At 33.9% G+C, this 72,089-nt stretch overlaps 2 protein-coding genes across 2 annotated transcripts in view; both read right to left on the bottom strand.

Moving 5' to 3' along the window:
- Positions 1 to 47,213: 47,213 nt before the first annotated feature.
- Positions 47,214 to 48,464, bottom strand: LOC112777615 (uncharacterized). The gene has a single exon (XM_072228211.1). It carries the CDS (start codon positions 48,462 to 48,464, stop codon positions 47,214 to 47,216), a length of 1,251 nt encoding a protein of 416 aa, XP_072084312.1.
- Positions 48,465 to 70,729: 22,265 nt separating this feature from the next.
- The window catches only part of LOC112779754 (FBD-associated F-box protein At5g60610), a 3,132-nt gene continuing 1,772 nt past the window's right edge, over positions 70,730 to 72,089 (bottom strand). Inside the window, exons 2-4 of the mRNA XM_025824092.3 lie at positions 71,528 to 72,089; positions 71,252 to 71,440; positions 70,730 to 71,093 (exon numbers count right to left, since the gene is read on the bottom strand). The exon at positions 71,528 to 72,089 is cut by the window's right edge and continues 707 nt beyond it. Coding sequence (XP_025679877.1) covers positions 70,890 to 71,093; positions 71,252 to 71,440; positions 71,528 to 72,089 — 955 coding nt within the window. The 3' untranslated portion in view covers positions 70,730 to 70,889. The remainder of the gene's footprint in view (positions 71,094 to 71,251; positions 71,441 to 71,527) is intronic.

Raw genomic sequence — 72,089 nt, 5'->3', positions numbered from 1 at the left:
TCCAATACATTCTAAACCTGCTTAACCCCATGCTGACTTAGGCATCAGAGTATCTTTGCAGGTACCACCCCCCATCTCTTGGAACACACAACTCGGAGGCAGTTCCCAGATGTAAACCAAGTCGGAAACCACACTCCTCCTGTGCTTGGGCCTCACAAACAAGTCCAACCACCGTCCGGTTCTAGGTAAGCCCTGGAACATATATATATATATATTGATATTAGTATTTTTTTTATCTTCGTATATGATTATATTTTATATCAAATCATTAAAGATTTTATTTTAAAATATTACATAATTTGAATATTAATGTAGTACATTTATTAATGAAAGAAAGGGGGTAAAAAATATAATGTCTTTTCAAAATTTTAGTAAGGATATTTTTGTCTATCAATGATTACAAAACATCTTTTTTTAAAAAAAAAAAATCTTTAAAAAAATATAAATTGTAACTTCTCAAAAAAAATAATTTTTTTTTATTTTTCTAGTATTTTTATTTTTACTATCAGAAATTTATCAAACAAACTAAACATAAAAAAAAAGAATATTTTTCATTAAAAAAATTTTTTTTTATCAAAATAATGACACCCAAACATATACTAATTTTTAATTTTTTTTCTAATAAAAAAAATAAATTTCAAAAATTAAAGATTCTGACTTTTGTACTTTGAAAATCAAATAGTCCTATTTATATAATTTTCAGAAATCAAACTCTCCAAATCTTTCGATTTTTGTATTTCAAATTACACGAAGTCACTTAACACCTAACAATCCATCCACCAAATAAATACTATTGTCAGCTCAATATAAAAAATAAAAAGCGTCAGACTTTATCCTTTTTATCACTAAAAAATAAATTTCAATTTTTCAATAACAGAAAAAAAAAGAGGAGGTGAAAAAATAAACTTAACTTCTCCAATAGAATGTGTTTGGGGTAATTTGAAGAGTGTAGAAACATGGTTCCTTTTTGTAAAGATGATGTGAAATAAATGAGCTAGAAGAATTGGAAGTTTTGGATTAGATTTCGGTTTTTCGTTTTCGCTCCTAGAATTAATTTTCATTTCTGTTCCATTTTCTGTTATGGGAGAATAATTGTTTCCATCTCATTTTTTGTGTTTTCAGCATTCTTTACGGAGTCCCATTTTTCATCTTCTTTTTTTTTTTTACCAAAGATATGAGACTCGAACCCGCAACCTCTTAATTGAGTATGGGGAGACTATGCCATTTGAGCTATTACTTATTGGCCATTTTCCATCTCCTTATATTTAACATTCATATGAAAATTATAATAAAAATATCAAAAAAATAAAAAAACAAAGTATAAAATATTATTTCAAACACACAAATATATCTTATCCAAGATTATAAGTCCAGAAATATAACATAGCAAATTATAGTCCATAAAATAAAATCTTGAACAATAGCATTAGGTTTTTTCAATGAGTAAAATTATTAAAAGAATCCCTATATTAGAAATAAAGTAAGGATAATTAAGTAAGATAAAAAATTCGGAGAATTATTGGGGATGGGACGGGGATCCCCGCTCGGATCCCCGCGCTTGTCTTGAGAGAATTTCGCTCCTCATCCCATTCCCACGAAAAAATTTTCCACCATTGAAACCCCATTCGGAGCAAGCCTTGCGGGGATCCCCACTTCCTGGAGATTTTTGACACTCCTAATTTTACGCTTTCACTTTACACGGGCCAAAAGAGAGAAAAATGGGTTGAATTCTTTCTTATTTTAAAACAACTCCAAGTAAATTAGTTAAATTCTTTTAAAAAATTTAATTTTTATTTTATTTATAAATCAAATTAAAAAAATCTTGTTTTTAAATTAATTTTTACATTTTTCATATATTTAGTGTTTGTTTGAGTATCATTATTTTGATAAAAAAAAATTTAATAGAAAAAGATTTTTTTTTTTTATGTTTTAACATGTTTGACAAATTTTTAGTAGTAAAAGTCAAAGTACTAGAAAAATTAAAATATATTTTTTTGAGAAGCTGTAATTTACATCTTTTTTAAAATTTTTCTTTTTAAAATTTTTTTTCATGTAATAAATAAGCAAAAAAGTGTTTTTATATTGTTATACCTAAACACAATTGATAGATAAAAAGATCTTTTTACATGAGATACTCAAACATAAAATTACTTATATCTTTTCATAAAATCTTTTAAAAAAAGATAACTTGAAAAAAATTTTTTTTTTAAAACTCACCCAAACAAACCCTTAATATATTAAATGTCCAAAATATTCTTATTTATAATTAATAAAATAATTTTATCGAAGATAAAATTATAAAAATAAAAATTTAATTCACATAAAAGTTATTTTAAACTAAAAAATTAAATTTATTCTATTAATATATTATAGTCCTTCCAAATTATAGAATTGAGTTTGAAATAGAAATTATTTTTTTAAAAAGAAAATAAAATTTTTTTCGATATTAAATAATTTTAAACAAATTCCTTTTATGAAAGGTGTAATAATATTTTTTTTGTGACTAAACAAAAAAAAGAAGAAAAAAAAAAGAGACAAAGCCAAATTAATTGGCTAGGTTCATATCTAAGTCTATTTGATGTTGAGTTCAGTTCACGGTTGAATCCAAGTTGAATAAATGTCCGCACCAAAAGCAACTATTTTAGCTATACAATTTACAATACTATTCGTATTTACCTAAATTAAAACAATAGATACTCTCTAATTCCAATTCATAACCTCCTCTATATGCTTTGCTAAATCTTATTTTAAAATATCATTACCAAATATCTTTTGGTTTATCAAAAAAAGGCTTCTACATAGTCTGTTTCCCAAACGGGCCTGCTACACATACAAGCAAAAAGGCCTTACAAGTTATCCAAGCCCCAGCCCACAAACAATCCACACGCGCAGAGAAGAGCATTGAATGGGGCGTAACATTCACGCGCTCCACTCAAACGGTTACGCTTCGCGTAAACCGCCCCCTTAATGGCAGACTCTTCCACTTCTTCCACTTCTCAAAGCCATTCAGAGAAAAAGCAAACGTTCCATTTTCGAGCATCATTCGATACTGAAAATATACAACTCGTCGCTAATATTCGAAAATTCCATCAACACAACATAGAACTCTCGATCAAGAATCTCCAGAGAAAACAAAGCTATCATACTCAAGGTACGTTACATTACCATTCCTGTATATTTTCCACATTTCGAAATTGAAGAACTAGGTTTTACTGTTCTTCTACGTTGTTTTACGTTTTACTGTTCTTCTTGCTCTACGTCTCATTTTACAGTTTATGATGTTCTACTTGTTCTAGGTTTTACTGTTATTCTTGGTTCTATGTTACACTGTTCTTCTTAGTTCTTCTAGGTGTTACTGTTCTTGTTGTTCTAGTTCTTCTGGTAACTGATTTTTGGGGTATATTCCGTAGTTTGGTGGGTGTATAGGAGGTAATTTGTTGGGTGTATATGGCACAAATTGTTGGGTGTATATTTCTGAACTGATATACTGTAATAGTCAGCAGTTGCAACTGTTCTTATATTTGCTTGTCCATGGGTGTATATTGCTTGACCTTGTATATTGATGCATGTTTGAGTGATATCTGACTGATATATATGGGTGTATCTGAATCATATCTATGGGTGTATCTTACTGATATCTATGGGTATATCTGACTCATATCTGTGGGTGTATCGTACTGATATCTATGGGTGTATCTGACTCGTATATATGGGTGTATCTTACTGATAACTTTGGGTGTATTTTTCATTTCAGAAAAAATGGCAGCGAGAAACCAACCTGGAAGAAATGTAAGAACAAATATATGTCTTAGATGAAATCAGTTTTATATAATAGAAACATATCTGACTATAATTTTATTTTTGTTTACAGCAAACAAAAGACCTTAAGTGTGCAACACATTTGTTAAATGATAAATTCAGAAACATGAGTGAGGAGAAGAAAACGATTGTGAGGGATTTAGGATTCGGTGGCTTGATGCACATCCCACCACTAAGGGTGCATCACCAAGTGTTAAGGGAGTTGGCTAACAACTTCAAATTAGGGGAGAACAGACTGGAAACTGGATACAGTTCTTTTAAAATAACACAAAAAAAAATAGGTGATGCGCTTGGCATCAACGCAACAGGTAACTTGCTAAAAATTATAGGTGTATATTAACTGACGCTTGGGTGTATTTTAGTTGATGCTTGGGTGTATTTGAACTGATATTCATACTTTGTTGTTTTCATTTTTGTAGGAGATCTATTTCCTCATAAAGTCGATTATAAGAAACTTTCTGAGGATGACAAAGAAATTTTTAGAAGATTCCAGGGTAAGACCCTCAAAAGTCTTACAGATGAGATGATGGATATTGGCGTTGGTAACGAAGAGGATCGCCTAATGTTCAAGAGGATTTTCATCCTCTATATACAAATGGCGTTCCTTTTACCAACGACAATAAACAAAATCTTGCCTGTGCACCTGGCCCCAATTTTTGATATGAACACCATAATAGAGAGAAACTGGGGAGGGCATGTTTTGAGTTTTATCGTCAAGAGCATAACTGACTACAAGGAGAAAAAGAAAAAGGCAATTGATGGCTGCCTCTTTGCCCTGATGATAATTTATTTTCATCTTTCTAAAAATAAAGGCAATAAGAGGGCTGAAAGACCGCCAAAACCCTGGATTGCCAACTGGAGTAAGGAGCAGTTGGACGAAAGAATGACGGCAGAAAGAGAGGAAAATATGGTAAGTGAACATAATATGTTGGGTGTATTTTATTTACCTGAATGCTGCTAACTAAAATTTCTAATGTTTCAGGGGATTGTAAAGATGGCGCAAACAAGAGAGAAAATGAAAAAAATAGAGAAAAAAGAAAAAAACAAGAAATAAAAAAAACAAAAAAGGAAGGCAAGTTCAACATCGTCTTCGGAGCAAGAAATAACTGATAGTGACAGTTCTACCTCTGAGTCTGAGACTCAAGAAGACTCAGAGGATTCACCAATAAAACAACCCAGCAAAAGGGGAAAAAAGTAAGTACCATACTTGGGTGTATTTTCTTTATCGAGTTGGGTGTATTTTGTGGAACCATTTGGGTGTATTTTGTTTATGAAGTTGGGTGTATGTTGTTTATTAAGTTGGGTATATTTCGTTTGTTGTGTTGGGTGTATATTGTCCATTCAGTTGGTTGTATCATGTGCATTCATTTGGGTGTATTTTATATCTTTAGTATGTTCTAAATAATGATTGTTTGCCTTCCAGAATGGACTCCAAAAAAAGAAAGAAGAGTCAAGAGGATGAGGATTCTGATTCAGAATCTGAATCAACTGATGAGTAATGTTTTGAAATTATTACTCCTTTCTTTTGGCTTAATTATCAAGATTTCGTGTATTAACTGAAGTGTCTCTTATTAACTTATAGAAGCGAAGAATCATCACCGGTGAAGAAGCAAAAAAAAAAAAAAAGAAAAAGACACAAAGAACACCAAAAAAGTAAGCACTTCTTTGAATAATATTCCGTGATAAAATTAATTTTTTATTTCTGATTCATACTTGTTTTTTCCACCCAGAACACAATCCAAAAAGAAAAAGGTTGTTGTTGAGTATTCATCTCCTGAAGAAGATCAATCCTATGATGGGTACAGTACTTCGTAAGCTATATTACCGTCTATCATCATAATTATTTTTGTTAACATCTTCTTTTATGAATGTAGTGACAGATATAAAATAGGAAGTGAAGATCTAGATGAATTGTTAAGGGAAAACAATGAAAAATCTGCTGCAGAGGGGTATGTCTTGTTGGGGTGTATATTTCAGATTTTAGTGTGTTTTCTTTGCTAATAATTGTTTCTTGTTTCGCAGGGAGAAGGAAGCTGACCTGCGATCGACAGAAGGTCGCTATGTCTCCTCTGAAACGTAAGAAGCATTATTTAATAAAATCTTTTTATCATGATTTACGTGTATCATATTTTGTCTGAATAACATGAAATCTGTTTAGAATACCGGACGTGAACTTGGGAAGTGATGATCCTTCCTCTCAAGGACACACAGAACAAAGTAGTGTAAACAGGCCTGCAGAGAGCATGTAATTTCTCTTTCAAATAACCGTTACTTTTGTTCTTTTATTACCTTCTACTTCTAATTCTGTATATATTTTTTTTAGAAAAAAAGCCCTTTATTATTTTATTCGAGAAAAAAAAGGCAGGAAAAAAAAAGCAAAAACTGCAATTATGTAAGTTCTCAAAAAACAAAGCCTGTCTTCCTTTTGAATTGTTCGGGTGTATTTTTTGACTTTTTTTTGGTGTATTTTAGGTTGAGTCTGGTTCAAGAGTTAGCCAGTGAGCCAGATGATTCGAATATAATGGTTGTGAGGGAAGAGACACCGTCGGAAGCGCTTGCAATGTGAGTTTTTCAAGAATATTTCAACCTTATAACCTTATTATTTTCAAAGGCGTTGTTAACCTTTCATTTTTCTTCTTGTTTAGAGTTCCGATTCAAGTTTTTGTGTCAGTGTCCCAAACAACCACTGTGCCGGAATTTGAAGAAACACCTGAGACAGATTTTGAACCAACCCCTCTGCTACAAATTGAAGGAACTACAAAAACGTAAGAAATAGTATTGGGTGTATATTTGTTTAGAGTTTGGGTGTATATTGGGTTACAGTTCGGGTGTATATTTGCTTACAGTTTGGGTGTATATTGTTCCTGAATAGTTTTTTTTCATCATGATTAATTTGATGTGCCGTGCAGCACTCCTGACCCCCCCCCAACAACTTGAAGAAAGCACAGCCACACTTCCCCCAGCTCCATCTAAAATGTAAGTTCATCAGAGTAAAATCAATGTATGGGTGTATATTGGGTTACAGTTTGGGTGTATATTGGGTTACAGTTTGGGTGTATATTGTTCCTGAATAGTTTTTTTTATGTCATGATTAATTTTCTGTGCTGTGCAGCACTCCTGAACCCCCCCCCCCAAAAAAAAAAAACTTGAAGAAAGCACACCCACGCTTCCCCCAGCTCCATCTAAAAGGTAAGTTCATCAGACTAAAATCAATCTTTACTTATCATCTGTATATTCTTACTCTTATAATACGTTATACATGATCACGCAGTTATCCAGCCGAAGAAGACGCTGCTGCCCCGATGATGATGGCACGGACAGCATCGTATGTTCCTAAAACAGGTCCAATGCCATCATTCAGCCTGGGCTTCACTGATTCAAGCCAAGAAGAAGCAGCAACGTAGGAAGGAGCGTCAACGCAGGAGGCAGACAGGGCAAAAACTCCAGAAACTGTAAATTTGCTAGAATAATTAGAGGATTTGGTACAAAAAATAGCAAGCAGTGCGGCGAAAGAAGAAAGTAAAAGTCCACAAATTCAAAAGGAGACTGGCGGAGAAAGTTCTGGGAAGTTTGAAACTCCTGCGGGAATAAATCAGAATACGGGTGATATGAAAGAGAAGTGCTACATCTGGGCGGCACGAGTGAAGACATACGCAGATGGCAGTACTAACAAGTTTGACAACTTGTGCACTCTGATTGCCCAAGACAAATACATTTTGAATAGAATGCACCTTGCATCGCTCCAGGCAGGAAGTTATATAGAATCTGAGATAATATTATAATAACATTAATGATAAAAGGATAAAAAGTTTCAAGAACAAGTATACTGTCTCCCCCCTGATATTGTGGTAAGTGTTACTTCTACAAAATTTGGCTGTATTTTCTGTATTCCTTAGGGTGTATATTCTCTGATCAACGGGTCTGTTTTTGTATTCATTTAGGTGTATTTTTTACGTTTAATTGGGTGTAAGTTGTGTAGTCATTTGGGTTTATTTAAAGTATTCACTTGGGTGTATTTTCAGTATTTCATTTGTTATTTCACAATTGTTGCAGAGCATGGCCATTTCGAAGCACTCAAACGGGGAATTCATATCACCTAAAACCAATAAAGAATTCAAGGTGGAAGACTACCCAATGTTTATTCCCTTCATAGATGGAAAAAAATTAGCTTCGCATCGATATGTGAGTTTTCATTTGTAAAATTTGTTAGTACCGTTCTTTACTTATATGCCAAATAAAATAACACACTGTTGAAATGTGGCAATCCTTCAGATTTTTGCGCCTGTTTGCTACTCAGGCCATTGGTGGTTATGGGTGATTGATACAACAAAGGGGAGATTTTATATACTTGACCCGCTACACAAGAAAGCTCCAAGCGATGGGAGAAAGCAGCTTAATAAATTCACTGTAAGTTGGCTCTGTGTTCTTTATTTTAATAGATAGGTGTATTTCAATTCAATATAAGGTGTATGTATGTTTTGCTTTGGGTGTATTTCATTCGAGTGTATTACTAATTTGTTTTGTTTTTTAAGGGATATGTAATTTCAAGAATTAGAGCATATGCCGGCGGGGCACCTCTGAAGAAAAAGGAGAATGAGTTGGAAATTAAAGCAACATACGTTAAAATCTCAGGCCAAAAATCAAGGTATAAATTTGTGACTCTGAACATTAAACTTTCCTAAATGAGATTTGTAATTTATTTTCTTCGTTTTCAGCTATGACTGTGCTATTTACGTTATGAAGTGTCTTGAGTTAATTGAGCCCGAAAACATTAAAAGGGCAAAGTATGAATGGGATAATTGGCTACAGGTAACTGTCTTTAAAACTATATAACTCTGTATTACTTTACTGGAATTAATATTGTTGTTTAAACAGAATATACTTTTTAATTGTAGGAGGAGGTGGACCACTATAGAGTAGAATATGCTTCGCGGATACTATTCAGTGAAATGAATAAAGAGAGAGATCAAGCAATTAGAGCGAGTAATGCAATAAGACTGTCCAAGCCATCCTCAGTATTATTGAGTCCATTTTATCAGATAAATTCTACTGATATTGAAACTGAGTAATCTAACTGCTAGCTAGTTTGTAAATTGAACAAATGCTGTAAAAATTTGCCATTTATAAACAACTTCTGTTCAATGAAATTTTTTTCCATAGTTAAACTGTCTGTGCTGTTAAACTGTCTGTGCTGTATTCAAAAGCTCTGTATTACAGGTGGTAAAATATGAAGGAAAACATCAAGGCAGATCGAAACACAAATTATAAACTTTTACACCGAACGGAAGTTTAATATACACCCAAGATTGCTTAAATATACACCCAAATTGTCTGTGTTGTTAAACTGTCTGTGCTGTATTCAAAATGTATGAATTACAGGTACTATAATATGAAGAGAAACATCAAATCAAATATACACCCATAACCTGCGATTTTTTACACCCAAAGAAAGTTGAATATACACCCTAAGATCTATCCCCCCTATGCTTTGAGCCTAAAACCCTGAACCCTAAACACTTAAAACATAAACCCTTACCCCTAACCTGTAAACCCTAAAACCCTGAACCCTAATATTATATATATGTATCTATATATAGAATGTGAATCACAAGAAAATTCAGAAAAATACACCCAAAAGAACAGTGCTTTTACACCCATATTCTGTAACTATACACCCAAAGAGTTATCCCCTGCTCCTGGTACCCTGAACTAATAATTCATAACATGTCCTTGATATTGGCTGGAATTTGAATGCACCACTGATGCAGCATCAAACAAGTTTATCTGAATATAAGAAACTCACATATTAGCTAAACTATTAACGAGAAAAATAAACTCAATCACCACAAATTTAAAGAACATTACTTTTACCTCGCTTAAAACTTTCGTTTTCTTCTTCTTTGTGGCATTTGCAATCTGTTTGTCCAACTTTGAACCTAGCCTATTTTTTGGACGTCCTCTTGTTCGAATCCTTGGCGGGCTTTGAAGCTCGTTAACGGATTCCAAGTTGGCGTCTTCGTGGGATAAAGAAGATGTCCCCTTCCTTTTGGCTTTTAATGATTCCATCTCAGCCATGACGTTATCGTATGCACGGTGCAGAATTGCAGTCAGCTCCTCCGATTCGGATGCAAATTCGCAAATATTTTGCGAACGAAAAACTAATTGGTCAAACCTCTTGCTTCTTGGCTCCAACAGTGGCTCGTCGTGGCTGCTCTTGATGTGTGTGTGTGTCGCCTCTTTACCTTCTTGCTCCATCGTTCCAGTATATATCTCGGTGACACTTGGCTTACTTGTTCAAAGCTTAACACGCTTAGTGCGTGACGACACAGTATCCCTCTCGACTCGAATAATAAGCATTGGCATTTTACCTCGGCTGCAACTGAGTCGTAAGTAACCACAAACTTGTTGAATATTGAGCTGGAAACTTGTTCTCCGACTTCGTATACTGAATAGCCTAGAGTGGAATTCGTTAATCTGGTGATGCAATTCGCCTTTCCTCTGAATTGCGCTTGGACTTTCCTAAACTTTTGATGAGTGTACACATCTTGAAACTAAGCTTCAATGGAGGATTTGGTTGCACACGGTATGACCGTATGAAAATCTGCAGCATCTGATTCTCTCTCTGCTTGCTCCCGGCTTCCAAGGCAATTATCGTATTGTTTGACGAACTGAATAAGCGAGTTGTTCTGGGTGATAAACTTGTTAAAAAATGAATGCATGCTCTCGCTCCTTTGTGTGCTTCTCATCCCTACCCAGAAGTGGTGATCCAGATATATAGGAACCCATATATGATGGTCTTCATACAGATCTGCAGAATATACCCAAACACAGACTATAAATACACCCGAAAAAACATGCAATTTACACTTCTGCTGCAGATTTTTAACAAACATTACCTGAAAGCCATTTGTTGTCCACAAGACCAAAATTCAGCAGAAAATCATTCCAATTCCTATCGAATGAGTCTTTGCTATGAGAGTTCCAAACAACTTGGCTCATTTCTTGTTCAATATCTGCATGTCCCTTGTACCCGTTTAATTTGCTTGGTATCTTCTTCATGATATGCCAAATACACCAACGGTGAATTGTTGTTGGCATACAGGCCTCTAAAGCCCTTTTTATTGATGCGCATTGATCGGTGAGAAACCCTTTCGGAGCGTTTTCTCCCATGCAACGAAGCCAACATTCAAATAACCATTTGAATGATTCAATTTCTTCGTTTTTCATCAAAGAGCATCCGAGAAGTGTTGACTGACCGTGGTGATTCACCCCGACAAAAGAACCACAAACCAAATTATACCTGAAACAAATTACCATAGTGCAGAATGCAAAATCATTAGGTACACCCAACAAATGCTTCGTATACACCCAAAAAAATAGCCAATATACACCTCTGCGGCAGATTCATAAAAATACATTAATTTAGCATCATAAACAGGGACCGTTTGTTACCTGTTTGTATTGTAGGTGGTGTCAAATGAAATAACGTCTCCGAAATACTCAAAGGCAGCTCTGCTTCTTGCATCGGCCCAAAACGCCAGCTTAATCGATTGATCCTCCTCGAGTTCAAGCTCAAAAAAGAAATTTTGATTCTTCTCTTTCATTCTTAACAAATATTTCCTGAATTCCTTTGCATCTTCTTGTTCGGAAACATTCCACACTTCTCTCATAATGTAATTCCTCACATCCTTTTCGATAAAATTTAACTCGCGGTGACCCCCCGCAGCCGCAACAAATGATTGGTAGGTTTTGCTTGGTCTGATACCGGCCTCCTCGTTATTATCTATTGTACGACGAATGGACATGCTTAGTTCCCTGTGCTGTTTGAGCATCTCTGCTTTACTTGGATAGCAGGGGTGTGAATGATCCAGCACAACCTTTGAAATGATCCAAGCACCGACATCCTTCAATATGTGTATATAAATTCTTGTAGGATAGTTTAAACCGGATGTCGGATTAGTCTTCTCGGTCGGAGATATTTTAGATTTCTATTTTTCCTCTCTGCTACATGTAATAAATTGATTCTTAATCTCGTTTCCCTTCCTATTTGTGCTCCGAACTCTTGTAGAAAAACCTGCAGCCTTGGCGTAGTTCTTGTAAAATTTTACAACATCTTCAAGGGTGGTAAAGGTCATTCCAACCTTCGGAACAAACTGGTCATCAACAACAGAGAGAGGCTGCAGAATACACCATGTCAAAAACTAAAAATACACCCAATCATTGCTGATATAATACATCTGAACCGAAACAACTCAACTAAAATAACAAAAAAAAAAACCATAAACTGTAAATACACAGGCTACAGAATACACCATGTCAAAAACTAAAAACACACCCAATTATGTCTGATATAATACACCCGAACGACAACAACTTAGCTAACATAACACAAAAAGCCATAAACTGTAAATACACCCACACTTCTCGCAAAAATACACCCAAAAAAGTTCTGATCTACACCTGAGCGTCTGCTATAAATTCCAGATAATTAATCAAAACTAATACATTACATTCAATCGACAGATTCATGTTAACGTGTTAGTTTCACAGTCAATGTTCACGAATTATTCAGCTACACAATGCTATTCAAATGACTGCAACAAAATTCAAAGTAATCGTATGTAAATCAAACCTCAGGAACTTCGTTAGATTCAAATTCATAATCCACTTCGCCCTGATTCAGCTGACAATCTGAGGTTGAATCATCCATAATCTTCAAAATGAGTTCAAACTTTGATTTCAGAAAATAACAAATCAAATAGAAAACGAAGCTGGAGTTGCAGAGAGAGGAACTAACGTAAATGACGAAGAACATACCAGTGAGAAAGGAGGGGAAAAGAACGATCGAGAAGAAGCAGGGAAGAGGCGGGAGAAGAAGAATGAGCAAATTTGAAAATAAGGAGAACGAAGAAGGAAACAAATCTTTTAAATTTTGGTAGTTATATATACGCGAGATCTTATATAGCGCGTGTTGTAAGACCTCTAAATTTTTAAAAGTTATTAATTAATTATTTACGATGCATTATATTTATTTAAGACTGTATTTCGGAGATTTTTATATAGAAGTTGAGTAAACTCTTATTTTTTATTTAGAGTTCTTATAATTGAAAAAAAAATAGTGAATATTTTATATGGCTTAGTTTTAAATATTTATATTTTTAACCTTATTTTATAAATGAAGGAGAATTAATTTATTTGTCTCCAATTTTTATTTAATTAGCATTTAATCGAAACTAATTTATAAATTTGTAATTGAAAGGTATTTTAAAGATGGATATTTTATATTTAATTTAATATAATATCTCTTAATTTTATTAAAATTTAACAAATTTCAATTTGCCCAAAAATCCCTAATTTCACTTTTGTCCCAAATCAAACCCTAATTTGCTAAATATTTCCTAAAATCCTAACCCTAACTTTCCCATTCCCTTTCAGCCGCCACACACCCTTCACCCTTCCAAAATCAAACAGAAAAAAAAAAACCAACACTTTGCAGCAGCAAAAATTAACTGAGAGGAAGAAAAGAGAGGAGAGGGTGCGAATCAGGAGAGGGGAAGGGGGGAGAGTGCGCCGGCGAGTCACCGCCGCTCGTCGCGCTGCCGTCGTCGCTGATGAGGGAGGAACGAGGAGAGTGTGTTGCGGAGCAGGAGGAGCTACCCACATACGCCACCGTGGTGCACCACCGCCACGTCGCCGACGAAGGGGAAAGAGCGAACCGCGCCGTCCGTGAAGCTTGGCTCGCCGTCGTCCGTGCGCGTCGCTGTCGAGGGTACATCCACGCCATCGCCGGAGCTTGAACGCCGCTGCAACCACCGCGAGTTATCATCTTCAGATCCGCCGCCGTTTGAGTCGCGAATAGGGGAAAGGCGCGAAGGAAACCATCGCGGAGCTGCCGTCGCCGCCGCGTTGCCGGGCTCGCCGTCGTTCTGCCCGCGTGGTTGCTGCGTTGCCGGAGCTCCTCGCCGCCGTTGCTGGCGCCGGAAACCGCCTTTCAAGCCAGTGTCTGTTGGTAAGCCCTAACCCTGCTTCAGCTTCTTTATCCGTTAACTTTACCTTTATCGTGAGAGTTGTCGCTGAGGTTGTCCGTGCCAGGTTATACGGTCACCGTGAGTCTCTCTGTCGCCGTCTAAGCTGCCATCAGAAGGATCCACCACAGCCTCCTCTGTTCTTGTCTTCGGATCAGTACTACCCTTTTCCAGTTTCAATCCCTATTCTGCTATTTCTGAATATGTAACTCCTCAGTCCTTACTCCGCTTCCATTTTGTTTCTTAGTCTTTTTCTATTCTGAATAAGAAAAACCTATATTTCTGTTTAACACTGCTGCTCTGCCTTCCCTGTTTGCTGATGGAATCATCATAGGTAACAGTATTAACGATACTAACGAGCTATTAGAGTTGCTGCCGCTGCTGAAATTAACAAAAAGAGAAGGGAGTTACCGTGTTTAACCTATGTGAATTCAGCTAGTCGAGGTAGGGGTTTTTCTTAAAATCTAATTTATATTACAGAGTTGTGATAAATAGATATTAATGTGAGAAAACATATGCCTGTGATTATAATTGTTTTCTAAATGTGGTTGTTTGCTGGACTGAACGACTGATTGCTTGATTGCTTGAGTAGTTTGTGATTGTTGAAAAGAAATTAATTTGAAAGGTTATTTAGTTGATTATTATGAAAAATGGCTTTTCTTGGTTTTGAAGCTATTTTTGATGATGTAAAGGAATTGGCTTTGGAAATGGTTTAATTTTGAGTTAGTGACTTTATAAATGACTTTATAAATGATTTAGTATTTGAGCTGGTTTGATTTTAAAAAGAGATTTATTATGGGCACTGATTCGCTTTGAAAATAATTTGATATTGGAACTAGCTGAATCTTGGAAAATGATTGAGGTTTTGGAAAGGTTTGAGAAATGTTTGGATGGGACCCGAAAAGGGTGGCAGAATCCAAGTTTTAGAGGAGATGCTGCCGAAATTTTATAAAATTAGAAGTTTCATTTGAAGTAGTTATTTTAAAAGGTTTAATTTTAAGCATTATATGATTTGAGATTACTTCATTTATCAAAGGAAAAGTTATGTTTTGGATTGAGAATTGTTAGTGAACGAAACGGAAAGAGGGATGATGATGATTGATTTGAAATATGATTTTTGAATGAATTTGGAAATGGGATATGGATTGACGAATGATGATGATATTGAGAATGGCTTAGATATTGATGAATGATGAATGAATTATTTATGTGGCTTATGAATTTGAAATATCTGAGATACGAGGTTCCCTGGATTAAGTGCCGTGGCTTGCCACCACGTGTACCAGGTTGAAAACTCGATACTCTGTTGACCCTACGACGTAAGTGTGACCGGGCACTATATAAATTCCCGGGAATGTTACCCCCATTGAGCAATACTGATTATTTGAGAAAAAGCTATGCATAGACTCTTGGGGATGCACGTCGGGGGACAGTCTAAGGACAATTCAGACTTGTCGGGTTGGCTGGATAACCGACAGATGAGCCTCATCAGCCATAGGACAGGCATGCATCATATGCATTTGTATGCTTTGCTTAAGTTTGAACTTGTTTTGGTTTGCCTAACTGCTAAACTGTTCATAATTGCTACTTGAACTATTTGCTGTAACTGATGCCTACTTGTGCTTTCCTTATCTGTCTTGCCTGTGTTTGTCCTGGCGTGCTACATTTAAGATTGAACTTTGGTGCTGAATTAATGATTGTGTTGTTTGATTGCGTGGTTGGTCTCTGATTGAGATTTTCTTATAAGAAAGGAAAGATTTCAGATTTCTAAAAGATTAAACATTGTTTGTTTAAAAAGGTTTTGAACAATTTCCTATTTGGTTTTTAAAAGATTTGTAAGGCAATGATAATCACTGAGCTTGAAAACAGTTTTCTTTTAAAATATCTTCTTATGACAACTTTGAAACTCTGTGGTGAGACCGTGTGGTTAGGTTCTCACCCCCCTACAGCTTTACCTTTTCAGGAACCGGATGAAGAAGCATTAAGAAGAGTTAAACTGCGTTTGGTTTTATATGTTGTTGTATTAATTAGATTATTTTCTTCCCTCGTCTTTGTTATCACAAGTTTGTAAGAGGGATAGGAGTTGTATGTTTTATATGTATATTATATTATAAGATATTATGTAAGGAGTCTTGTATATGAATCCATGCTTATTTGTTTTCTTAAGATAAAGTATTTATTTTTTTTGGTTTTCAAAGAACGCTGCGATACAGTGTCGAGTCACAGGCTCCTATTTTAGTATTTAATATGTAAAGTAGTCGTAATACTTCTTGCTATCAGGATAGTGCAGCCGGAAGCATGACTTCTGGTAGTGAGGGTGTTACATTATGGTATCAGAGCAATTCATCCTAATTAGAGCCTTGGGGATGGACTGACCATGCTTCATTGCATTCTCTGAGTGTCTGTCATGTTGTAGGTTTTGTTTAGATAACAAGAATTAGAGTTTTATGAACATGACTGTCTATTGATTAATGCTGTTAACTTATCGTTGCATAACTGCTGATGTTAAGTCTGGCCAACTTAACGTTAAAGGTTATGTCTATGAAAAAGTTAATGGGTTATCATAGATAAAGTAAGATTGATAAGTGATACGATTCATGGACTTTGAGAGCGTTAGAAATTAATTTTGAAGTTAATTCCGTTTCGGCGTATAATCCTTTAATCGTGCCTAGAGTTATCTCCTTCTCTATCAATTGCATTGGAATTCCTTATTAATTATTTCCTTCATGAAATGTGATTGATTTAACTACCAACCTTATCTTACCATTCATATATTGCTTTAGCTTGGTTTTGTATTCGGTTGTTGCTTAAAACTTTTAAGGTATTTACCCTTATCACTGTTAACAACCATCTTTATAAATTCTGTACTCCTTGACTTGATCTTGGATTTATTCTGGTGCCACAAATAATTATTAATGATTGATTTCAGCTATCTTCACTTGTGAGCCTTGTATTTCTTTCTAACTAGGTGGTGTCAACGGATGTGCTGTGAATCGTGCCATGTTATCTGACGTAACATTTATTTCTCTTTTCTTCATTTTGGAATCACTTGTTTGACTACATTTTGAAAAGCAATTTGAATTTTCTTATGCATAATCTAGTTGATCGGTTCTTAGTTATCTCTTTTGATTCTTACAATGTGGTCATCGATTTTAAATTCCTTTACCTAAGCTAGGAAAACCCTTGAATTGACTCGAATCTGCACCGTCTATTTAATCCTCTCGGAAATTTTGTTTCAGACCTTTCTAAAGAAATTTTAATTTGATTTGCTTTATGTTTGAATGCATTCTTGTAAGTTTGCTTGAATCTTTTTGAAATATCTCTCTTAAGAAGTACGTGCACAGCCCTTTAATTTTAAGCGGTTTCAAACTCTGAGAGTTATTGTCATAGTGAACTAATTATGCGGTTTGATCCTTCCGCTCTATGTTCTGTATTTCATTTGTATCTTGTCCTGTTGTGATACTTTGTGTCTTACAGTATTCTTTTTGAATTTTTACTTAGGATTTTTTTTTAAAAGGAATTTCACTTTTATTTTTCTCTATTCAATTATGCCCACAACTATTCTTTAAAAACCTCAACAAGATTTCCATTACTTTTACATGCACTTTCTTATGTGGATTTTGAAAACTTTTATGTGGTTTGAATAGAACTTCAATTTTTTTCAACCATACTACAATCTTTTATGCAAAATTCTTACTTGATTATATACTTGAGTATCTTCTAAAATTTTGCATTTTCCCTAGTTAAAATTAACAAGCTTTTTATATCTTATTTTGATTTAAACTTGTCTTGACATAATGCAACACTTATGTTTTTAAAATTTCCTTTGAAAAACGTTTGTTTCATATCTTCTTTTAAAAAGGTGAAACGATTTTCTTAGTTTTATCCATTGTTAATGGATGTCCTAATTAAGTGTGATTCATGTCATCCTCTTAACCTTTTGTAAACATTGTCTTAAATTATGTTATTTCCTCTTTTGCAAACTATGTATGTCCTTTATTTGGCCTAAACTTATTTTGGCTGGATATGTTAACTTTTCTTATGATTCCTATTGGAGTTCTTTGATTCAGACCTCTTAGGAAAGATGTAAATTGACTCTCCTTCTGAAACATTTTATTGTTATTGCGCATTTTTGCTAAATTACGATTCTATTTATCCTTTTGACTTCATGCGAACGTTGCTCTTGTCATTTGATTTGTTCTTCCAAGGTGTTGTATCCCTCTAAGTAAACTCGAGTTTTTTCGGTGACTCCTAGACATAGGTAATGATATGTTAGTTTGCTAGTACACAGCTTGTTAGCGCAGGAGGAGAATTTGGTGAGTTTGAAAATGTCGCAGATTATGGCATTTGATTTTGCATTGATGTGTTCGAGCACGTGTTAGTTTGCTAAGTTTTCGAACTAAGATCGATTGTTTAGATTGCCGTTTAATAATGAATGAGTTTAAAACCTTGATTGAGTTTGTTGGAAGTCAAAGATAATAGTTGAACGTAGATAAAGATGAGAATTCAAAAGGAATGAAAGTTAAGAAGTTTTCATATAAGATAAAGTGTGTTTACAAAAAAAATTTACCTCGGATTTCTCCTTTCTAAATAGAGTTTGATCTCTGTCTTTGGTATAACTTTTATATATGTTTACTTGAATATGAACTTCGAGAATTTTTGAACAAGCATACGATTTTCTCCCAAGTTTTATAATTACCTTTGGTTAAGTTGTGTACCTAACTATCTTTCCAAAATAGTTGAGAAAATATTTTTATTCTTAGTCCAATCGGTGTTTACCTTGTTTTAAAAATTCTACATAACCTATTTCAACATGAAATTGTATTAGCGTAATACCACAAATATACTTTTGTTATTTCTTTTACAAAGTGTTTGATGCGCACCTTCCCTTTGTAAATGTAAAATAGTTTTTGAAATGCTTTTCATTCTCTGTGAGCAATTCACTTGAAAATATTCTTAATTCTACTTGTGACTTATGAACTTGTCTTTGATCTTAGACATTCTTTTTCTATAAACCTCAAATTCCTTAACTCGACTTAATTTTGCTTCAAACTACTGCACTACTTTTCCTTTTGTTATTCCTATCGGGTTTTGTTGATTCGGGAATCACTCTTGAGATTGCCAAACTAATTTTCTGTCTGACACTCTTCATTTCTTATGCATTCCTGATTACTTGTGATTTCAACGATCCTTTCAAACCCTGGCGGGTGTTGTCGCTTAACTTTTTCCAAAGTCTTGTATTCTTTTGAATAAATTCGAGCATTGCCTTAGAATCACGTATGACTTTTAAGAGTAGCAAACGAAACTTTAAAATTGCTGTTCGTAAACATGAAAGATGGATTGGTAAACGCGCAACGTTATGAGGAGTATAGCAGTTTGTACCTCGTAAAAGTTTGCGGATGTTAGGATTATGACGGATTATGGAGTTGTGAAATGATTGATGGAATTGAGGAGTTGAAGTTCTGAAATGGATAAGAGGTCTGTGAGCGGGCGTTATATCCGTTGTTTTATACCTGCCTGTTTTATAGCCCTTTTTGCTACACAAACTACCGTTTTATTTTATGAACGCCTATCTTAATTTGCACCCTATTTTATTCCTCCAAGCTTTTGTAAAGTTTTGAACATTTTATACATGCATATCAAAATTTCATACTTTTTTTATAAAGTGTTTAAAAAGTAGAATGTTAAATTTATGTATTATCTTATGTATTACTTTAATTTTCGAGGACGAAAATTTTTATAAGATGGGTAGGATGTAAGACCTCTAAATTTTTAAAAGTTATTAATTAATTATTTACGATGCATTATATTTATTTAAGACTGTATTTCGGAGATTTTTATATAGAAGTTGAGTAAACTCTTATTTTTTATTTAGAGTTCTTATAATTGAAAAAAAAATAGTGAATATTTTATATGGCTTAGTTTTAAATATTTATATTTTTAACCTTATTTTATAAATGAAGGAGAATTAATTTATTTGTCTCCAATTTTTATTTAATTAGCATTTAATCGAAACTAATTTATAAATTTGTAATTGAAAGGTATTTTAAAGATGGATATTTTATATTTAATTTAATATAATATCTCTTAATTTTATTAAAATTTAACAAATTTCAATTTGCCCAAAAATCCCTAATTTCACTTTTGTCCCAAATCAAACCCTAATTTGCTAAATATTTCCTAAAATCCTAACCCTAACTTTCCCATTCCCTTTCAGCCGCCACACACCCTTCACCCTTCCAAAATCAAACAGAAAAAAAAAAAAACCAACACTTTGCAGCAGCAAAAATTAACTGAGAGGAAGAAAAGAGAGGAGAGGGTGCGAATCAGGAGAGGGGAAGGGGGGAGAGTGCGCCGGCGAGTCACCGCCGCTCGTTGCGCTGCCGTCGTCGCTGATGAGGGAGGAACGAGGAGAGTGTGTTGCGGAGCAGGAGGAGCTACCCACATACGCCACCGTGGTGCACCACCGCCACGTCGCCGACGAAGGGGAAAGAGCGAACCGCGCCGTCCGTGAAGCTTGGCTCGCCGTCGTCCGTGCGCGTCGCTGTTGAGGGTACATCCACGCCATCGCCGGAGCTTGAACGCCGCTGCAACCACCGCGAGTTATCATCTTCAGATCCGCCGCCGTTTGAGTCGCGAATAGGGGAAAGGCGCGAAGGAAACCATCGCGGAGCTGCCGTCGCCGCCGCGTTGCCGGGCTCGCCGTCGTTCTGCCCGCGTGGTTGCTGCGTTGCCGGAGCTCCTCGCCGCCGTTGCTGGCGCCGGAAACCGCCTTTCAAGCCAGTGTCTGTTGGTAAGCCCTAACCCTGCTTCAGCTTCTTTATCCGTTAACTTTACCTTTATCGTGAGAGTTGTCGCTGAGGTTGTCCGTGCCAGGTTATACGGTCACCGTGAGTCTCTCTGTCGCCGTCTAAGCTGCCATCAGAAGGATCCACCACAGCCTCCTCTGTTCTTGTCTTCGGATCAGTACTACCCTTTTCCAGTTTCAATCCCTATTCTGCTATTTCTGAATATGTAACTCCTCAGTCCTTACTCCGCTTCCATTTTGTTTCTTAGTCTTTTTCTATTCTGAATAAGAAAAACCTATATTTCTGTTTAACACTGCTGCTCTGCCTTCCCTGTTTGCTGATGGAATCATCATAGGTAACAGTATTAACGATACTAACGAGCTATTAGAGTTGCTGCCGCTGCTGAAATTAACAAAAAGAGAAGGGAGTTACCGTGTTTAACCTATGTGAATTCAGCTAGTCGAGGTAGGGGTTTTTCTTAAAATCTAATTTATATTACAGAGTTGTGATAAATAGATATTAATGTGAGAAAACATATGCCTGTGATTATAATTGTTTTCTAAATGTGGTTGTTTGCTGGACTGAACGACTGATTGCTTGATTGCTTGAGTAGTTTGTGATTGTTGAAAAGAAATTAATTTGAAAGGTTATTTAGTTGATTATTATGAAAAATGGCTTTTCTTGGTTTTGAAGCTATTTTTGATGATGTAAAGGAATTGGCTTTGGAAATGGTTTAATTTTGAGTTAGTGACTTTATAAATGACTTTATAAATGATTTAGTATTTGAGCTGGTTTGATTTTAAAAAGAGATTTATTATGGGCACTGATTCGCTTTGAAAATAATTTGATATTGGAACTAGCTGAATCTTGGAAAATGATTGAGGTTTTGGAAAGGTTTGAGAAATGTTTGGATGGGACCCGAAAAGGGTGGCAGAATCCAAGTTTTAGAGGAGATGCTGCCGAAATTTTATAAAATTAGAAGTTTCATTTGAAGTAGTTATTTTAAAAGGTTTAATTTTAAGCATTATATGATTTGAGATTACTTCATTTATCAAAGGAAAAGTTATGTTTTGGATTGAGAATTGTTAGTGAACGAAACGGAAAGAGGGATGATGATGATTGATTTGAAATATGATTTTTGAATGAATTTGGAAATGGGATATGGATTGACGAATGATGATGATATTGAGAATGGCTTAGATATTGATGAATGATGAATGAATTATTTATGTGGCTTATGAATTTGAAATATCTGAGATACGAGGTTCCCTGGATTAAGTGCCGTGGCTTGCCACCACGTGTACCAGGTTGAAAACTCGATACTCTGTTGACCCTACGACGTAAGTGTGACCGGGCACTATATAAATTCCCGGGAATGTTACCCCCATTGAGCAATACTGATTATTTGAGAAAAAGCTATGCATAGACTCTTGGGGATGCACGTCGGGGGACAGTCTAAGGACAATTCAGACTTGTCGGGTTGGCTGGATAACCGACAGATGAGCCTCATCAGCCATAGGACAGGCATGCATCATATGCATTTGTATGCTTTGCTTAAGTTTGAACTTGTTTTGGTTTGCCTAACTGCTAAACTGTTCATAATTGCTACTTGAACTATTTGCTGTAACTGATGCCTACTTGTGCTTTCCTTATCTGTCTTGCCTGTGTTTGTCCTGGCGTGCTACATTTAAGATTGAACTTTGGTGCTGAATTAATGATTGTGTTGTTTGATTGCGTGGTTGGTCTCTGATTGAGATTTTCTTATAAGAAAGGAAAGATTTCAGATTTCTAAAAGATTAAACATTGTTTGTTTAAAAAGGTTTTGAACAATTTCCTATTTGGTTTTTAAAAGATTTGTAAGGCAATGATAATCACTGAGCTTGAAAACAGTTTTCTTTTAAAATATCTTCTTATGACAACTTTGAAACTCTGTGGTGAGACCGTGTGGTTAGGTTCTCACCCCCCTACAGCTTTACCTTTTCAGGAACCGGATGAAGAAGCATTAAGAAGAGTTAAACTGCGTTTGGTTTTATATGTTGTTGTATTAATTAGATTATTTTCTTCCCTCGTCTTTGTTATCACAAGTTTGTAAGAGGGATAGGAGTTGTATGTTTTATATGTATATTATATTATAAGATATTATGTAAGGAGTCTTGTATATGAATCCATGCTTATTTGTTTTCTTAAGATAAAGTATTTATTTTTTTTGGTTTTCAAAGAACGCTGCGATACAGTGTCGAGTCACAGGCTCCTATTTTAGTATTTAATATGTAAAGTAGTCGTAATACTTCTTGCTATCAGGATAGTGCAGCCGGAAGCATGACTTCTGGTAGTGAGGGTGTTACACGTGTATTGGACGTATGTGTAGCAGCGCGTCTTTTGGGTTTATTCCTTAATGAACTTGTAAAGCATACAAGCCATTAGGGCTTGTATGCAGAGCTTTTCTGTTTCTCGGGCCCAAATCACTATCCCAAGTTAGAAGTAAACCTCTCCAAATTAAATAACACACAATTTAGCAACAACAAAAAAAAAACACTACACACTTCGACTTTATCTGTGTAACTTTTCAACCAACATCAATCAAAATTGCAAACGATATAATCAAAACCAGTATAGCAAAAAAGAACAAGACAACTAGCATCACAATTCAATTTAACAAAATTGACACGAGGAGGAACCTAATGCAAACAAAGTGAAGGAGGAGACAATGATTGATGCATAGCAAAAATGGTGTGAAACTTCTTTATTGAACTACAAATCAAGCTCACCACTTTATTAGCACTCCCGTCAGTATTAAATAACTCATAATTCCTCCTTCTCCAAATTCACCCGATGGTAGAATTGAAAATAGGTCAGATCTGTAATGTATTAAACTGACTTGAGTTTGGCCGGTAATTTGTTATAGATTTTATTTTAAATATTAAGTCTGGCATGTTATTAAATTTAGCCTGACTTAAAATCTGATAAAAGACTTGATATATATAATTTTGTACTAAAATAAAAAAAATTACAAGATTAATTTTTTTTGAATATTTATATGCAATATACTAAATTCAATTCTTATAATAATATCCAAATTTTAAAATATTTAAAATATAAAACAAATATTTATAATAAAATATAATAAATTTAAAATTTATGATAACTATTTTAATTATAAAAGAAAATTTTGTATTTATTTATATTTTAATAGATTCGAGTAAACCTAACAATCCTATTAACAAAATGCAGGATATTTTTATATTTATTTATATTTTAACATGTCAGACCAGGTTAAATGTAGGCTAAGTTGTAGGCTCTTGGCAAGTTGCCTGATTTATTTTTACCCTTACCAGATGGTTGAGAAAAATAAAAAATAAAAACATCCTCACTTCTTGTGTCTCTATAGAGTCAATCAAGTAAATTTAAGTTATCTAAATGCATGTCTAATAAATTTCAGATCTCTTTAGCACTAGGACACTCTCAAAAGACAATAAAGCACGATTTTAGAACTACTCCGATATCGATGACAAATGCTTGATAAAGTTAAACCATGATCAAATCTAAATTCTACTGTACTAATCATGAAGACCGAGTCAAATAAAAAATTTATACTTCTAAGAAATATACAATCCCCAAAACCACAACTTATAAATATAAAATCAATTTTGTTGTGTATATATAAAACACTAATCATTAAATTAGTCTACCTTAAAAAATATATATCAAAATATAAAATATATATTAAAAATAAATTAAATAATATATATTTATATATAAATAATTAAATATATAGTGATTGATTTGGTGATTAATTCTCAATGTAATTATTATGTAAAATTGATAATTGAGAATGATTAAATAACAACTTAATCAAACATGTCAAATCATCTAATAATTTTTAATTAATATTTTTGCATAAAGATAACTTCACCCTGAATTTTTATCTTTTTTATTGCACATAATAATTTTGTATAAAATTTACCAAATTGATAGATACTATTTTTTTAATACAAATTTTAAAAATAGTGGATATATACAAAATATATTTTAGAAAAAATGCTATGCATCAAATCCTCTAATTCTCTTTCGGAAATTCTCGATTCTCTTAATGTTAGTTAATGTTAGAGTGTGATATTATATCATACAAAATTTAAGTGAGATTAAGAAAAGAAAATATAAAAGAAACTATGTTTATATATTCATATTTAGGAAACAGAATCTAAGTATTGCATGAAAATATCAATGCCTAAACACAAATAAAAAGACTTATAAAATATAAAAATACTATACGCACATCAAAAATCAACCACTAAATTAATTATTATATATTTATGTACAAATATATATTATTTAACTTATTTTAAAGAAAAAGTCTAGAGGATCAGCAACTTTTTCAAATTTTGGCCAGTATAACCAGCAAAGAAAAGTGAGTCATTGGATGAAATCTCATACCAATCTCACACCATTAAAATCATGAGTGATAGCTATTTGATAGCTACAAATCACAAAAGTTACTACCCCTTAACACTCCTCAATTTTTAATATATATTTTATATTTTAATATATATTTTATATTAATAATTTATTTGATAACTAACTTTTTATATATATATCTAACATATTTGTATAAAATATTAGACTCTTTTATTATAATAACTATATATTTTTTTAAATGAATTTTGAAGATCATGTAACTCATCAGACTAAATCATCGTTTAAGTGTATCAGCACCAAATTTCTTTCAACCTTCTTTTAAACGATTAGATTGAAATTAAGATTTTTTAGATATATATACACATTAAAACAAAAAAATTATAATATTTATAAGTATTAGAACAAATTTATAATAATTGGGAGAAAAGCTGCTTCAATCAAAGGTTAAAATATATGTTTAAGAGTATAGGACAAATTATCCATAAAAAGTATAAATCCATAAATCAAATGTGAGCCATAACAATATACAATCAGAAAGTCCACCAAATAAACTAACTTACAAAACTCAACTTATATATTTTCACGTAATAAAATTATGATTTATGCTTTCATGTAATATTAAATTTATGTAAAACCATTTTCTTTTGTGAACTACATATTATTTTTGCTGTAAAAGGAATACAAGTTTTTAGTAAAATTATTTTTTCTCCTGAAGAAAACTGTAAATATAAGCATGCATACTAATCATGACCATGTATAATAAACTTCAAATGTTATAATTCTTCGTTACATGCCAATGAGTTATACCTCAAATGGCATAATCTCCCCATACTCAATTAAGAGGTTGCAGATTCGAGTCTCCTATCTTTGGTTAAAAAAAAAATGTTTCGTTACATAATGGACACTTCAATACATACATAGATGTAAGTTGTAGACCGTGAACATCAAAGTCTCTAACTCTAATTAGAAATGTTTATAGGTTGATAATAGCATTTGAGATGATGAAGACTCTGCTGGAATGGAAGTAGAATTCTAATTTGTAAAAAGGAGAATTAAATAGGCACATATCAATATGAATGAAGATAATAAATGACATATCTCAATGAATGTGTAACGATCACTATATCAAATAGGCACATATCAATATGAATGAAGAAAGAACCATCAAAGTAGCAAGTGGAAGCTTACACGAAATGGCTCATAGATAAAGAGGGAGAGCCATGGCAAAATATTTTGTGGTATATTCCGGATAAATTCCCTCAAGCTATAAAATATTGGGTTTTTTCTCTCCTTTGTGAGGCCCAAATCCAACATTTTGGAGGTGTATTCTTGCACCCCAGTGTCACAATCCTAATTCAGATTTTTGGGGGTCATTGAGAGTGAGAGAGAGTAGCCACCAAGTGAGAGAGAAGGGGAAAAACAGAATTTCCGTTTTTGTCCAAAGCAGTAAATTTCAAATGGCAGTTTCTCAGTTGTTCACCATTGGATCGGCTTGAAATTTAAACTGTATGTTTCTATCATCTTGTTATTCATTCTGGTTAGTGGAGATGTTGATTGGAGATTTTCAGTGGGAGAAATTGGCTTCGCAAGAGAGAAATTAGGTTTCCCGTTTTTACACAGAGCAGCAATCTTGGAACGGCAGTTTCTCATTCTTTCACGGTTGGATTGACGTGAAATTTGAACTGTAGATTTTTCACATCTTGTTCTTCATTTTGGACGGTGGAGATTTTAATTAAAGGTCTGCAAAGGGAGAAATTGGCTTCGACAGCAGCTCTTTTTTTTTGGGTATATTTCATCTTCTTGCTTCTAATTTGTAAGCTTTAGTGCTTTGATGTTTTGGTTGGTTATATGCACGTTTTTGTGCTTTATTTGAGACTCTCTTGTACCTCATTTGATTATAGTGGAGCTATTTCATTGGTCTGGACGACTCGTGGTTTTTACCTCTCACATTGAGGGGGTTTTCCACGTAAAAATCTCGGTGTGTTCTTATTATTGCTTTACTTGCTATATTTGCTTGTTGTAGTTGCTGCCATATTGTGTTGTGAGTATTTTCATATTTTTCTTGTGTTGGACATTTGTGTCGTTTCCGCTGTTAGGCTCTTTCATACTGGTATTAGAGCTTGTTGGTATTTTTCTGGGCTTGTGATTTTGTGAACAATGGAAGCTAATACTAATACTAGTAGGATGATCACTCTTAATTGTCCTAATTATGATTTGTGGAAGTCAAAAATGGAAGATTTGCTTTATGTCAAGAATTTTCATCAACCAGTTTTTGGTACAGAGAAGCCTAATGATAAGTTTGATGATGATTGGACTTTGTTGCATAGACAAGTCTGTGGATATATTAGGCAGTGGGTTGACGATAATGTGTTGAACCATATTATTGGAGAGACACATGCTCGGACTCTTTGGATTAAGCTTGAACAGTTGTATGCTCGAAAAACTGGGAATAACAAGATGTTTTTGATCAAGCAATTGTTGGCTTTGAAGTATACAGATGAGACATCAATGACAGATCACTTGAATAATTTTCAAGAAATTATGAATCAGTTATCTTCCATGGGTATCAAGTTTGATGAAGAGGTTCAAGGATTGTTACTTCTTGGCTCCTTACCAGACTCGTGGGAAATTCTCAGAATGTCATTGTCAAATTCTGCTCCTGATGGTGTAATCTCTATGGATCTTGCCAAGAGCAGTGTTTTGAATGAAGAGATGAGAAGAAAGTCACAAGGTACATCGACTACACATTCAGATGTTCTTGTTTCTGAGTCTAGGGGGAGAAGCAAAAGTCGAGGTTCTAAAGGTAGAGATCAAAGCAGAAGCAAGTCTCGAGGAAAGTATAAGAATATTGAGTGTCATCATTGTGGTCAAAAGAGACATGTAAAGAAATTTTGTTGGCAGCTAAAGAAGGAGAAAGCCAAGGCAAGTAAAGACAAGAGCACAAATAAAGATGATGGTAGCAAGGAAGACAAGGTTAATGTAACTCATGATGATTTTCTTGTTGTTGAGGAGTTTGAATCTATTAACCTTGTTGATAATAGCACTAGTTGGGTGATTGATAGCGGTGCTTCTATTCATGTTACATCTAGGAGAGATTTGTTTACGTCTTATACTCCTGGTGATTTTGGTGATGTGAAAATGGCTCATCAAGGTGTTGCAAAATGTGCCGGTGTTGGATAGGTTTGCTTGGAAACCTCCAACGGTACCAAGTTGACTTTGAAGCGTGTGAAGCATGTTCCAGATATTCGATTGAACTTACCTTCTGTTGGTAAGTTGTGTGATGAAGATTTGGATAGCTCATTCTCTCGTGATAGTTGGAAGCTCACCAAGGATTCAATGGTTGTTGCTAGAGGTACTCGACACTCTACTCTTTATTTAACTCAAGCAAAGATTGTGAAAGATGTTGTTAATGCTGCTGAGTTTGTTGATGAAACTGATTTATGGCATAAGAGATTATGTCATATGAGTGAGAAGGGCATGAATATGTTATCCAAGAGGAATCTTTTATCTGGTTGTAAGGTTGCTTTACAAAAGTGCAACCATTGCTTTGCTGGGAAACAGAACATGGTTTCTTTCAAGAGCCACCCACCTTCAAGGAAGTCAGAGATACTTGACTTGGTGCATTCTGATGTATGTGGGCCGATGAAGACAAGAACACTTGGAGGGTCTATCTATTTTGTAACCTTTATTGATGATCATTCTAGGAAATTATGGGTTTACACTTTGAAGACCAAAGATCAAGTTTTGAATGTGTTCAAGCAATTTCAAGCTTCTGTTAAAAGAAAAACTGGGAATAAGTTGAAATGCATTCGTACTGACAATGGTGGTGAGTACTCAGGTCCATTTGATGCTTATTGTAAAGAGCATGGTATAAGACATCAGAAGACTCCTCCGAAGACTCCTCAGTTGAATGGCTTGGCTGAAAGGATGAACAGAACATTGGTTGAAAGAGTTAGGTGCTTATTATCACAGTTTGGATTGGCAAAATCCTTTTGGGGTGAAGCTTTGAGCACTGTTGTTCATGTCTTGAACCGGACACCATGTGTTCCCTTGCAATTTGAAGTGCCAGAGAAGGTATGGTCAGGTAAAGATGTTTCTTATGATCATTTAAGAGTCTTTGGATGTAAAGCTTTTGTTCATATTCCTAAAGATGAGAGATCTAAACTTGATGTAAAGACTAGGCAATGTATTTTTATTGGCTATGGCATGGATGAGTTTGGTTACAAGTTTTATGATCCTGTTAACAAGAAGGTGATTCGGAGTAGAGATGTTGTCTTTGTTGAAGACCAAACATTGAAGGATGTTGATAATGCGGAAAAGCCAATGGTTCATCCTAGTGATGATTTTTCTGACTTGGATATTACTCCCTCTATGCCTATGGTAGAAGATGGTAGAGTTGAAGCTCAAAATAATGAGCATAATACAAGTACAGGTGAAGATGGAACAGTTGATCCGATACTTGATGAAGTTGGTGATGATGATCAAGATGAAGAACCAGCTTTAGAAATTCTTGCAAATGCATTTAGAAGGTCTACGAGAGAGAGAAAACCTTCGTCAAGGTATTATCCACATGAGTTTGTTTTGTTGACTGATGGGGGAGAACCTGAATGCTTTGGAGAGGCTGTTGAAGATGAAAGCAAAGTTCAATGGCTTGAAGCTATGCAAGAAGAAATGAAGTCCTTGCTTGAGAATTATACCTATAAGTTGGTGAAGCTACCGAAGGGTATGCGAGTTTTGAAGAACAAATGGGTATTCAGAATCAAGAATGAAGAACACAATTCTAAGCCTCGGTATAAGGCTAGATTGGTTGTTAGAGGTTTTAGCCAGAGAAAAAGTGTTGATTATGAGGAGATCTTTTCTCCTGTTGTGAGGATGTCATCCATTCGTGCTGTGCTTGGATTAGCAGCGTCTCTTGATCTGGAGATTGAGCAAATGGATGTGAAGACAACTTTTCTTCATGGTGATTTAGACAAGGAGATCTACATGGAGCAACCGGAGGGCTTTGTTGTTAAAGGAAAGGAAGATTTTGTGTGCAAGCTTAAGAAGAGTCTTTATGGGTTGAAACAAGCTCCAAGACAGTGGTACAAGAAGTTTGAATCTGTTATGGGGAAGCATGGTTACCGTAAAACAACTTCAGATCATTGTGTATTTGTGCAAAAATTTTCTGATGATGATTTTATCATTCTTTTGCTTTATGTGGATGATATTTTGATTGTGGGCAAGAATGCTTTGAGGATTAATGATTTGAAGAAATAATTGAGCAAGTTCTTTGCTATGAAGGACTTGGGTCCTGCCAAACAAATTTTGAGCATGACTATTACTCGTTATAGAGATTCTAAGAAGCTTTATTTGTCACTGGAGAAGTACATAAAGAAGGTGCTTCAAAGGTTTGACATGAATGATGCCAAATGTGTTGCTAGTTCTTTTGCTCCTCATTTTACGTTGAGTACCAAGCAGTGTCCAACCACTGATGAGGAGAAACAAGCGATGGATGAAATTCCTTATGCCTCAGCTGTTGGAAGCTTAATGTATGCTATGGTATGTACTAGACCAGACATTGCTCATGCGGTTGGTACTGTGAGTCGTTTTCTCTCTAATCCAGGTAAAGAACATTGGAATGCTGTTAAATGGATTATGAGATATCTCAAAGGTACAACTAACTTGAGTTTGAGTTTTGGTGGTGAGAAACCTTTGCTAGTTGGCTTTACTGATGCAGACATGGCAGGAGATATTGATTCTCGAAAGTCTACTTCAGGTTATTTGGTCAAGTTTGCAGCGGGAGCTATTTCATGGAAGTCAAGGCTACAAAAGTGTGTTGCACTTTCTACCACAGAGGCAGAGTTTATTACAGCAACTGAAGCATGTAAAGAGTTGTTGTGGATGAAGAAGTTTCTTGCAGCATTTGGTTTCAAGCAAGACCGTTATGTGTTGTTGTGTGATAGCCAAAGTGCTATTCATCTTGCCAAGAATTCTATTTTTCATCAAAGATCTAAACATATTGATGTTAGGTATCACTGGATACGGGATGTGTTAGATTCAAAGTTGTTGGAACTTGAGAAAGTTCACACTGATGACAATGGTGCTGATATGATGACAAAAGCATTGTCAAGAGAAAAGTTTGAAACATGTTTGATCGCCGGAATGGTGAGAGCCTCTACCTAGTCGAGAAGGGGGAGATTTGTTGGGTTTTTTCTCTCTTTGGTGGGGCCCAAGCCCAACATTTTGGGGGTGTATTCTTGCACCCTAGTGTCACAACCCTAATTCAGATTTTTGGGGGTCATTGAGAGTGAGAGAGAGTAGCCACCAAGTGAGAGAGAAGGGAAAAAACAGAATTCCAGTTTTTGCCCAAAACAGTAAATTTCAAATGGCAGTTTCGCAGTTGTTCACCGTTGGATCGGCTTGAAATTTAAACTGCGTGTTCCTATCATCTTGTTATTCATTCTGGTCGGTGAAGATGTTGATTGGAGATTTTCAGTGAGAGAAATTGGCTTCACAAGAGAGAAATTAGGTTTCCCGTTTTTACAAAGAGTAGCAATCTTGGAACGGCAGTTTCTCATTCTTTCACCGTTGGATCGACGTGAAATTTGAACTGTAGATTCTTCACATCTTGTTCTTCATTTTGGATGGTGAAGATTTTAATTAAAGGTCTTCAAAGGGAGAAATTGGCTTCGACAGCAGCTCTGTTCTTCATCTTCTTGCTTCTAATTTGTAAGCTTTGGTGCTTTGATGTTTTGGCTGGTTATATGCACGTTTTTGTGCTTTGTTTGAGACTCTCTTGTACCTCATTTGATTATAGTGGAGCTATTTCATTGGTCTGGATGACTCGTAGTTTTTACCTCTCACATTGAGAAGGTTTTCCACGTTAAAATCTCGGTGTGTTCTTATTATTGCTTTACTTGCTATATTTGCTTGTTGTAGTTGCTGCCATATTGTGTTGTGAGTGTTTCCATATTGTTCTTGTGTTAGACATTTGTGTCGTTTCCGCTGCTAGGCTCTTTCATAAAAATCCTCTAAATCCACGAAAGTACAAACACTGACTTCAAGTTTATTAGAACCTCCTAAAAAAGATATAACATGTTTGTTAGGGACGTGATTTGATGCTCCAAAATTGTTTGGAGTTTTAATGCTCTTTAATTAAAAGTAAGAAAGAAAACTTGTACGAAGTTTTAGAGCTCTATAATTAAAAAGAGAGAGAAAAATCATCATTCAATTACTAAGGAGAGAAAAAAAATCAGCATTAAATTTTATTTAGCTAAATTTTTTGTTTTAATTTAAATTTATTTTATTTTTAGATTGATATTAAATTATTATAAAATTATGACAAAAATAAAAATTTAAAAGAATTAATAGGACATAATACTCTTATTATTTTAAAATTTTTTCATTTAAATAAACATATTTGTATTATTTTAAAATTAATACGAATAAATTTATTTAAAATTTATAAATTTTAAATAAATATATTTATCTTATTTTAAATAAATATTTTCTATTATTTTTTTAAACCGATTAAACATGGTCTTTAAATATCTCAACAAAAAAGATAGATATATATAATCTTTTAAATTAATAATATTAAAGTGTATATATAAGTACATAATATCTGAAAAGATTAATAAATCTTACCTAGAAAATATAGTTAGAGATATTTTTTGCTTAAGATAATAAAAATAATACGAATACGTTTATTTTTATTAAATTAAATTATTAATTTAAATTATATTTATTTAAATTTTAAATAAAAAAATTTTAAAAATTTAAGATTTAAATATGTGAATAAAATTATATTAATAAAAAAAATAAAAATATACGAATACAATTCAAATTATTTAGAAATAGGAATAAATTTGTTTGTGGACGAATTCATTATTTTCAATGAAAAAAAGAAGATACTATATTAAATAAATTTTATGAAATAAATTATAATTTTAAATAAATAATTAAAATAAATAAAATATAAAATTATTAATTAATTATATTTTATTAACTAATTTAATAATTTATATACTAATAGAGCATATTAAATTTCTCATAGTAATTATAATTATCATTTATTAAAAATATATTTTATAAGTTGTAATTAATATATTTGTAGTTTTTCAAAAAAAAAGTATTAATTGTTTATTAATTTTAACAATATGCATTAAATGTTAACCTAAATCAACACAAGGTAAATTGAATTTTAAATTTTAATAATATTTTTTTGTTAAAATTATATGGAGTTTTAAAACTCCAAACATTAAAGGAGTATTGTAACATTCACCGGTTTGTTATCATCAACATAGTCAAATGATAATAAATTTGGAGTATCAATGTTGATCTCCTTCAAGTTAGAGCAATGAGATAACGTTACTTAAATTATTTTTTTATTAATAATAGATGTAGATTTATTTGTTGTATTTTTTTTATTAAGGACAATGAAAATTTTTTTAAAAAATATTTGTTGAATTATTACATTTTATATATTATGTATTTCTTATGTACTCTTACTAAAAAAATTATAACAAATAAGTATATATTTACTATTGATAAAAAATAATCTGGTAACATAAAATACTGTGAACTGGGCACTCAAAATATTAATCATCTGTAACATAGAGCAATGGCCAATTTCAAACTCTCAAGAAAAGGATACTTAGAAAACAGTTCAAGAACCATTTGTCTGCCATAGCAGTGCTCTGCAAATACAATAAGCACAAACATCTTAAATTTGTGCAACTATCGCTTGAGGGGTGCATCAAAATCCAATGGACGATAACATAAGTTCTCAAGATTTGGAGAATCAATCTGTACTTCTTGTATTCCTTGAACATCAATGTCCTTCAGAGAGAGAAAAAAAAATAAGTTTTTCTCATTGTTCAAGAGAATGAAAAATCTTCCTTTCAAATATATCGGTTGAGTTATTATACTTTATATACTATGTACTCCTTATATACTCCTATTAAAAAAAATTACAACAAATAAGTCTACATCTACTATTGATAAAAAAAATAATCTAAATAACATAAAAACCATGAGCTGGTCACCCAAAATATTAATTCTCTTGGACATAGAGCAATGGCCAGTTTCAAACTCTCAACAAAAGGATACTTAGAAAATAGTTCAAGAAACTACTTGCAAATACAATAAGCACAAACATCTTAAATTTGTGCAACTATCGCTTGAGGGGTGCATCAAAATCCAATGGACGATAACATAAGTTCTCAAGATTTGGAGAATCAATCTGTACTTCTTGTATTCCTTGAACATCAATGTCCTTCAGAAATAATGATTTCATCCGATGACTCCTTTGTGCTAGAGGATCTTCTGTGCTTAGATGGTTATATACGGAACAATAGTTCATGGATAAATGTTCAATAAGAGTGCAGTATGAAGAAAATCTCATGCCCTAGATTATTTAAACTGTGATGTTAATGGTTTGATGACCAGAACGATTAAGAGAGGGAGAAAAAATAAATTCTTCTAGTTGTTCAAGAGAATGAAAAATCTTCTTTAAAAAATATCTGTTGAGTTATTACACTTTATATATACTATGTATTCTTTATGTACTTCAACTAAAAAAATTACAACAAATAAGCCTATACCTACTATTGATAAAAAAACCTAGGTAACACCCTCCCTAGAATTCTATAAATCTAACAATCCTAACTTGAAAACATTAGTAAGAAAAGGACTCGTGGTAGAGCTTTAGTAAGAAAATCAACAAGTTGGTCTTTGGAACGAATTGACATCAGATGAATGAGACCAGACAAATGCTTTTTACAAACGATGTGGCAGTCCACTTTAATATGTTTGGTTCTTTCATGAAAAATTAGATTATTGGCAATATGACTGGTTGGTTGTCACATAATAGAGTGATAGACTTTTGAAGGGGCAAATCAATGAAATCTACTAAGAAAGATAACCAACTAGTTTCACAAGTAGCAACAGCAAGAGACCTATCGTTTGCTTCTTACTCTTTCAACTAACGAGAGAGTTTCCAAGCATGAAGCAATAACCAAAAACGGAACGACGAGTATCGGCACAGGTAGTCTAGTCAGCGTCAGCAAATCCAATGAGATGCAGATTAGAAGTAGAGGAGAAGAATAGACCAGTTGCAGGGTTTGCCCTTTAAATATCGGAGTACACAAAAAGCAGCCTGTAAGTGAGAAGTGGTTGCACAGTCCAAAAACTAGCTCAAACGTCCCACATCATAAGAGATGTAACACCCTAACTATCAAAATATCATGCTTTCGGCTGCGCCACTCTGATAGCTCGGGTATTACGACGACTCTTAAGATATTTAATACTAAAATATGAGCCTGTTTAAAATTAAAACCGAATATTCAAAACATACATCCATACGTTACAATACAGATTACAATAATATATATATATATACATCATACCAATATACAAATTTCACATATCAAAACTCCTATCCCTCTTGCAAAAATTGCTAGAAATAAAGGCGAAGAAAAAATAAAAACTGAGGTAATACAAAATAATGTCAAATAAACAGAAAATGAATATAACTCTTCTGAAGCTTCGTCGCTCGTATCCTGAAAAGGAAAAAATCTGTAGGGGATTGAGAACATCGTCCTCGAAAGGGTTCTCACTATAGGGTTATAGAATTGCTATAATAAGATACGAAAATAAAACCGTTTTTAAAGTACAGTGATTAATAATCGCCTTATGCTTCTTTTCAAAACCAAAGATTTAATATTCAAAATCCGAAATCCTTTCTAAAAGAAAAAGCTGTTAATTTCTGAGAAATTCAAAAGCCAAATTCAAAATTTGTATATATATATATATATATGTATTATTTGTAAGTATTGTAATCTGTATTGTAACGTATGGATGTATGTTTTGAATATTTGGTTTCAATTTTAAACAGGCCCATAATTTAGTATTAAATATCTTAAGAGTCGTCGTAATATCCAAGCTATCAGAGTGGCGCAGGCGGAAGCGTGACATTTTGATATTTAGGGTGTTACAAGAGATATCGGGTCTAGTGTTCGTGAGTTAAAGGAGTCGGCCGATGAGCTATCTGTAAGTAGTGTTATCCGTTAAAATGGTACCGAATTTTTTCGAGAGTTTCTGACTATAATCAAAAGGAGTGGAGAGAGGTTTGCAATCTAGATAACCAAAATCCTTGAGAAGGTCCGTGACGTACTTCCGTTGATAAATGTGAATTCCAGAGTTAGAGTGTGCTACTTCCATTCCCAAGAAGTACTTGAGATCACCGAGATCCTTTATTTTGAATTTGTCATCCAAAATTTGCTTGATGGAATTGATTTCGCCAATGTCATTCCCAGCTAAAACTAAGTCATCAACATATACTAGAATGGCAGTGAAACTTTCGGATTGTTTCTTGATGAAGAAGGGATGATCATAAAAAAATTGCTTATAATCAGCATTAATGTAACGACCCAACTTCCAGTACGTCATGATCGTACTTAAAGTAAGGCGTTACTAACTCGTTTTCCTTATTAACTATTTAATATTTAGCCTTTAGTTCGATGTCACGTTTCAGTTTTTAAGAAAATGCTAGAAAATTTTATTTTTATTTATCAAAATCATATGTCAAAGATTACCAAGTAATAATAATCACATAATTATTAATAATAATAAATGTTATACAAAGGAATGTAAACGAAACTCAGATACAACTCCTATCTCTCTGTAAAAAAATAAAAACTAAAGTAACAAGGGAGTTGGAACTCTATAAAAGCAACAGGAATTATAAATAAAATCTAAACTAATCGCCCGCAACTTCGTATTGAGTCTTTAAACCCATGTCATTGAAAAGATGGAAAATTTTGGGGTGAAAATAAACAACACATTCTCAGTAGGAAATGGGAATACCGTAAAAGTAATGAAATAAAATGCAAATAATTAACATACTCAAGAAAACTATATTTTTATCAAATCTTTTGAAAATATTCTTAGTTTTACTTTAGCTAATTAATTACCTCTTTTAAAATCTCTAAACTCAAAACAAATTTTAATTATAAAACTAGTCATATAAACCATCTCTTAGCCACATAATTAATTTTCAATCACAACGTCAATTCTTAATCACCTTTGGTAAAATAAATTTCTTAAAATAAAATTATCAACAAACATAATAAATCATAAATTACTAATTATTTGATTTTCACAAACTAGGGTTGTTACAATCAACAAGAGTCTGAGTGAACTTAATGTTCCATTGTCTGTTTGCTTGCTTAAGTCCATATAAAGACTTTTGCTATTTACAAACTAAACCTGGTTATGACACAGCCAAACCGAATGATATCTTCATATAAACTTCCTTATCCAAATCTCCATGAAGGAAGGCAGTATTGATGTCCAGCTGTTTCAAATGCCATTTCTTTGCCGCTACTAATGCTAACATTACTCGTAAAGTAGTCATTTTGATAACTGGACTAAAAGTATCACCATAATTCACTCCTTACACTTGAGTGAATCCTTTTTCAACTAGCTTCGCTTTATGCCTTTCTATGGTACCATCGGGATTGAATTTTACCCGAAAAATCCATTTACAACCCACAGCCTTCTTGTCTTTTGGAAGTTTAGTGAGACACCAAGTTCTGTTCTGATCTAGAGTTGTCAATTCAGCTTGTATTGCATTTCTCCAACATTCATGTGCAACCGCTTTCTCATAAGTGCTGGGTTCCGAATTTGAGGTGATAGATAGAGAAAGAAACTTATATTTTGGGGTTAGTTTATCATATGACAAGTGTTGGGAGATAGGATATAAAGAGTTAGAGTTGACAAAGTTGCTAGAGTGAGTTGCGTGGGTTATCAAACAATGGTAGTCCTTAAATAAGTAGGCAATTTTTTTACTCTTTCAGATTTTCTAGTGATGCAGTCATGTGTGATGTCGTAGTTTTGTGATGTAGGTGCATTGTTAGTGTGTGGTGTGGTAATGGGTGCAATTGTGCGTGAGAAAATTGGTGAGTGCATTGAACTTGAGAAATGTTCATTTGATTCTGTGAGTGTGATGGGTGTGGATGATTGCAAATGATGTGTGGATGGTGTATCATATTGAAAAAGATTAATGCATTGTGGAGTACGGGTGGGTACTGCATGAATGTCAGTGCTAGTGGAATGTGAAAATGGAAAATGAGTTTCATAGAAAGTCACATTTCTAGATATAAAAATTTCCTTTTGGTTTTAAATTAATAAATCGAAAACTCTTTGTTCCTAATTTAAAATCGAGAAAAGTTGTTTTCCTGGCTTTTGGTATAATTTTGTTCTTGAATTTGTTAATGTGGAGCCATATACAAGAGAACCAAATACTCTTAACTATGAAAGGTTAGGTAAATTACAATACAAAAATTTATAAAGACTAGCATTATCCAGTCTAATGCTGGGCAGCCTATTAATTAGGTGAATAGCGTGAGCAACTACGTATTGCCAAAAACAATATGGAATTCCTGATTGAAATAACAGTACTCTAGCAACACCTAAAATGTGCTGGTATTTTCGCTCTACAATCTTGTTTTGCTTTGGTGTTCTACACAAGAGGTTTGGTGTAAAATGCCAGTTGATGCAAAAAAGAATTTTAGAGTGAATTCTGGCCCATTGTCAGTCCTTATACACTTAACTTGTTTTTCAAATTGTACTCTGACAAAATTCACAAAATTAATAACCAATTGTGATGTCTCAGATTTGGTTTTCATAAAAAAAATTCAAGTGAATCTGCTCTTGCCATCCACTACAGTAAAAAAAGATAATTTCTTTGTTTTGCAAAATGGCATGAGTCACAAGGAAGTTTTGAAGCAATACAATCTATAAAATGATAATACTTCTTCAGTAAAATCAATTTATGCATGGGTATGTGTCCTAATCTAAGATACCAAATGTTGTTGTGCTCAGTGTGTGAAGGTGTTGTGGGATGAGTAGTAGTCGTAGTTGCCGCCAATGAAGCTTACTTTGTTGGAGGAGGGGGGAAAGGGAGAGAATTCTGATTCTCTACTCATTGTATATAACCCTTCTGTACACTCAGTAATGCCAATCATCTTTGATGTGGATCGATCTTGTATCTCACAACACTTATCATTGATTAACAGTTGGCAATGTAAGTTTGAAGTTAATTTTGACACAGAGATCAGTTTAAAATTAAAAGAAGGTATGTATAAACATTTTTGAGAAAAAGTTTTTAGAGAATGTGCTTGTGCCAATGATAGTGCTAACAGTTTTGGTCCATTTGGCAATATCACATTGATTGGAGCAATATTTTGAAAGTTTGCAAAATCTTTTAAGTCAAAAGTCACATGATCTGTTGCACCGGAATCAATGAGCAATAGTGTAGATTTTGGAGTGATAATGCTCATAATTCTCGCATTAAAATGTAATGCAATGGTTTTACCTGGAGTGGAGGTTTGAATCGAATGAGGCAAAATTTGGTTTGCATAATGTGAAGGATCTTGCACCTATTGAGAAAGAACACTGATGACCAAAGAAGAGAGAATGATGCAGAGAAAGTAATGACAAAAAATTATTAAGAGCTGAATGAGAAAAACATGTTATTAGAGAGTATTTATACAAAGGCATCTAGCTCCTATTTTATAGCTTTAAAAACTGCACTAACACCCTCTAACTACCTCTAACATCCACTCTAACTGAATTCTTCTCATAATAGAATTTTACTGACTTCACATAATTTGTTACTTAAGCTATTACTTAAGTTTTGATTTCTACTCCCTTAACACCCCCTCAAGCTTAGTTGGGGCTTTGTTCCCAACCTAAGCTTGAACTTAAACCGTTCAAACAATTTACACGACAAGAGTTTGGTCAATATATCTGCTATCTGATCTTGTGCATGTATATTAACTACAAAAATTTGCTTTCTATTAACTAGCTCTCTTAAAAAATGTAGATCAGTTTCAAGATGCTTGCAACGGCTATGCATAACTGGGTTCACAGCTAGGTGACAAGTACTTTGATTGTCACAGTAGATCGTTGGTGTCACTTATTGTGGAACTTGCAACTCATGAAGAAGCTGTTGTATAGACATGACTTCCATTTGAGCAGATGCAACCGCTCGATATTCTACCTCGGTACTCGACCTGCTAACTTTCGATTGTTTTTCACACTTCTAAGCATTGAGGTTGCTTCCTAAGAACACCAAATAGCCACTGATCAACCTTCTATCATCCAAATCTGTCGCCCAATCTGCATCAGCAAAGGAAATAATTCTATAGTCAGTACATTTGTTAAACACTAAGCCTTGATCAGGGGTACCTTGTAAGTATCTCAAGATTCTCTTGACAGCCTTCCATTGTTCAATTGTTGGATGATGCATGAACTGTGAGCACTTATTTACTGCAAAAGCAATATCCGGTCATGTGACGGTCAAATATTGTAGTGCTCCAACAATTGATTGATACTTCTTAGGGTCATCAAAAATTTCTGAGTCATTCTTGTGCAATCTTAATGAAGACACCATTGGTGTTGGCATTGATTTTGACTGGTTCATCCCTGCTCTAATTAACAGATCATGTACATATTTAGACTGTGTTAGTAATAGTTTATCCTTTGCCAAAAATTGAGCCTCTAACCCCAAAAAATAATTGAATTTTCCTAAATCTTTTAGAGAGAAAATTGAATTCAAAGAAGTAATTAAATCATCAATTTCATTTGGGTTAGAGCCTTTAATCACTATATCATCAACATAAATGATCATGTATATAACAGAATTATGAGATCTTCGAATGAATAAAGCTATGTCTGAGGTTGAGTTACAGAATTCAAACTGTTTTAGAGTGTGTGCTAGGGTCAAATACCATGTTCTGGGGGCTTGCTTAAGACCATAGAGGGCCTTGTGTAGCTTGCACACTCTTGTAGAATTCTGAGTTGTGTAGCCCGGAGGTTGCTGCATAAACACTTTATCTTCTAATTTGCCATTGAGAAAGGCATTATCAAAGTCAAATTGTCTCATAACCCAGCCTTGTGTTAATGCTATTGTTATGATTATTCGAATTGTGATAGGCTGTACAACAGGACTATAGACTTTTTCATAGTCAATGCCTTCAATTTGGTGAAATTTTTTGGCAACTAATCTAGCTTTGTACCTAAGAATTTCACCATGTTGATTTTTCTTTACTGCAAAAACCCACTTACAACCCACTATTGTTGCATTTGGTGGTGTATCTATTAGTGTCCAAGTATTACACTTGTAGAAAGCCTTGATTTCATTGTCCATGGCCTCCTTCCAATGAGGGCATTGTAATGCCTGTTGAACTGTAGTTGGGGTTTCTTTTGTTAAATCAATATTGTTTATTGTTTTGGCCAGAAAGGTTTTTAGATGTGATACACTAGATTTCGGTCTAGTGATCATTTGGTGGGTATTACTCTCTTTTGTGGTTGGTGGTAATTGTGGAGTGGGGGAAGGTGTATTTCAATTCCAGAGATTGGAATTGTTGTGGACTAGTGGTGTGTTTGTTGATTAGCAGTAGAAGCTTGTGGATGTATAGTATTTAAATAAAAAATCATAGGTGGTTTATTTTGACTACTAGAAGTAATATCAGCACTGGTTGTAGGGGTTGTAGTATAGATGGTATTGTTGGAATTAGTAGAAGTGCTCGATGAAGGCATTGTACTTCTTTTAAAGATAGGAAAGTATGAACTTGTAGCATTGTCAATGACATGCTTGGAAGGAGGTGTTGCATTTGAAAGATTAATACTAATAGTTGGAAACAAAGTGTGATAAGGGAAAAGAAACTCATTAAACACTACATTTCTTGCAAGATAGATTCTGCCTTCTTTAGATAAACATTTGTAACCACTATGATTAGAATCATATCCTAAGAAAATACACATTTGAGATTTAAAATCAAATTTTCTTTTGTTATAAGATTTCAATAAAGGATAGCAAGCACACTCAAAAACTTTAAAAGTAGGGTAATCTGGTTTGTGCTTAAATAGAACCTCAAAAGGACTTTTAGAGTCCAAAACTGGAGTAGGTAGGCGATTGATGACATAGACTGCAGTAAGAAAGGCTGAATCCCAATGTTTAAGAGGCATTGAAGCAGTAGCCAAGACAGATAAGCCACACTCTGTAATGTGTCTATGTTTTGTCTCTATAGATCCTTGTCGTTGGTGTGTATATGGACATGACAATCTATGAAATATACCATTGTTGGAGAGAAATGTAGAAAAGGCTTTAGATAGAAATTCTTGGCCATGGTCACTTTGCAAGGCCTTGGTTCCACAACTTGTTTGATTTTCAATGAAAGATTTATATTTTTGTAAAGCTTCTAGAGCCTGACTTTTGTTGAATAAGAGAAAAAATGCAAGTATATTTACTAAATGCATCTAAAAAACTAATATAATATTTGTAGCCATGATGGGAAGGAAAGGGAGCTGGGCCCCAAATGTCAACATATACTAGTTCTAAGGGTTGTGTATAAACAGATTCTAATGTCTTAAATGGTAATTGATGCATTTTTGCAATGGTACAAAACTCACACATTTTATGATTTTCATCAATTGGTGAGGTCTGTATGCCACACTGGTGCATGACTTGAGCTACTGCCCTAAGAGAGTTATGGGCAAGTCTTTAATGCCAGAGCTCTAAGTCATCAATTTTCTTATTATAAGTATAATAAGCCACAAGATAATTCATAGAAGGTGTTAATGATATTCCTGTAGAAAAAATAACAAAATTAGCATTAGATCCTAATGAATCAGGTATAGAAAGGTGAGAATTAAGTGTAGTATAATTGGATAGAAAGATAGAATCAAAGGAACTTTTTACTGCATTATTATTTAAGAGAGAAACACTATTAGTGACAATGTTACTATTGATAAAGGAATTATTACAATCAGTAGCATTAATAGGATCCTCATTACACAAACGTGATTTTTTGTGATCTTTTGTACTAACAAATTTACAATGTGAAACAGAATTAGACAAATTGCTTGTAGTAGGATTCAGATGAGATGCTGTTGGCACCACTAGATTATCAAAAGAGTAAATGCCTTCTCTAGCTATTCCTTGTAGGAGAAAGTCCTTGGACACCTAATCACGAACCATACAAGATTTAAGCCAGAATTCAAAATAGACTTTATTATCCTCAGCGAATTTGGACACACTCAAAAGATTTTGTGTAATAGAAGGGACATGCAGTAAGTTATTTAATTTAAATGAAATATTTTGATATTTATCATAAAGAATTGTAGATCCATGATGTAAAATAGATACTCCCTGACCATTACCAACAAAGAGTTGCTCATGGCCTTGTGATGAATCGGTGGAATTCAGGAAATTGGCATGTTTAGCAGTAATATGATGTGAAGTACCAGAATCTGGGTAGCATGCACTGTCATTCAGGGTGGAAGAGGTGGTCATGTATGCTCGAGGTTGATGAAAGGATGCTGGAGGAGGTGGTGGAAGTGAATTTGCATATGGAACTGCAGTCTGAGTAGATGTTGAAGATGATGAATTCTGAAATTGAGCATCAAACCTGTGATAACAATTTTGCACTACATCACCCATTCTACCACATAATTGGCATTAAGGTATTGAATTCATAAATCTAACACCCATTCTCATAGATCTCCCAGCACAGTCCCTTCTTCCATATCTTCCTCTTCCAAAGTTTGGTGGTGAAAATGGAGAAGATTGAACTAAATTTGCTAAAACAATCCCTTGTTCAGGCTTCTTAAACCTCTCGAGCATATCTTCATAGGCAAGCAAAAATGATTCTACTTCATGAATTGTGAAATTTGTCATTCGAGACATCACTGATGTGATGTAGCCTTGATATTCTTCTGTGAGACCATCCAAGATAGCTTGGATGTGATCATTTTCTTGAAATGAGTAACCTATAGCAATGAGAGAGTTTGCAATCGTGCGAATTATAGAGAGATATTCAACAATTGTTGTAGTTTTCTTGCAAGCTCTAAGCTGAGTCTTTAAACTTTGAATACGTGTTCTTGAAGAAACCGTAAAGATGTGATTAATCTTTTCCCACATTTTAGCAAAAGTAACGCAGTGTACCATCTTGTTCTTGTATGTACCATTCATGGAGGACACAGCCCAAGTCATGAGTGCAAGGTCATTTTGCCTCCATTCTTTGTATTTGGATGAGTCCTTTTGAATTGTTGATGTAGGTGTGGATTTCGTTGTTGCAGGGACCTCATCTTTTGTAGCAGAGGGGCTGGAGTTTGTTGTGCAGAATCTGAGCTTTGACTTTCTTCAACAATTGTAACTGATTCTTACTGTGATGGAGTTTTTGACAGATCGAGATGATCCTCAAGCTCAAACGTCTGAAATGTTAGAAGGATGATGTGCCTCCATGTTGAGAAGTTATTTTCTTCAAGTTTGTCTACTAGAGGAACCCGTGCGTTCTTGAGATTTGTTGATGAAGTTACAAGGAGTAGAGCCACGATCGTTTTCAACCTGCTCTTGATACCATGTGAAGGATCTTGCACCTATTGAGAAAGAACACTGATGACCAAAGAAGAGAGAATGATGCAGAGAAAGTAATGATAAAAAATGATTAAGAGCTAAATGAGAAAAATGTGTTATTAAAGAGTAGTTATACAAAGGAATCTAACTCCTATTTTATAGCTTAATAAAAATTGCACTAACACCCTCTAACTACCTCTAACAGCCACTCTAACTGAATTCTTCTCATAACAGAATTTTACTGACTTCACGTAATTTGTTACTTTAGTTGTTACTTAAGTTTTGACTTCTTCTCCCTTAACACAAGGTTGCTGTTGCACACTTTTGTCTTTGATCAACTCTAACAAGGCAAATCTTTGCTCTGAAGTGAACCCAGATCTTGATGTTCCAGTGTTCTCTTGGAGACAATTGAGCTGTGATTGTTTGTCACTGAGTATATCATCATGACCCTCAGTGATAACGTGATTGATGGTGATGTTATGTTGCTGCCGTTGATAGAAATGGGAGGAGTACCCATCCTTCTTATAGCACACATCTTCTGGGTGGTCTTGCTTGTTACAATGAGAGTATGCCAATGTAGCTCCACGACTTCTACTACCTAGATTTTCTCTAAGGTGGAGAAAACAGGGATTTCATTGATATTGAATCGAACTTGTGGTGTTCTTCAAAATTTAAGATTGAAGGTTCGTGAGTTGATGGAGGAGAATGTCATTGCTCTAGTTGTCAAAATCACCACTCCAGAATTTGTTTACCATATCCGTCATTTTGAGAAATCAATGAATCACAGAATAATAAGAATTCAGATCTTCTTCCTTCCAACTCGTTGATCGGAGTAGCTATGTTCACTAAGAAAGAATCTTGCGAAATAGTCTCTCATCAAACTCCATTGGATGAGTTTGAAGGAAGAGGTAAGAGAGGGGAAAGGAAAATGTCGAAAGAAAAATTAGGAAAAGAAAGAAAATGACAAAATTGGTAACGGTTGGATCTCAATTCACAGCCTTTATCAATTTGATTCACAATTTGGTTGCTCTCCACGCTCACTGTACCATGAAAAAAATCTCATGCCTTAAGCTGTTTAAATTGTGATGTTGATTGTTTGATGAACTAAAAGGAATTAAAAAAGAAAGTTATTCTCATTATTCAAGAGAATGAAAAATCTCTCTTTAAAAAATATCTATTAAGTTATTATATTTTATATATTATGTATTTTCTATATACTCCCACTAAAAAAAATTATAACAAATAAACCTATATCTACTATTGATAAAAAATAATTTAAGTAACACAGTGAGAAATGAGGTACTCAATAATGTTTTCATGCGTGAAAAGTACATGACTTAAAAATAACGATTTCACCGAAGAAAACTTCATGGAATGATTTAACAAAATTGGAATTCTTGGTCAATTCTGATTCCCCCGCCAACTCCAGCTTAGCAAGTGACTTGGCTTCAATAACTATAAAATATATGCATTAAAATACGTGTCGTTTTGTAGGTTGAGTGGGCATTTATTGCTGCAAAATGTTTGAGGAAATGACATACAACAATTGCTAAGTGACATGGGCTCCTAACCCAACAATAATATCATCATCATCACTATGCTTTGCATTGCATGGCATGTGTGAAGAAGATTACAAGGATTTCCCATTATTGTAACATTAAAAGGCTCTCCTTTAATAAAAGAATTCGCCCCAAAATATGTAAAAGAATTCCGCTAATAATTAAATACTATAAATGTATATTTTTATGGAGCCAAAAATAGGGATTCTCAAGTGTTAGGATAATAATTTAGTCCATTAATTATATTTTAAGTTAGCATTATAATTTATAAGGTTTTACTTTTTAATTTAAAAATTTCAAAAATTAACAAAATAAAAACTAATAAAAATTTGGGCCACATTATTGAGGAAAAAAAACATAAAACAAGAGTATTTATTTACTCTCAGAACGTAAAAAATAGGACAAAAATCTTATTTATGCCTTACCAAAAGGATAGGATCGTTATCAAACTACACATCATGAAATTTTGTTGTGTACCTTTCCCACCCTAAACATGAGACGAAATGCAATTTTGTTTTGTGTGGCTAATTATATGTATTCAGTGTGTTGACGATCTCAAAAGTTTGGTCATTTTACACCTTGTAATATGCCAAAATTCTTAGCAAATTTTCGTGCAAGATGATGAACTATCATGATCTTGCTCTACGTATTTTCATTTAGCGATAAGCTTAAAAAGTGAAGTGGATTTTTTAATTTATTTTGTTCCCTACTTCCCATGGCATTAGATAGTGGCGATATAACATCAATCAAATAGGAATAAATTAAAATCTATGCTTATTGTTATTGGCTTATGGCATATTTTCTGAAGAGTCAAGGTACAAAGAATTTGTGGAACGCGCATTTGTATGATTGGTAGCAATTAAGGGCAAGTGAAAAATTTCATATCCTACATCAGCATCCTCCATTCTTCATTTAGATACTGTTCCAAAATCTAATAGACTAAATTATTCATATGAAAATGGGCACATACACAAGATAATTTGCAATTGAACATTTGTTTGTGACAACAAAAGCTATGAAAATAATAAAAATCATAGAATAGAGGTTGAATGATTTTGTAAAGATACTCACATATAGTTGTCTTCACGCGACATTAATAGTTAAGAATCGTTAGATGATTTGACATGCGTGACTAAATTGTTATTTAACGGTTTTTAACTATCAAATTCACATGAAAACAACTACATATGAGTTTCCAAGATTAAAGGCAAATGCCATGAAGAAAGTATGTGTTTCCTCTGTACCTAAGAACCCTACTGTGTTCTCCAACACACCACAAATGGCCTTGAAGGTCCAAATGACCTTTCATTTCAGCAGTTTCCCATACAAACTTGAAAAGGCTAAGTGCTCTATCCAACTGCTTCACACCACGCCCAATCATCTTCTCACTATCTGAAGTCAAAATTCTTCCCATACACAACCGGTTCTTGTTGTCGCTTCCACTCTCGTAAACTCCCCCAGCCATGTCTACTTCAATATCTGAGACTCTTCCAAAGAGGTAATATAATAATAGCGTGAATAAGCAGCCAGATGAGTGTCCCAATGTTTTGGAAAGCTTCTTTTGCACCAGGCGTTCTTGGTGTCTAGCTTCCTTGTATCCAATACTGTTGTCAATCAAAATGTCCTTGATTTGCAAAAGCCCTTCTTTCATGACTTCAGCCTTAGCCACATGCAACTTTAATCTTGTTTCGGCTCTAAAATACTCGATCAGATCATTGAACATCTCAAGAACATCTTCCCATTTCCGGGAACCAGAGGTGTTCACATTTTTTGAAGGTGAAAGCCTCATCCATGAAGTGGATTCAGGTTCATTGGAAACAGCAGCTTCAGTGAGAAACTTCAGGCAGGTAAGAACAATTTGCTGACCCATTATAGTATCTTTGTCTAAGCCCTGAGAATCCAAAGCATCCAAATCAACTTTAAAGTTATTCAGAACTTCCTTGAGTGTACCAGTCAATATGCGGTGCTGGGTTGCCTGTGGACACACTTTGAGACGAACTACCTTCCTTTGTTGAGTAGAAACATCAAGAAAGTTGCTCACTTTGGCAAGGTTATCAATCACTATAGGTTCTCTTTCTCTTGCTTGACTGAAAGGAGAAAATGGTTCATTTTGTGTTCCCATGGTGGAGACCAGAACCTGTTTCATTTTGTGCTGAACTGGTGGAGATCCAATAAAGGCCCGGACAAGAGACTTGAAGGTACACATATCATGCTTAATCTGCTCATAAAAAATGGTTGAATTACTAATTGTGTCAACAAGTTTTCCATTAATTGCATCCACATTTGCCAGAACCCGAATCAATTCTTCTAGCTTGGAAAAGTCACTCTGATAGCATTGCAGGTTGGAAACATCTTGATAGCAGTGATAAGGCATTGAGTTCAGGTTAAAAGGTGTAGATTTGTTGGTTTTGACACCGGAAAGCAGCTTCCGAATTCCAGAAGACAGTTCCATTACTTCCAAGAAAAATAGAGGAACTGAAAAATAACACTAAAAACGAATGGAAACAAATAATGACTCTAAAAAGAGTAACCCTTTTCATTCAGGCATTTTATCAAACACCTAGCAGACAAACTTAAAAAGAACGTGATAATGGCTTGCACATTATGCAAGCATTTGATGTTCATATAGATACTTATTCATTGAGATTTAAGGGGAAAGAAAAACAATAAATTTATTGCTAAGCATTGACATATAAATTCTATAGCTACTTGTAGTGTGGTAACCACAATTGGTCGCTCAACTGATGTAAGCATGCTCTTGAATAGGGGTGTTCAGTTTGCAGTTTGATTCCGTTTTTTGGAAAAAAGTCATCCGAACCAATTATATGTAAAATGTTCGGTGTGGTTTGGTTCGACTTTTTTTTTCTGAGGTCAATCAAACCAAACAAAACCAATGAGAATTGGTTTGGTTCGGTTCAGTTTTTCAGTTTTTACACTAATTAAGGGGGAAAAAAAAAGATAAGATGTTCTAAAGTCTTGATCATATCTATTGCAATAAGAACATGTCCTAAGCTATTTTCAACTAATAATATAGATCAAGTGCTAACATATAATTAACAGAATAACAAGTTCAACTTCCTAACTCATTAAAAGTCACACAACACAATCATCAACAAGAGTCTTGAGATGAAATTCAACAGTGACAAAAGAAAAAACAACTCCAAGCATAGTTATCAGAACGAAGCGATCATCAAACCAATCAGACTACTGGGTAACTAGTTCAACTGGTAGGTTATTGGTTGAATCGGCTAACCTGGTCCTACTTAAATAACAATATAAAATAGTCAAAAACTTAAAATTAAATTTTGAAATATATATCTTCAACACTTTAACAACAATCAAGTCTCAATTTCTAAAATAAAATAGACATATTATTGGTCAATAGTTCAATACTACAATAATATCTTAATTTCACACAATTGTGACAATCAATTAGGTAATTAGCAATCAATTCCAATTAAGCAATTAACAATCACACTGTAGCAACGGAGCCTATTAACCATTAATCAATTAGGCAATTAACAATCAATTCTAACAATGATAATTTCATGGCCCTCAAAATTAAAATTGGAAATAAGGTGCATCCCTATTATTTTTTATTAGCAAAATCATAATATGATAACCACAAACTAAAATTAAATAACTAAATACTAATTTCCAAACATTTTCTTTCCAAATTCAAAATGAGCAAACAAACACAAAATCAACAATGAGCAGGATAACTAAGAAATTAACAAGTTTCCCATGCAACAAATTCATGTCTCATCATAAACTCATAACGTAGCAATTAGTCAATTACATTACATACATAGCATCATATAATTGTTTTTAACTAAATCATTTTGAACACATTAAAAACTAAATTAACCAAATCACATTTTTTTTTTATGAACAACAGACTGAAAACGAAAGAAGTAAGCAAGAAAAATTAAGTAACCTTGGTAGTCTTCCAATGAGCAGAGAAGAATGTGACACGGAGAAGCTGGCGGCAATGTGGCAGTCCTTCTCCTTATGTTTACAAGGCGGAGAACTAGAAAAATATGAGGGATAGGAGAGCGCCAGCGACAATCACGCGAGGGACGACAAAGCTCAAGCGGAGACGCGAGGAGGGAGAGAGGCGAGAGAGGCGCGAGCAGCCGAGCTCAGACGGAGGAGAGAGGCCAGACGAGAGCACACAACGCGGAGGATCCGGCGAGATGCGCGGGGACGCGGCGAGCATGCAGCGGCGATGAACCATGACCCAAAATGTCATCAACTATCCCAACCTATGTAAATTTCCATCACGAATTTCACGAGAAATAAACAGCAACAAATGATATAGTGTTGGAAACAGAATTATGCTATAGGAAAGAAATCATCATTTGAATTTTGAAATTTGTATAACACAATTTGCTGATCTCATATAAGCACAAAAGAACACACAGCTATTTTCCAAACAGTCAATTTTTTTTCCGCTTTTAACCCCACTGAACTATTATTATACATCATCTATAACCAAAAGCTCATTGTTAATAATGAAAGGTGAATTTTAGTATACATATCAAAAAGTCATTTAAAGATTTGCTTACACCACACTTTTTAAAAGCCACATTTTTCACTTTAAACCATAACTCTTCACAAAGAAAAGCGTCACCTAATGGAAAAAAGTAAATTAGAAGATTTAAGAGAAGAAATAATTAAATTATCAAAATTAATAGATCAAAAATTAATGATTTTAACTAATGTTAACTGTAATGACACCGAATTCTTAAAATCAATACAAAATAATTTTTCTCAAAATCTTTATTTTACTATAAGTTTTATTGAAGGACTTCAAAAACCTGAAAAAACTTATTTTTCACACAGAATTTCTAAGAAATGTTACCATGGAAATGATTCCCCACATCTTTATCATACTTTTAACCCACAATTAAATTCTATAGTAGATATGCTTGAAGAAATATTAGTATCCATAAAATTTCAAAGAAATAAGGAAAAAGAGATTCCCAAAGAAGAAAAATTTCAAAATATAATCAACATAACAGATTTAAAAGTAAAACCACCACTAAAATTATGAATATTGAAGAAAAATTAGAAGAAGTTACAATGCTTTTTAAACAATTAAAAATGGCTCAAGAAAATAATATTATGGAACAGGGATTTCAAATAGAAGAAGAATTAGTAAATTCTGAAAATATAGAAAATGAAGAACACATCCTAGATTATTCAAGTGACGAATTCCAATACAAGTAAAAAATGAAGCTGGAACATCTAAGGATAGTCAATCTCAATTTAAATGGAAAACAGGTTTTGATAATTATGCTTTTAAAAAGGGTTTATAAATAAAGATTCAAAATATACAAAAATACCATCAAAATACGTTCCTAAAATCCAGGAAATGGAAGGAGAAAGAATGCTCGATTTAGACCGTAAAAAGAATGAAAAAGAAATTTTCGAAAACTGGTTGAATTCCTTCTTATTAGAAGCCTTTACTAATCCAAAACTTAGTAAATTGTCTGGAAGAGACATTTGGAATTACATAGGGTTTCATACTAAAGGAGCTATAAGAGATTATATGACATCAATAGAAAACCAAATAATAGAAGAATTAGCAATAAAAACAACAGCTTATGATAAGATATTATATATAATGATGATTATATATAAAGAATTTTTTGGAAAAAATATTATAGATCATAAACAAGAAGTCTATAATAAAGAATATCAAGAAGCAAAAAACCATTTAGCTAACATTCAGATATATGATTTATGTAATGTGGAGTCTTATATATGTGAATATAGAATACATTATTACAAATTAAAAGAAGAAGATAAAAATCATTATCTTAGTATGTATATAACAAAACTTCCATATCCTGCTAATGAATTTATAATGGAAAGATTTATAAGAGAAATAAATAGAGGGACAATTGAAAATAATTTTGGTGGAGCAACCTCTGCAATAAGAGAGGAAATAAAAGAACGTTGTATGCAAGAAGCAACTCAAAAAAGATTTGCAAATATAATTAGAATTTGCTGTCAGGATAATGAAGAGATACCTCAAAAATATGGTCTTAATAAAAATTTTCAAAGAAAAAGAAAATATCAATTTAGAAAAAAGAAAATACTATCCAAACTGGAGAAAAAAGAGGTATTTTAAAAAGAAAAATAACAATAAAAACAAAAGACAAAAAAATGACTATTGCCCAAATAAAAAAGAAAATTGTAAGTGTTGGTATTGCCAAGAAGAATGACACTATGCAAATGAATGTCCAAAAAAGAAGGATAAAAAGGATCTTACCAAACAAATAGAAATTGCTAAGTCTTGTTTCATGGAACTATTAGAAGAATCTGATGATAACTTAGACTATATTTTTGAATATGTCTCGGAAACAGACTCAGAGACTGAGTAATAATGCCACATTTATTACCATAAAAATATCAGAAAAGTTCATAAATGCTTTCATAGATACTGGAGCAACACAATGCTTTGCTAGTACAAATATAAAACTTGATTGGAAAAAATTAAAGAAACCATTAAGAGTTAGAATAGCTGACAAATCAATACATAAAATTGACCAAAAAGTAGAGATGGCTGAAGTTTTTATTCAAAATTATATGTTCATTGTTCCATCTATATATATGTTAGATTCTGGAATGAATTTTGTTATAGGCAATAACTTTTTAAAGCTATATCATCCATTCATTCAAGAATTAACATATATAGTTTTAAAAGCTCCACACGATTCTTCAATAAATCAAAAATCAAAATGTATAAAAATACCAACTACTACTATAGATAAGATCTTAAAATTTAAAATATTTTCTATATTAGAAACATGTTATTTAAATTTATACTTTCAGATAAATATTCCAAAAAATAATCTTGAAATAAAGATAGGAGAACTTTTGGATGAAATTTGTGCTGAAAATCCTTTAGATATTAAAAATACAAATAACGAATTAGTAAACATTAAATTAAAAGATTCTACAAAAGAGATAAATGTTCCAAATAAAATTCCTTATTCCGCAAGAGATAGAGAAGAGTTCTCATTAGAATGTAAAGATCTTTTGGAAAAAGGAATTATAAGATTAAGTAAAAGTCCTCATGCGGCTCCAGCTTTTTATGTCGAAAACAATAATGAAATTAAAAGGGGAAAGCGAAGAATGGTTATTAACTATAAGAAGATGAATGAAGTAACTATTGGTGATGCTCATAAACTTCCAAGAAAAGATTCTATTTTAGAAAAAATCAAAGGAGCAACTTGGTTTTCATCTCTTGATGCAAAATCAGGATATTGGCAACTTCGTTTAGACGAAGAAACAAAGAAATTAACTGCTTTTACTTGCCCAACAAAAGAATCAACAAGTGTGTTTCTCTATGAATGAAATGTATTACCATTCGGATTAAAACAAGCCCCAGGTATTTATCAAAGATTTATGGAAGAAAATCTAAAAGAGTTAAATGAATTTGTTTTAGTGTACATTGATGATATGCTAATTTTTACAAAACAGGATAAAGAAGATCATCTTCAAAAATTATTAATAGTTTTAGAAAGATGTAAAGAAAAAGGATTAGTTCTTAGCAAAAAGAAAGCAAGAATAACAAAACAAGAAATAGAGTTTCTTGGATTAATTCTATCTACTCAAGGAAAGCTAAAACTTCAACCAAATATTTTAGAAAAGGTAAATTTATTTCCTAATAAAATAGAAGATAGAAAATAATTACAAAGATTTTTAGGGTGTATAAATTATATTTCTGATCAAGGATTTTTAAAGAATATAACAGAATACACTAAAAGTTTATTTCCAAAAATAAGTACTAAAAAGGAGTGGAAATGGGATGAAAAAGATAGTATGCAAATTCAAAGAATTAAAGAATTATGTAAAAAACTTCCAGAACTTTATATTCCAGAAGAAAACGACTACTTAATAGTAGAAACAGATGCTTCAGACATAACCTGGTCAGGATGTCTAAAAGCTAAGAAAGCTATAAAAAGTTTGGAACAAGAAAAAGAATCACTAGATTCTAAGTATTCCTTAAAGGAATTACTTTGCAAGTATATTTCAGGAACTTTTACTCCAACAGAACAGAGATATACCACTCATGAAAAGAAAACTCTAGCAGCAATTAAATCTCTTAAGAAATGGAAAATTGATTTACTACCCAGAGAATTTACATTAAGGACAGATTCAAGTTACCTAACAGGTTTCATACGATATAATTTAAAATTTGATTATAATCATGGACGATTGGTAAGATGGCAATTATTTTTGTTACAATATCCAATAAAAATTGAATATATTAAGGGTGACAAAAATGTTATTGCAGATACATTAACAAGAGAATGGAGTTCGTCTACAACGCATTAGATCAAGAAATTCAAAAATATGAGCAAGAACTCGAAAAATGCAAGCATTGTCAGCAAATAAGGACACAGATCCAATCCCTCAAGAAGGCAATTGAAGCAATGAAATCAACACAACAAGCAAAACCATCAGAGTTCAGCCAGATAAGCATGGTGGACAAATCAGGTGAAGAAAAAATTTCAGAAAATAAAACAATTGCTGAAATCATTAAAAAATCCACCCAAGATAAAAAATATTATGTAATTTATAATGACCCCATGAAAGGAGTATATGATGCCTGGGAAAAAGCAGCACCATTCACACATCAATCAAGGATAATTCATAAAGGAGGGTTTCTAACACTGGAAGAGGCAAAAGAATCCTTCAGGGAATATAAAGCTCTCCATCCAGAGCAAACCCTAAAAAGAGCAGATAAAGCTCCAATTCAAACCCAGAGAACAGGAATAATAAGAAACATTCCTACAAGGGCTGAAATCAAGGAAAAGAAAAGGGTCTGTAGATCTAATCTCAGAGAAACCCTTAACATAGTCCTGAATTGGACTAAAGAAAAAAGGACAATTTTGGGATATTATCCTATTGCCAAAGAACAGCTAACAAAACTGGTTATATTTCCAGATGCTTCCCCATCTGACACCTATCAGTTTTTCCAGTATGGATTGATGAGTTTGGAAAACTCTAAACTAAATTGATGATGATCAAACATTATTAACAGCAAAATTATTAAGCTAATCTTGGTTAATGTGTTAACTAAAATAATTTTTGTTGTGCAGGATTAATATTGGGCCGAAAACAAATTTATTGTGCTAGCCCAATTTACACTCAGCCTTGGTTTTAATAACGAAAAAAATGAATATGGCTGATTTAATGTTATTTGGGCCAAATAATTTTGATTGCTCCAAGCCCAAGTGTGTTACATGCTTTCCATTTGCTTTAGACATGATCCAAATTCTATCAGGAAAGCAAATGTTACTAATGGGCCAACTATTAATTTCAACATTACAAAGCCCAAAAATCTATTAGGTAACACTTGGTGTTTACCTTGATCCGAAACCAAGAGAAAAGAGAAAACAAAGTGCTTCCAACGGATATCACATGCTTAACTTGTAATGGAATTCAAATTTTATCAAGTAAGGTTAATGCAGTCCTTGGAAATATGAAAGAGAAAAAGTCAAGTGATTTGATGGCAATCAATAGTAGCTTACACGCTACTTCACAAGCTTGGAGAAATGCACCTAATTAATTTATCTTTCATAACTCTCATAGCTTTGCTTTTCTCTTTCTTCTTTCTTTCTTTTTGCTTCTCTCTTCAGTCCTTGTCCAGGAAATAATGGAAGAAATGTTCTTCAACCAACAGAAGGAAGAAGCTGCATGCGTCAAGACCATCAAGTTGATGATGGCAAGAAAACATACTAAAATAAAAATGAGCTGTGGCTGAGATTGTCACCATTTATGGACAGATTTGGTGAGGTAAGCTTGGCTTCTCCATGCTCAAAAAGGAAGAAGAAGATTCGGCCAGCTGGAGGAGATTCTTGAAGCATGGCTTGTCTTCGATTCTGCTCAACCACCACAGGAAGTAGCTAGAGTGGCGAAGTGATGGTTGAAGGCAGAGATTGAAGCAGATGAAGTCATCATCATCATGAAGCATCAAGGGCCAGAATTTCATCTTGGAGAGCAAGCCAAGGATGGAGAGCTCGGATTGATGAAGGGTGATGATCAAGAAAGGACTAGAGGTAATTGCATGTTGGTTAATGCATGGTTATCTCTTCTCTCTCTATGTGGCCGAACCGGATTTGTTGAAGGAGGAAGAAGTTGGTTCGGTTTTGGCTTCAAGTGTGGAGGCTTTCCTCTTCTTTAAAAACGGGGAACAACCACTGTTTGAAGCAAGGAGAAAAATTGAGAGTGCAAGGCACAGAGTTCTCAGAGCTACCTGAGCTAACAGTTTTCTCTTCTCCTTCAATGTATTCTGTTTTGTATTTTTCTGTTTAATTTTGTCATGTCTTGAGTCTCATGGTAAAAGGCAAACAGTGAGGTTTGTAATGAAAAAGCCATAGAGCGGAAAAAGGCAGAGAGTGCAAAATTGAAAGAAAAAGCCATAGATGTCTTAGAGTTCCTTTGGTCATCTATGTTGTGTTTCATGATTCTGTGGGAATCCCCTTGTAAGTTGGGTTAGCACTTTACAAGTTGTAATCTGTTGATTATAGTGAAATTCCATCATTGTTGTGATGGAGACTGGATGTAGGCTGCACTGCACTTAGCAGCCGAACCAGGATATATCTTGGTGTAATTTTCTTCCTCTCCTACTCCATTTCTGTTTTCTACTGCACAGGAGCAAAAACCAAAAATGTCTCGTGCCAAGTGACGAGACAAAATGAAAATGTCTCGTGGCTAGGGACGAGCTAAAAACAGAAAAGTCTCCTCTGAATCCAGCAAGTATTAGCAAGCAAAAAGGGGGCTAAGATTCAACCCCCCCTTCTCTTAGCCACTGAAACCATCAATTGGTATCAGAGCTTGGTCTCAAAGAGATCAAGCTTTGCAGCTTGGAGTAAAGATCCTCATGGCAGAAAATAGTGGCGCAAACGTGGTGTCTTATAATCTAACTGAAGGACAATCAAGCAACAGACCCCCTCTTTTCAATGGGAAAAATTATACCTATTGGAAGGAGAGGATGAAAATCTTCATACAAGCAGTGGACTACAGACTTTGGAAGATTATTCTCGAAGGGCCTAAATATCCAACTACCACAAGTGCAGAAGGAGTTGTTTCTCTCAAACCAGAAGCAAGATGGACCGAGGAAGATAGGAAGAAAGTGGAGTTAAATGCCAAGGCAATAAATCTGCTCAATTGTGCTATCAGCTTTGAGGAGTACCGACGGGTATCAAGATGCACAACGGCAAAGGAAATCTGGGACAAATTGCAAATCACCCATGAAGGAACCACCATTGTCAAGAAGACTCGGGCAGATATGTTAAACAGAGAATATGAAACGTTTCCAATGAAGGAAGGAGAGTCCATTGATGAACTCTTTGAACGTTTCAATGCTATCATTGTTGGCTTAGATGCTCTAGGAATTACACATTCTGATTCTGTGCTAGTGAGAAGAGTGTTGAGATGTCTCACAAAAGAGTGGGAGACTAAAGCTTTAATTATTTCTGAGAGTAGTAGCCTAGACTCCATAACACTTGATGATTTGAGAGGAAATCTTCTTGCTTTTGAAAATACCTATTTGAAAAAAGATACAAAAAAGAAAAGAATTGCATTTTCTTCTGTGACTAACCCCCTGGATGATGAATCCAGTGATAACTCTTCTGAAAATGAGTTTGTTTTATTTGCAAAAAAATTCAGGAAAATGGCTAAGCTCAGAGGCAAAGGCAGCAGCACAAGGAAAGTGAAGAAAGACCTCAGCAAGGTAACTTGCTACAATTGCAAGGAAATAGGGCATTTCAAATCTGATTGTCCCAAGCTGAAGAAGGAGGAAAAGCCAAAAAGAGGAAAGAAGAAAGGACTGATGGCCACATGGGAAGACTTGGAGAATGATTCTGATGATGATGATGAAGAAACCGAGACCAAGTCACAAACATGTCTCATGGCAGACCACATAGATCAGGTAGTCTTTCATAACCCTAACACTGAAGATCTCCATCTTATGATAGACCACCTTTCTGAAAAAATAAGATGTTTTCTGCTGGAAAATCAAGAACTTGAACAGCAAATTACCATTCTTAAGGCCGAAAACAGTTTTCTAAAAGAAAAAGTAAGAGAGGCCGAAACTGCCTGTGATCTTGTTGAAGAAAATAAGCAGTTAAGAGCCCAAGTTAGGAGCTGTGAAAGTAACCATTGTGTTCTTGCATATGTGGACTGTTTTAAACAAAATGAAGAGTTGCTTAAAAAGGTTAAAAGACTTGAGGAAGACTTGGCCAAATTTACACAAAGTTCTGAAAGTTTAAATCACATCTTGGCTAGTCAAAAACCTCTTTATGATAAGGCTGGGTTGGGGTTTCATAAATCTGAAAATTCACATTTTGAAAATATTGCTTCATCTTCTAATGACACAAGATTTCAAGATCCCACCTACTTTAACAAAAAGGCAACTCCAAGGTTTTGTAGACTATGCAATCGGAATGGACACTTTCCCATTCAATGCTTTTTCGGTGAAAGAATGGTTGGTGACAAAGTTTATAAAATTGTTTTTGATTACAATGCCTTAGGACATAGAAGATGGTTTAACGTAAAAGGATCCAAAAAGATTTGGATACCTAAGGTTACTTAAGCATTGTTTTGTAGGTGTGCCTAGCATCCAAAAGGAAGGAAAATGTGTGGTATATGGATAGCGGATGCTCTAGGCATATGACCGGAAAGGCAACCTTCTTCATAAAGCTTGATGACTATGATGGAGGACTTGTCACTTTCGGTGATGATGCAAAAGGAAAAATTGTGGCTATTGGGAAAGTTGGTAAAAACTTTTCTTCTTGTATAAATGATGTTCTCCTTGTACATGGCTTGAAACATAATTTGCTTAGTGTTAGTCAACTTTGTGATTTGGGTTTTGAAGTTATTTTTAAGAAATCTGTTTGTTTAGTTGTGTGTGAAAAAACTGGGAATGTTCTTTTTGAAGCTAAAAGATGCAACAATGTGTATGGATTAACTCTTGAGGATTTAAAGGAACAAAATGTAACATGCTTCACATCTTTTGAATCTGAAAAATGGCTTTGGCATAGAAAGTTGGGACATGCTAGCATGTATCAAATTTCTAAGCTAGTTAAAAGAAAATTGGTTAGAGGGATCCCAAACATCAAGTTTGATAAGGATCTTACTTGTGACGCTTGTCAATTAGGCAAACAAGTAAAATCCTCTTTTAAATCAAAAGATGGAATCTCAACCAAACGGCCATTGGAAATGTTACATATTGATCTTTTTGGTCCTACTAGAACTCAAAGTTTAGGAGGTAAACATTATGGTCTTGTGGTGGTAGATGATTACTCTAGATTTGGTTGGGTACTTTTCCTTGCCCATAAGAATGATGCCTTTCATGCTTTTTCAACCCTTTGTAAGAAAATTCAAAATGAAAAGGATTCGAAAATTGCTCATTTAAGAAGTGATCATGGAAGAGAATTTGAAAATCAAGATTTTGAAAAATTCTGTGATGACTTAGGGATTTCTCACAATTTTTCATGTCCTAGAACCCCCCAACAAAATGGAGTGGTTGAAAGAAGGAATAGAAGCCTTCAAGAAATGACTAGGGCTATGTTATGTGAAAGTGAAATTCCTAAATTCTTATGGGCTGAAGCTGTGAACACAGCGTGTTATATTTTGAATAGAACAATCATTAGAAAAGGGTTAAAGAAAACACCTTATGAGCTATGGAAAGGAACCCCTCCAAATCTTAAGTACTTTCATGTTTTTGGATGCAAATGTTTTGTGCTTAATAATAAAGAAAATCTTGGAAAGTTTGATCCAAAATCCTATGAAGGAATGTTTGTTGGATACTCCACCACAAGCAAGGCCTATAGAGTTTATCTCAAGGAGCATAGGACAATAGAGGAATCCATACATGTTACTTTTTGTGATTCTAACTTAATTCCCAGTATTGTGAAGGATATTGATTCAGATTGTGAAGAGGCTGGAACAAGTAAAGAAAACCCCAAATCTGTTCAAAGTGAAGAATCTGTCAGCCCGATTTTATCTCGTCAGATTGGAGGAGACATTTCCATTTTGTCTCCTGAACAGGCACGAGCAACTGAAACAGTGAGACCACCAGAAGATCATCAAAGTACTACACCCATCCGAAAGCCTAGAGAATGGAAATCTATGAGGGGTTATCCTCATGATTTCATCATTGGTGATCCCTCTCATGGTGTAATAACAAGATCATCCACCAAAAGGCAAGCCGAACCTAGCAATCTTGCTCTCTTGTCACAAATAGAGCCCAACAATGTCAAAGAAGCTCTTGAGGATCCATCTTGGGTTAAAGCAATGCAAGAAGAGCTTGCTCAATTTGACAAGAATGAGGTTTGGACACTAGTACCTCATCCGGATGGTAAGAAAGTTACCGGTACTAAGTGGGTATTTAAAAATAAACTTGGTGAGGATGGACAAGTTGTTCGTAACAAGGCTAGATTAGTGGCCCAAGGTTACGATCAAGAAGAGGGTATAGATTTTGATGAGTCTTTTGCTCCGGTAGCTAGAATGGAAGCAATTAGATTGCTTCTTGCCTATGCCGCCCATAAAGGTTTCAAAATGTTTCAAATGGATGTTAAGTGTGCTTTCCTTAATGGCTTTATTGATAGAGAAGTGTATGTGGCTCAACCCCCCGGTTTTGAACAAAAAGAGTTTCCAAATCATGTTTTCAAATTAACTAAGGCTCTTTATGGTCTTAGACAAGCTCCAAGAGCTTGGTATGAAAGGCTTAGTGCCTTCTTGTTGGAAAATCAATTTCAAAGGGGTACCACCGACACTACTTTATTTATCAAAGCATCTAATGATGACATACTTCTTGTTCAAGTTTATGTTGATGACATTGTATTTGGATCGGCCAACATTTCCTTGTGTGAAGAGTTTGGAAAACTCATGACTAGTGAGTTTGAAATGAGTTTAATGGGAGAGCTTACTTTCTTTCTTAGTCTCCAAATTAAACAAACTCCTAGTGGCACTTTTATTTACCAAGGAAAGTATGCAAAAGAACTTATCAAAAAGTTTGGCCTAGAAAATTCCAAAGAAATGGGTACACCAATGCATCCCAACACAAAACTTGAAAAGGATGATGATGGTCAAGATGTGGATGAAACAAGGTATAGAGGAATGATAGGTTCACTCATGTACCTTACCTCCTCTAGACCGGATATTGTTCAAAGTGTGGGTGTATGTTCAAGATTTCAATCTCACCCAAAAGAATCCCATCTTACGGCTGTTAAACGCATCATTAGATACATTAAGGGAACTTGTGATTATGGCTTGTGGTATCCTAAATCTAATGAATTTTGTGCAGTAGGGTTTTGTGATGCAGATTATGCGGGAGATAGAGTGGATAGAAGAAGCACGTCCGGCATGTGTTGCTTCCTTGGAAGCTCACTCAATATGTGGTCAAGCAAGAAATAAGCCACAGTGGCTTTATCCACAGCTGAAGCAGAATACATTTCCGCATCTGCATGTTGCACTCAACTAATTTGGTTAAAAACACAATTAGAAGATTACAAATTAAAAATCAATAGTATACCCTTATTTTGTGACAATATGAGTGCTATAAACATCTCAAAAAATCCTGTTCTGCACTCAAGAACAAAGCACATTGAAATTAAATATCATTTCATTAGAGAACATGTGCAAAAGGGAACTATTGATATTCAATTTGTAAAATCTGAAGACCAAATTGCTGATATTTTTACAAAACCACTCTGTGAAGACAGATTCTGTACCTTAAGAAAAAGTTTGGGAATGTTTGATTTAAGTCTCATTGAAAATTTGTGAATTTTTAACTCTGTTCAGTTTTGTCTCGTAGGTTTGGACGAGATAAAAACGCAAGCTTGATAGAGGAGCTCTGTTCAGGGGGAGGCAACACAGATTTAAATTCTCCTGGGTCCCACCTAATAAATTCTGACCCCACCATGGCAGTTTAGTTAGTTATTCCTTCCTTGAAAAATAAAATCACAAAATCTCTTAGATTGTCTTTTCAAATCTAGTTGGAAGATACATGTTGTCAAATCATATCTTTTCCTTCCAACTAAATCCCTTGATTCAAGGAAAAACTCCCTCTTTATCACTTTTTGAAACTTCCATTTGGATAATAACCGTGCCATTATGGTCATTAACCTCCCATCATCTCTCTCCAATCCTCATTTATTGCACCTCTAACCTCCCTTCATCCTCCTCTCATTCGGCCTTCACCCCTTCATATTCAACCCATCATTCATCCACCATGAAAAAGAAAACCGCTGTTAGGCGAAGTAGTCGAACCCCCATTCTAAAAAACCCACCTTTCTCATCACCTCCAACTCATACACATATCCATCTCCATTCTACCTCATCCTCTACTCAGTCACCTCCCTCCAAGAAAACCGAAACCATGCGCCGAAAGGTTATTGCTCAGAAAACCTCAGGGAGAGGCAAGACAGGGAAGAACAAGCAACCAAATGTTGAAGAAGATGAAGAAGCATCACAGACTACTCCACCTCCATCACCACCAAAAAGATCTACCTCTCATGCAAAAAGCTCTCACAAGAAACAGAAAACCTTTACTCTGCATGACACAAGCGAACCCCCCAATCTGGAATCTCTAGAGTTCAAAAACAAATTCCACAAAACTCATTCACATTTTGATCCTTCTCGCTTCCACTCATGTGCCTTCTATGAATTTCACAAAGACGTTCTTCTGCAGCGCAATCTCTGCTCCTCTTACTTGGTGAACCTTCCAAATCTTGCCACCAAAGGAATGAACTTTTCGTCTCTGTTTGATGCTCTGAAATGGACTCCTCTGACTCACATTCAGAAATTGGTATACCCGGGGCTGGTCCGGGAATTTTATGCAAACATGCGTTTGATTGGTGGGTCAATCCACTCTTACGTCAAGCGTGTTTACATAACCCTCACCCCTCAAACCATTGGTGCTGCTCTTGGGTATGAAGATGAGGGACCAAAGGTTTATATGGTTGATAAATGGGATGATCAAGTGGGAGTTACTCAACAAACTGTCATGCAACACATCTGTGCCAACCTCTCCGGGCTTGATGGATTAATCCCAACTCACAAATCCCTCGGCCCAGAGAACTCTCTGTTACACCGTATCATCACTCATATCATCACTCCTCAAAGTGGTTCTCATCATAGAGTAACAGTTTCTGACTCTATCATTCTCTTTGCTCTTATTACTTCCACTCCAATTTCATTTGCTTATATTATGACACGTCATATGTGGGAAGCAGTAAGAAGCACAAAAAAGGCTAATCTTCCTTATGGCATGTTTCTTACATGTATATTTGAATATTTTAAGGTTGATTTGTCTAATGAATCTGTTGAGAACAAAGTGTCACAGATTAAAGGAGGAGGAGTTTCGAACAAGAAAAGCAAGCAGTCTGTTGCCTCCGAACCCTCTCTAAGCGATTTGGACAGCCACCCTGAACCCTCAAAGGTCACGGCATCCATCAGGGAGGCTCTCAGCGAATTCCGCAATATGTCCAAATTGATGCTAAAGTCAAGCAAGGCTGCCCGGAAATTGGCATTTGCAAATGAGAAAGCCTGGAAGAAGTGCTATGAAAGGGTCGGTTTCATGATTCAAACCTTTGATGATGAAATGGGAACAGGAGATTCTGAAGATGATTCTGGTTCTGAGTTCAATGTTTCTGATAATTAGTGACTATTCCTCTACTTTTATTTGATATTGGCAACAATAGGCTCAATCCTTCTTTTGTTTTTTTTGTAAAGGCATGACTTGATACTCTCTGCCGTATGATACTCTGAACAATTACTGCTTTGTTATAAATGTTATGTATTGCTCATGTCTCTTGTTGCAGGTCTTGTATGCCCCTTGATGCCAAAAGGGGGAGGAAATTTAAATTCCAAAATTGAAATTGGAATGAAACAGGGGTTGAAAAAAAAAAAAACAGGGAACAAGGGTTGAAATTTTCAAATTGAAAATTCATGATTATCCTTGTTCAAAGAATGCATTTGTTCTATTATGATCCCTGCTGTATGAACTACATTTGGCATTTGGTCTATAATAATGTTTGATATATTGTGATGCCTGACTGATGGTTCATCTTTGATAAATCTGTTGATTTGAAAATTTATATTTGGCAGTTCCTTTAAGCTGTGTTATTTAACATCTGCCATGCTTTGATATGTGCATATGTGTATCAAAAATATTTTCCTTATTTGAATGACATTGCTCTGATATTTTGACTGGAAAATATTTTGAAATTTTCTGAAACAACACTGTTTTGTGTTCTGTTGATATATGTATGTTTGAGCAGATAATCAATTTATTGATAACAAATGAGTTTTGATTATCATCACATTCTGCTCATAAATCAAGCATTCAACATTTCAAAATAAAATATGTTGAATAACATTGTTACTTGAAGCTTGATCCAATTGTTACAGGTTAAGTGCTTCCCTTGATAAAAATAGCACATATTAAGGGGGAGCCATGTGACAATTTGAAAGGGGAAGAAATTCAATCTTCAAAGGGAGTATTCTTTACTCTATCTTTAAATTTCTTTCCATTTCAATTTTAATAATGTTTGTCATCAAGGGGGAGATTGATGAGTTTGGAAAACTCTAAACTAAATTGATGATGATCAAACATTATTAACAGCAAAATTATTAAGCTAATCTTGGTTAATGTGTTAACTAAAATAATTTTTGTTGTGCAGGATTAATATTGGGCCGAAAACAAATTTATTGTGCTAGCCCAATTTACACTCAGCCTTGGTTTTAATAACGAAAAAAATGAATATGGCTGATTTAATGTTATTTGGGCCAAATAATTTTGATTGCTCCAAGCCCAAGTGTGTTACATGCTTTCCATTTGCTTTAGACATGATCCAAATTCTATCAGGAAAGCAAATGTTACTAATGGGCCAACTATTAATTTCAACATTACAAAGCCCAAAAATCTATTAGGTAACACTTGGTGTTTACCTTGATCCGAAACCAAGAGAAAAGAGAAAACAAAGTGCTTCCAACGGATATCACATGCTTAACTTGTAATGGAATTCAAATTTTATCAAGTAAGGTTAATGCAGTCCTTGGAAATATGAAAGAGAAAAAGTCAAGTGATTTGATGGCAATCAATAGTAGCTTACACGCTACTTCACAAGCTTGGAGAAATGCACCTAATTAATTTATCTTTCATAACTCTCATAGCTTTGCTTTTCTCTTTCTTCTTTCTTTCTTTTTGCTTCTCTCTTCAGTCCTTGTCCAGGAAATAATGGAAGAAATGTTCTTCAACCAACAGAAGGAAGAAGCTGCATGCGTCAAGACCATCAAGTTGATGATGGCAAGAAAACATACTAAAATAAAAATGAGCTGTGGCTGAGATTGTCACCATTTATGGACAGATTTGGTGAGGTAAGCTTGGCTTCTCCATGCTCAAAAAGGAAGAAGAAGATTCGGCCAGCTGGAGGAGATTCTTGAAGCATGGCTTGTCTTCGATTCTGCTCAACCACCACAGGAAGTAGCTAGAGTGGCGAAGTGATGGTTGAAGGCAGAGATTGAAGCAGATGAAGTCATCATCATCATGAAGCATCAAGGGCCAGAATTTCATCTTGGAGAGCAAGCCAAGGATGGAGAGCTCGGATTGATGAAGGGTGATGATCAAGAAAGGACTAGAGGTAATTGCATGTTGGTTAATGCATGGTTATCTCTTCTCTCTCTATGTGGCCGAACCGGATTTGTTGAAGGAGGAAGAAGTTGGTTCGGTTTTGGCTTCAAGTGTGGAGGCTTTCCTCTTCTTTAAAAAGGGGGAACAACCACTGTTTGAAGCAAGGAGAAAAATTGAGAGTGCAAGGCACAGAGTTCTCAGAGCTACCTGAGCTAACAGTTTTCTCTTCTCCTTCAATGTATTCTGTTTTGTATTTTTCTGTTTAATTTTGTCATGTCTTGAGTCTCATGGTAAAAGGCAAACAGTGAGGTTTGTAATGAAAAAGCCATAGAGCGGAAAAAGGCAGAGAGTGCAAAATTGAAAGAAAAAGCCATAGATGTCTTAGAGTTCCTTTGGTCATCTATGTTGTGTTTCATGATTCTGTGGGAATCCCCTTGTAAGTTGGGTTAGCACTTTACAAGTTGTAATCTGTTGATTATAGTGAAATTCCATCATTGTTGTGATGGAGACTGGATGTAGGCTGCACTGCACTTAGCAGCCGAACCAGGATATATCTTGGTGTAATTTTCTTCCTCTCCTACTCCATTTCTGTTTTCTACTGCACAGGAGCAAAAACCAAAAATGTCTCGTGCCAAGTGACGAGACAAAATGAAAATGTCTCGTGGCTAGGGACGAGCTAAAAACAGAAAAGTCTCCTCTGAATCCAGCAAGTATTAGCAAGCAAAAAGGGGGCTAAGATTCAACCCCCCCCCTTCTCTTAGCCACTGAAACCATCATGGATTAATTGATACAATTTTAATTTTTAATGATCTAAAAATTATTAGTGAGTTTCCTGCAGGATTCGCTGATGCAGTAAAGAGATTTAAAAATATGATTGACAATGTAAATCCAAGGGATATATCCCTAAAATTTACAAACAGTCAACCTATTTTTAATGAAGAAGAAGAATGCTTGGTTCCAACACACCAAGTAATATTCATGTCCGTCTTCCCAGGAAATTTTTAACCAATTGATCAGATTCAAGATTTAACAATTTACAGTTATGAAGGAAGGCTAGCCAGCACATTAGCAAGGGTCTTTGAAAGAACTCAAAAAATAACGAAGGAATCTCACACAAGGATTAATTATAAAAGTAGAAATACTCTGCTTGTGTCCAGTAAAAGAAATGAAATTGAAGAAAGAGAGATGAGACTCTTGGTGGAATTTGAATCAGCATTCTACAACTTATCTGGACTTTTAGAAAAGCTCCCTGAAGGGATAAAGAGGAATCTCTGCTATTTGATAAAAGACAGAGAAGATCACAAGTGCCAGCTATGTGCCTCAGAAATATCTGAAGAAAGCAATAATGAAACGGAATCAACCCACATGATAAAAGAAGATGACAATGCATCTGAAGCCCATATGATAAAAGAAGAGGACAGTGCATCTGAAGCATCCCTCAATATTATTGTATAATGACGTAAGCGCTTAGGTCATAAGGCACCAACAATGTAGCTGGTGCAAGGTAATAAACAATGACGTAAGCAATGACGTCATAAGAAGGGTAAGGATGGGAATTGTCCATCAGACCCAACCATTATAAATAGATTGCTTAGGCAATTGTAAGAGGCATCAGACAATAGGAAGCAGGAGGCTAAGAGTACTCATATGCTAGGAGAGCAAGGAGGAAGCTGCCGAGGCGATTCTATAGTCTGAGAAAGAATTCCCTTAGGAAAAAATAATTCTAAACTCCCCTCTGGAGTTAGTATCTACAATCTCCCCTCTGAAGATAAAAACACCTTATGTAAAATATACTAAATAAAGGAAGTTTTTCTCCAGAAAGGTACATCTTCATTCTAGTCTTTCAATTATGAATTATTTAGAAAGTTTAGAATTAACAGAAGAATCTGATTATTATAGATTAACTGCTTTATTAGATAATGAAAAACAGGCTGTTCTAAAAACAGAATTAAATCTCAAATCAAATGAAAATTTTAATAAACAAAATCTTTTAAAAGAAGTTTTTAATAGAAAAAATATAATATACTATGGAAAAATTCAACTAGAAACCCCTATAAAGATAAAATTCGCCAATGGAGAACTTGAAATAGCTTTGATAAATGTGAAGAATTGAATAAATAGATTGAGAAAATTAAGGATCAACAAAAAAGATCTAAAATTGGATGGATTCATATTAGTACTATACAAGTCTTAATCAAATCTACATATATGAAAGGAATTAATTCACCAATAAGCTTAGCAATCTGTGATAAAAGAATTACTGATGACCCAATAGATCAAATAATTGGAATTGTCCATGAAAACTTGGCAAACGTAAATGTTAAATTTAATGCCCATCTTGGATATGCTATACCTTTATCAACTGAAAATCTTGGAAGATCTATAAGTTTGGCTTATAAATTCCATAGAAAGAATCTAATGGAACAAGACGATGAACCATTTTCAATTACATATGCAATAAATTATGCTTTAACAAATAGTCATCATAGTATAATATTTAAAAACAAAGAAAGAATTTATGTTGATGAATTATTTCAGAAAATTGTAAAAACAGAAATTCCAAAATATAAAGCTATTGAAAACCCAGTTCTATTATTAAAAGAACCATCAGGAAAATTAGTTTCATCGATTTTTCAAATAAGAGAATCTAAAATTAATATCCCTTTAAGTTTATCTAAGTTAAAGATTAAAGAAGAAAATTTTGAAATAAAAGAATTAACAAAAAAGGTCGAAAAATTAAATGAAACCCTAAACACTAAATTATGACAATAAATAAAGAAAAAATATATGTAACTTATCAAGACAAGAAACAAGAGCTCTTTGAAAGAGAAAATCGGTTGAATTATTTACAGTTTTCTGAAATAAATCAAAGAGCATTTGAAGCTCTAAAAATAATCTATGACAAGTTAAAAAGAGAAGTTGAAGAGCTAGAAAAATTAATAGAATCTCTAGAAAATAGTGATGAATCGATGATAGAATTTGCAGAAATTCTAAAATAAATAATGAAGCATACAAAGATTGAAAGACCAGAAAATAAAATAAAAAGAGAAAGGGCGAAAAAATTAAAAAGCAAAATAAAGGAGTATAAAAGGGAATTAAATAATCTTCAAATCGAAATTGATGACCTTATAATAAAAAGGATAGAAATAAGAATAAATATAAACAAGTTGGAGTTAAACTTAAAAAATTTATAAATGCCTGGAAAACCATATTATGACTTAAAAGAATTAAAACTGTTAAAAGAAAAAATGGAGAATGAAGTTGAAAAACTAAAAAGATATTTAGAAACAACAGAAAGTGTAGAAATAAAAGAAGTTTTTGAAGATTTGAAAAATTATATTAAAGAAAAAGACAAACAAATAAAAGATTTTATATACAATAATCCATGCAAAAAAGAATATTATAAACTAAAACAAGATTGAAAAAATATAAAATTGAAATCAGAATTATAAATACCTAGTAATAGTAGAAATGGTCAACACTTTTGATTATGAATTTGCATCACCAATCGAATCCATACAAACTATAAACTTATTCAAAGTAAAATATGAAGAGTTAATAGAAATCTCGAAAAAGAAATTAAAAGAAAAGTCGACTTTAAAAATTGGTATCAGAGCCAAGTTAACAATTAAGGGTAACACTTTTTTTTAAGCAACACTTTTAATGATACGTTTTTAAATCAATAAACAATCAAATAAAAACAAAAATCTATAAATCTGTACCAAAATACATCTGTACACTAGATGGACCCATAATGAAATGGGGTGAAATATTAAGAGGGGAAAAAAGCAGCAAGGATATAAGACTTACCTTGTCCGAATAATTTGTGTTGTGTGGTGAAGAAAGTAGTTGTAGCCTTTGAAGACACGTCTCGTTTGGAAGTAGGGCCTAGGGTTCAGCCTTTCAGTTTCAGATCGTGAGAGTGAGAATGTGAAAGAAATTCGAATTGAGAGCGAATTAACGAGTGAATATAGTGAGTGGGTCACTTTATAGTGTCACTATATCTATATGTTGTTAATTCTAACTCCAAAAAAATTCAAATCTTATCTCATGTACTATTTTAGAGGTTATACTTTTTAATAATTTTTTAATATTAAAAGTTTCGATAATAAATTTTTAGATATTAATAAATCTAAGGATAATATTTAACAAAATTTTAAAAATCGTTAATGGTTTCGTTTTGAATTTATAAGTTTAAAAAAATATAAATTTTCTGAAATTTGAACTAAAATATAAAATTTAAATTTTTATTTTTTTTTGTTTTGATTTTTTAATATTTTATTTGAATCTAAATGAAATATTTTCTATCGATATTTATGTTTTAAAATTAATACAATTAACTTAAAAGTGTAAATGTCAATAAGTTGTATTAGTAATAAATCGAATCAAGCTTATTCGATTTACTAGGTGACTAAGCTAAATCGAAACAACCTAATTCATATTGTATCGAATTTTATTCATTCATAAATCAAAGCAATCCATTTCGATTTGCCTTTTCAAATCATACTGATTTGATTTAATATTCGATTTACATAAATTTGTGCAGGAAGACATGCACATTTTTTAATTTAGGACTTTTCATATAATATTGAATCCCACTTTATTTATTAATGTTATTTACCTTAAAAGTTATAAATCTATAATTGAAATGTGAACAATAACAATATACAGGTATACAACCAGAAGGTCGACCAAATGAACCAACTTATATCACCTCAATTCATAAATATTTTAAGTTTTTAACGCTCATTTTAACCAGTTAATTATCAATTACTTCAAAATTATCACGGACTTAAGTTGGTCTCAGTAATCAGTATCATTTATGTTATGCTTTTATTTTATGTTTTCATGTAATACTAAATTTATGCAAACCTTTTTCTTTTGTGAACTACATATTATTTTTTCTGTAAAAGGAATACAAGTATATTTTAATAATAATATGACATTTCAAACACACTTTTACATTTACTTCTACAGGATTAGTTTTTAACTTTATATTATATGCTTTGACGTAATAGTGAATATAAATCAATCGCTTTATTTTTTTCGCAAAAAGATAAAATTCTAAACATGAACATTCACATTTATCGTTACCTTATAAAGAGAGAAAATGTTATAGAACATTGATATATACAATTATACATGTAAGCACTTACTTAAGTACATACTAAATTACTAAACCAAATAAGGAATATCTATGAGTTGATAATAGAAAGATTACAATTCTAAGATAAAACCAATTTTTTCATCAGCATGACATGTTGGCAATGCATCTAACATTGTCTTAAAATCAGCGTTCTCATCAATCTTGAAGGTACAAATAACCTTGACAATCTTCAAGGCATGCCACCAACATTTTGTATTACTTGAACTGCAGTGGCACTTCCCTTCCTTTCTTCCCATCAGTGTCTCATACAAAAACTGTTGTTTTTTGCAAAATAACAAACGGCGTTAGAAAGATCATATTGATGATAAAGTATATAAACACAAATGCAGTCACAGCTGGGATGAAAGTACTGTTGTCGTTGTAAATGCAAGACTCAATGCAAGACTCAGAAAATTTGAGGATAATGACATACCTGAATGAATGCTTTACCATGAACATAAGAGCGAAAACTAAATGAAATAGAGTTCGGGCAGCAACTTGAAAGCAAGTAATTCATAAAAGGGAAATAGAGAGCTTCGTAGTCCGGAGAAAAAAGTAATTCCAAGCGTTTAATAGTTGGAGGAATAGATGAAACTTGGAATGCACCCTGCTCTGGTTCAGTCTACAGAATTCAGACAAACAAACAAATAAATAAAATAGGCAAATATGTAAAGCAGAATGAACCAATGTAGCAAGTGTATATACTTACTAGAATTGACAGACAGATAAAGAGGGAGACTGATGCCCAAATCTTTTGGGGTTTAATGTTTTGGACAAATTTCCTCAAGCTACAAAGGTCCCGAAAATCCACATCGCTAAAACTATTGACTTCCAATTGATTAGAACATTTCTGAAAAGATATACCAGGTTGGTTGTTTCCCTCATACGCAAATGATAATAAATTTCGAGCATCAATGTTAAGCTCCTCCAAGTTAGAGCAGTATGATAACTTCAAGACCTTGAGTTGAGCACTTGAAATATTAATCCTCTGAGACATCGAGCAATTGTCTAGTTCCAAACTCTCAAGGAAAGGAAATTTAGAAAATAGTTCAAGAAACCATTTGTCTCCGATAGCAATGTTCTTCAAATTCCATAAGCACAGCCATCTCAAATTTGTGCAACTATCTAAATTCAGCTTGAAAGATGTATTTTGATACTGAAGACAACAATGTAAGCTCTCAAGATTTGGAGCATCAATATATACTTCCCGCATTCCTTGAACATAAACTTTCTTGAGCTTATGTAAACCATGCAAGAATAGTGATTCCACA

This window comes from Arachis hypogaea, chromosome 19 (genome assembly GCF_003086295.3).
Source record: "Arachis hypogaea cultivar Tifrunner chromosome 19, arahy.Tifrunner.gnm2.J5K5, whole genome shotgun sequence".
Lineage (NCBI taxonomy): Eukaryota > Viridiplantae > Streptophyta > Magnoliopsida > Fabales > Fabaceae > Arachis > Arachis hypogaea.
The sequence above is the reverse complement of the archived record's forward strand: the minus strand, read 5'-3'. Positions and strand labels throughout refer to the sequence as shown.

Bases quoted from the DNA above. Each gene is read 5' to 3' on its own strand.
- LOC112777615 (XM_072228211.1), bottom strand. From the start codon at position 48,464: ATGGAACTGTCTTCTGGAATTCGGAAGCTGCTTTCCGGTGTCAAAACC.